The 72,089-nt window shown below is 25.0% G+C and overlaps 3 protein-coding genes across 3 annotated transcripts; all 3 read right to left on the minus strand.

Moving 5' to 3' along the window:
• Positions 1-14,910: 14,910 nt before the first annotated feature.
• Positions 14,911-16,746, minus strand: LOC145831815 (uncharacterized). Its single transcript, XM_082939156.1, has 4 exons — positions 16,537-16,746; positions 16,225-16,316; positions 15,859-16,041; positions 14,911-15,651 (listed from the first exon to the last, which is right to left on the minus strand). The coding sequence occupies exons 1-4, from the start codon at positions 16,710-16,712 to the stop codon at positions 15,437-15,439; spliced, it is 666 nt and encodes a 221-aa protein (XP_082795282.1). The 5' UTR covers positions 16,713-16,746; the 3' UTR covers positions 14,911-15,436.
• A 5,581-nt stretch (positions 16,747-22,327) lies between these two features.
• Positions 22,328-23,828, minus strand: LOC145831912 (uncharacterized). Its single transcript, XM_082939267.1, has 4 exons — positions 23,449-23,828; positions 23,257-23,348; positions 22,889-23,071; positions 22,328-22,678 (listed from the first exon to the last, which is right to left on the minus strand). Exons 1-4 carry the CDS (start codon positions 23,583-23,585, stop codon positions 22,452-22,454), a joined length of 639 nt encoding a protein of 212 aa, XP_082795393.1. The 5' UTR covers positions 23,586-23,828; the 3' UTR covers positions 22,328-22,451.
• Positions 23,829-30,900: 7,072 nt separating this feature from the next.
• LOC145831782 (uncharacterized) lies at positions 30,901-32,922 on the minus strand. The gene is made up of 4 exons (XM_082939118.1): positions 32,684-32,922; positions 32,439-32,530; positions 32,039-32,221; positions 30,901-31,907 (listed from the first exon to the last, which is right to left on the minus strand). Exons 1-4 carry the CDS (start codon positions 32,854-32,856, stop codon positions 31,645-31,647), a joined length of 711 nt encoding a protein of 236 aa, XP_082795244.1. The 5' UTR covers positions 32,857-32,922; the 3' UTR covers positions 30,901-31,644.
• Positions 32,923-72,089: the final 39,167 nt, after the last annotated feature.

Raw genomic sequence — 72,089 nt, forward strand, 5'->3', positions numbered from 1 at the left:
CTTTATGACATTGCGTATATAGTTAAAGAAAACAAAAATAACAAACTTATATGATTTTTATTCACAGAAGTATACCAAAAAAATATTGATCAATGTTTAAACTATTTAAAGTTTATAAACTTAAAATAAACAAAAAATAAAAATCTTATAACGATTAAGTTTTGTCAAAATTTCAAAGCAATACAACAATTAAACTTGTAAAATTTATTGTTAATAGTTTTTTAACTTTATTATTAGTTTTTTATATTAATGTAAAGCCAATTTAAAATAGTTTTGTAATAAATGTGTAATCGTTGTAAACTTAGCATTTAAAAACTAAAAAAAAAAAGCTAAATAGTTTAGTAACAATAAATAAAAGGTAGATAAATATACCCAAAAAGTAAATGTAATATAAGTTAAAATTATATTTAATTCTTAAAGCAGATGTTTTGATCATTGCATAGCAAAAGTCAGTTCCGTTAAAATAAATAGCTCATTAATTTAGAATTAGTATATAAAATATATGGCAAATAATAGATATAAAGAAACCTAAAAACAACAGAAAATAAAAAATTAAATACTCAGTATAAGTAAAATATTATATAAAGTATACTGTATGTAGCAATATTTAAGTAAATAGTTTATGAAAATTAGCAGTAAACTAAAACTATAAACAATAACAAACTTTAAAAATTATCAAGTTCAATGTCTTTTTTAACTTTTAGCATTTTATTTTCTTATTTTTTCACTTAAAATTTAAATTTTTTCATATACGGTAACTTATCACCTAAAACCGTTTTTTCTAATGTTCAATGATATTTAAAACCTCCAAGCTTTAAAATCAATGTTTTTCATCTATTTAAAGATTGCTGACTGCTGTATGCAACATCATGAGTAATTGGAAAGTTGTTGAATCTTCTTTGTTGGTTGCTTCCTACAACATGTCCGATATTACATCCCTGCTGTGGTGGAATTAATTGTCTTCTTTGATCATTGTTTAGGGGATTCACCCTTCTTTGAGACGTCGGAGTTGATATCCCTGTGGACCGACTGTCACAAACTGCAACGTCTAAAGTTAAAAAAAAAAACTGTTACAGTGAAAGCTAGTTTAAAAAGAAGTTTTCAATTATTTTATTAGTTATTTTTCACTTTTCAAAAATATTTGCGTTTTACTATCTTCAAAAACAAGCTATAAGTTCTGGAACAAACATTAAACTATATCCATTGTGGTAAAAGATTACATAAGATTTTTTTTGTACATCAGCTTCTGAGAACCAAACTTACTAAAATAAGAATTGACTGTTTAGATAAAGCTTCAAAATTTTCATGTTTAAATGAAAATAAGTTTTTTTATAATTTTAAAGAATAAACTATTTTTATTACGTTATCAATAACAACAACTTTACTAACCTCCCGCGGATTTTTCTTCAGTTTTTTTATACCTGTATAAAGAACATGCTTGCATAGTTATTACGGCAATTATCAATGCCGAAACCCCATAAATCATCATTCTATTTTTAAAAATCTCACTGTTTTGTTCTCTATTGATCATGTATTCATTATGCTTGTAGACTAATAATGGGTATCCTATAAAATGTTAAACTTTTTAATTTTTGCTTTTAGTAAAAAGAAATACTAAATATATTTTATTTAAGTTCAGCAGAATAGCTAGCTCTTTTCGAAGAAAAATATTTTAAAAAAATAGGTAAAAAAAGTAACATTTTTATACTTTTAATGTTTTATATTTTTCTGATTTTTTTTTTGTTACCTGGACACTCTCTTTGACACAGTTGGGTTATTTCGATGCCACATATTTCTTCACATGGTCTGCAAGTTCCTTCTTGCCAGTACTGTTCTAATCTATTTACAACGAGTAGAACAATATTATATGTAATATATTGACTTACCAACATCTCAAAAGAAAAAGTACATACTGCTTAAAATGCTAAGTATAATTACTTGAGGTAAGATTTAAAGTGAACTACTAATTAAAGTTTTTTTTTTCATCTTTACAACTTTGACCTATATATTTATTAACAAACAATTAGTTAAATGAGCAATCTAACCTGCAAACAAGTTTTTCATCGTTGTAGTTTCTTATTTGTAAATTTATATAACATCTCAGTTCCTGTTGACTTATTTCGATGCTGACCTTTGATGCTTCTCTCTGAACTCGAACAGGGTCGTATAGAACTACTTGTGACGTCATAGATAGTATTAGTGGTGTCAGGTAGTAGTTCATGGTTGTTAATGAAGTAAAATTTTGTTCGTATATTTATTAGGATCTGGAAACTAAAAATAAAATGTATAGATTTAATTTTTTAGAAAATCGATTAGATTTAAGTACAAATAGTTTAAAATGTGTACTTAGACGCAAGACTTTTATCTAATTAAAATTGCAAATTAAGGTTACATGAAACTTTTAGTATTCGAAAGGCACAGGCAATAGAAGCTAACAAACAAAATATTATATTTTAACTTTATTTACTTTTTTTGAAAAGGATTGTGTAAATATTAAAAGACTTGATTAAAGAAATAACAAATAAATTAGAATTCATTAAACGTGACAAATAAACAAACATGACACATAAATTAACTAAAAAGTGAAAACAATTTGATCAAGCTTTTTTTAGTTGTTATAGAATTAAATTTGAGCTAAAGTTTATGTACTAGAAATTGAGATTTAGAAAACTTAGTTAGTTTACAATTATTTTGGTTTTAGTTATTAGTTGGTAATGGAATTTTGTTTAAATATAAATATTTTTGTGTATTCATAAGAAAAACTTTTAAGAGAAGTTTTAACTATAGTCATTATTTTCAATAAAATATTTATCAATCCTAAAAAAGTTAAAAATAAAACTAAGCAAACAACTGAATTATTTTATAAACTAGAAAAACTAAAAGTACTTTTGCTTTTATTTTCTCGGTTATTTTACTCAAACTTTTATAAACTCATTGATTTATGTAAATTGAGGCGTTTCATAGGTTGGGCTTAAAGATACAAGAGAATTTTTGCCAACATACGAAGTGTTTTTTAAATTTTAAAAATGAATCAACTAATAATTAAATTTATGTTTTTATAAAAATACAAGCACTTTTCTTTTTATTATAAAATTTAAGAATTAAGTTTTTGAAATTAGTTCTAGGCATTGACAACAAAGTTATATTACGTTTTTGGGTTATAATTTGTTATAGTTATATTATATTTGTTTTTATTTACGAGCTTGGGTTTAAAAAACATTATAGAAATATTTTACAAACCCTTTGTTAGCAAGTATTCATTAAAATAATACATTTCCCGTGGTTTACGTAAACTGTTATATCACGCAGAATATTTTGTAACTATAAACTGAAATAAGGAAAATAATACAAGTTCTATATAAAAAATATGTTGTAAATGTACTTTATAAAGCTTTGAATCTGTCTTTAACAATTATAAGTAGCTATTTTAAAATTAAAAAATTTCTATTTTTATTTTACTGTCATTATTACCACTCAGATTTTCATTTTTTTTTAAATTTTAAATAAAATAACAGATACATAACAGTTTATATAATTTTAATTAAAAATCAACAGAAAAATTTCGCAATATTCTGAAAACTGTTACTAAGTTAAGAAAATAGTAAGCTTTTAAACACTTTGTACTGAAAACTAAAATAAATATTGATGTTAGCTTGTTTAGTTGCAATACTTAATTAGTTTTGTATAGAAATATTCTGAAAACCAAAACTTTAACTTTCATAGATTTTCATTTAGTAATTTTGTCTTAATGGCTTATTAAGCAATACTACAAGGTATATAAAATACAAACACTGGGCCATGAATTTTCATGCTAATTTTATTTTGAACTAGTGGAATAACTTATTAAAATAAATGAATAAATGAATAAATTATTTTACTTTTTAAAGAATTAAGAAATTTCTTGTTTTGCTAACTGTTTCAAAAATTAATTAATATAATGAAAGATAATTAAGAAACAAAACATACATTAGTATTGTAAAGCGGTTAAAAAAGGTTATTAGAGCTTATTAGTTTAAAAAACATCCAAATATTAAGATTTAGTACTTTCTTATTTACTAATCACGCTAGAAATTTAAAAACTAATTATAATACTTATGTTTGAACATTTGGTTTGTCTAGATAAAAGTACACGTAATCTATAAAGTATTAATTTGAGGTAACTTGAGAAAAGTTCTACAAATAACTTAAATGTTTCACAATTTACTTAGTGTTAAAGACAAGTAATTTTTACTTACAAAGTTTTATTTGGAACTAAAATAAAAGTTAATACGGGACTGCAAAAAAAAATATGTTAACTAACAAATAAAATATTACGTAAAGTGCAAATATTATAAAACAAATTTCGAACAGTGAATATGAATTTAAGATACGTCAAAACCTTTTGTTACAAATATTACAATATTTAGTTTTATTTATTACAGAACACGTACGTTTGTGAATTATTTTATTTATTTAACTCAAGTAAGTCTATAAGTTATAGTGAAACATGTTTCTGTAATTTAAGTTAAACTATGTAGCTGGCTTCAAACATTTGCAAGTAGCTTTAAAATTAAACACATAGGTATAAAAAATGTACAACTAATCCTAAAATTATTATAAACCATTATTTTAAACAGATATTGCGACAAATTATTTAATAAACGGTTTAATACTCTTAAACGAATAACTACTTTTTGTTTACAGATTTATTATGAAAATTTAGTTAAAATTTCCAACTGTCCTATTGGAAAACATAAAGTTCCTTTGTAGACCACGTCCTTAGACCAAACTTTTTGAGCGGCTTAGTTTATTGGTCAATAAACAATATAATATATTTATTTACAAAGTTAGTATTTGTATAGTTTTTAAGTTTCTTTAAAACGCTAGCACAGATATAAAACTATCAGTGCATTTGGTTTGTCTAGATAAAAGTACACGTAATCTATAAAATAAAGTGTTGAGGTAACTTAAGAAAAATTCTACAAATAACTTAAATGTTTACACAATTTACTTAGTGTTAAAGACACGTAACTTTTACTTACAAAGTTTTATTTGAAACTAAAATAAAAGTTAATACGGGACTGCGGGAAAAAAAATATATTAACTAACAAATAAAATATTACGTAAAATCCAAATATTATAAAACAAACTTCGAACAGTGATTATGAATTAAAATACGTCAAAACCTTTTGTTATAAATATTACAATATTTAGTTTTCCTTAGTTACAGAATAAGTAAGTTTGTGAATGGTGTGAATTATTTTATTTATTTAACTCAAGTAAGTCTATAAGTTATAGTGAAACATGTTTCTGTAATTTAAGTTAAACTTTGTAGCTGGCTACAAATAATTGCAAGTAACTTTAAAATTAAACACATAAGTATAAAAAATGTACTACTAATCCTAAAATTATTATAGACCATTATTTTAAACAAATATTGGGAAAAATTGTTTTAAAAACAGTTTAATACTATTAAACGAATAAATACTTTTTGTTTACAGATCTATTATGAAAGGTTAACTAAAATTTCCAACTGTCCTATTAGAAAACATAAAGTTCCTTTGTACATCAAGTCCTTAGACCAAAATTTTTGAGCGCTTTAATTTATTGGTCAATAAACAATATAACGTATTTATTTACAAAGTTAGTATTTGTATAGTATTTAAATTTCTTTAAAACAACGCTAGCATAGATATAAAACTATCTGTTTTAATTACTATATGTCTTTTGTTTAAAGATATTCAATACAAAAGTTACTTCTAACATCTTTTACTTATTAATAGTGTCGAGTAGTCTGTTTAATTTGTTGCGGATATTATATGTACTTTAAAAAGAACGCTTTAGTTAGCTTATTAAATCTTTCTTTTTTTTCTTTTTGTTTATTTTCTGTTGTGGACAAACTTCTGTTATTATAATGTTTTAATTTCAGCAACACAAAGTAATTAAGCTTGTTGTTAAATTTACATATTACTATATGCCAAAATAAAAATTAATCAAAAGTTTTTTGAACATTTCATAAACATCAACAAAATTTCAATACTAAAAACATTTGACAATAAGTATAATAAAGCTTAAACGACGGATAATCGTATGTTTCGACTAAGGCTTATCAAAATATTTTCAAATACGGTATGATCTTTTGTTGGCAGGTATTATGTATGGTGGTTGGTTTACACGTGCTTTCAATATGCTCAAGTTGTTATACCCTGTGGAAAATTTTCCGTCTCGTGAAATAGGGGTAACAGCCTAAACTGTAAATGGAAAGTTTTAAGTAAATATACCTGGAGAAGTACGTATACTTTTGAATTGGAAACTTTAAAAAAAAATTCGTTTACATCTTTTTAAATTTTTGTGCTGTTTTCGATTATGCGGTCTTTCAAGACTTATTAGCACTTATTTTAAAAGTATAATAATGTTTACACTATTCACAGTTTCAGTAAATTTAAAAAGGGGTCACAGTACAAGCTTGTTGTGAAACGTTTTAGAAAGTTTATCTGTAAAAAAATTTGTAATACGTGTTAAATAGTTTTAAAAGGTGACTGCTATTGTAGTGAAAATATTGAATTTGTTTTTTTAACTACTTAAAGAAATTGTGTTATAATTAAAAACACACTACTAAATTTAACATTAATTTATTTACAAGAAAGTACAGGTAATCCCTTAATAAGTATTACTTAAGCAAAATTCCACAAATAACCTAAATAATTCCAATGTTTAGTTGATATGTAAACCACGTACTTTTGTGCTTTTACATGAAAATAAAAAAAAAACTTTAAACTAGACTGTAGGAAAACAAAAGTTTTTTTGATTAACTAACATTACCTAATAAGGTTAATTTCTAAGTACGTCACGTTTTAAACGGAGATTACAAAACTGTACCAAAACACGTTAAACTCTTTTGTTACAAAATATTTCTTAAAACATTTTATTTTCACATGTTTCAAATACGTATGTTTGTTAATGGTGTTGAATACTTTGTATAATTTCTTCAGGATATTTTACGTACTCAAAATATGGTCAACAAGTATCTACATCAGATGTTTGATTCAAGATTAAATATTACATATAGTTTTGCGTCTATTCTTTTGTTCGCAAGTTTTCTATACTTGAAGTAAATTTCACTTGCTTTTAACATACGTAAAGTATTGCATTATGTGGAAAACTATTACCAATAGTAATATATAAACAATTAGAAAGCACCAAGTAAGTACAATAAGCTATCTACGTCAAATATTTGAGCTAGGGTTTAGAAAAATTTACAATAATTATTTGTTAAAACCTTTTGTTGGCAACTATTCAATAAAATAAATTACTTCACGTGATTTACGTTTACTGTTATATCACGTGGAAAATTTTTTAACTTAAAGTTTTTTATAAATTTATACTTATTTATTTCATTAAAATCCTACAAGTTCTAAATGGAAAGTCTGTCGTTAATATACTACTTAAAACTTTAGATTTGTCTGGACTAATTTTAAACAGTTGTCTATATGATAAATTTGTCTTTTTTATGAATTTTTCAAAGTTGATAAAACATAGCAACTACTTTACACTAGAAAAAATTAAACTTAAAAGTTTAGAAATTTATTTTATGCAATATTCTGATAAATTTTTACAATATTAATGTCATAAAAAATGTTAATAAAAACTAACTTAAGTTTTTTATATAAAGCATTTTTTATAAACATATTTTTTAACCTGTATTTTTGTAAAATTGTTTAAGTATGTTACTGAAGTAATTAAATAAATAAAAAATATACATTATATTTCACAGCTTTAATAAGGTTAAAGTATTTTTGATACTCGTACAACTTTCGCACTCTAAAACAAAAACACCATTTCTCGCCACTGGTAACTTTAAACAAATATCTTAAATACTTTAAAACTTATTTAGTGTTTAGGCCACGTAATTCTTATTTACGTAGATATTACTTAAAATTAAAACAAAGATTTATACGGGACTGCGAGAAACAAAATAAAAGTTTTGCATTCTTTATTTTTATATTAAATGAAACATTGTGCAAATATTATAAAACGTACGCAAAATTTTAAAGTGTGATTATGAATTCAAAATACATCAAAACCTGTTGTTATGAATAATTACAATAATTAGTTTTAGTTTGTTTTAGAACATGTATGTTTGTTAATAGTATGAAGTATTTTTTAAAAATTATCTTAAGTAAGTCTTCATGTTTAAGTAGAAAATGTAATATAAGTTTACTAAAACTTTATTGACTGTTTTAAACAATTACGAACAACTAAAAAAATTGTTTGGGTAACAGCTCCTAGCTAAATGTTTACAAAGCTATTTGAAAGGTCAAGTTAAGCATCATACTATCATCATACAGCGTTTTAAACATTTAAAATATTAAAGATAACAAATATTTACGTCACAAAACTTTAACGTAAGTTATTGAAATGTTACAAAATATGGTGTGATCTTAAATTTGTTTTTAACATGTATTTTATCTTTTGTGAAACTTAAAGTGTTGAAAGCCTCATAATAGTTTCTAACGAAACGGACGAACAACTCAAATATTTTTAAATGTGTGTTTCGTATGTAACGTTTACATAACTTTATACGTGGGTTACATTAATTTATCTACTTAATATCTATAATCTAGTGTTTAAATGTGGCATGGTCTATTGTTGACGAAACTAAATAAATAAATTTCACATGTTTTCAACATACTAATTTGTTATATCCTGTGGTTTCTTTTCTGTAACTTTAAATAAATAAATTTGTACGAGCTCTAAATGAAATATTTTTAGTAAATGTACCTTGATCACTTGTAATTATGTAATCAGTAAATGCAAAACTTCTATTTATCTTGTAATGATTCCCTGTAATCTTCTAAACTATCTGGAAAGAAACTAAGTTAGTTAGGGATTTTCATTTTATTTTTACAATCTACAAATGTTTATATTTAAGCACATTAATTTTATTACTAACCAACACAACAATTACAAAAGATTTTTATGAAAAAGCAATATAACTTTCTAAAGTATAATGCATTAATAATTATTAGTAATATGTATACAAACACGTTTTAAACAAATAAAAAATCATATAAGTACAATATAAGTGTCTACATCAAATATTTGAGCTGAGGTTTAAAAGCATTACAATAATTATTTGTTAAAATCCCTTTCTTGGCAAGTATTCAATAAAATAATTTACTTCACGTGACTTAACATAAACTGTTATATCACGTGGAAAATTTTGTTACTTTAAATAGATTAATTGGAATGCAAGCTTTATTTGGAAATCGTAAAAACACCTGTTTAAACTTTTAATTGGTCTTAAAAAAATTTAAGCTGCTGCCTAAATTGTTGTAAACTTAAAATTTTTTAGCATAAAATATGTCGTAAATAATTTTTTAAAGCTTTAAACCTGTCTCTAATAGTTTTAAGCAGCTATGATTATTGTTGTAAATTTATTATTTTTTTAAATTGTAATAAATGCAATTCACACTTTATGCTTTTTTTTCAAATTTAAACGAAAACTAGTAAATAATTTACATTTAAGATTAATCTAAAAGATTATAGAAAATTTTAGCAATATTCTGATAAAATTTACAGCGTTATTGAACTGATTAGAATAGAAAACTTAAAATTTATTAAGTATATTTAATATTTTGTGTAGTTGAAATAGATCTAATCTTTAATAAAAAAAATAAAGCTTTAGCATACCTTAATACAAAATTATGTAATTTCAATTACAGAGCTATTATTTAAAATTAAAACAGCACTTCAAACTAAATTAAAGAAACAAAAGGTTAATCGAACTACATTATAAATTGCTATGTGAATCACGTTTTAAATTGTGCTTAAGAAGTTCTAGCAAATACGTCAAAATGTCAACAATAATTAATTTTGTTTCTTATAGCATACGAACAGTTGTTCGTGTGTGAAATATTTTATTTAGTTTATTTAAGTAAGTCTATAAACTCAACTGGTAATTTTTATATATCTAAACTAAAATATTCTGGTTTAATTTAAGCAATGTTTGATACTTACTACAAATTTCGCACGAAACCTTTTAAAACAAACAACTTTTGCTAAATTTATTTTTCATATTTACTTTAAATAAATGATGGGTTAAGAACAACCTAAACAAACAACCTAAACAACCTCTTATTTTCTAAACAATTTAGAATAATTCAGTGTGGAAAAAAAGTAATTTATTTTGAAATTAAAGTTTCAAAACTTCAGTAGAACTTGAAATAAATTTCTAATTAACTTAAACATACACAAAGTTTGCTTAATAAATATGACCCGATTATTGAAATAACATAACTACTGTTAAAACTTAAAATAAAGCTTTTAAATTAGATTGCAAACAAGCAAATATACTTAAAGTTAATAACATTACCTATGAGTAAGTATGTTTGTACGTAAATTTTTACGAAACCTTTTGTTGAAAAATGTTAAATACAATAGTAAATTTCACGTGTTTTAACTTACGTATGTTTGTTAATGCTGTTGAATACTTTGTTTAATATGTTAAAAATATTTCTATGTACTTTAAAAGAAACGCTTTAGTTAGCTTATTAAAATTAGGCTAAAAATGTTTTTCAGCACAATCTTTTTTGTTGTGAACAAAATTCTATTTTAATAATAATATAAATTAAATAACATTAAGTTTTTTACTCTACTGTTTAAAAATAAATAAGTTTAAAAAAATTATAAAAATCATCAAATGTAATTTTAACACAAATAATGACAAAAGTTCAATGTTAAAAGCGACTGAGAAAATTACCAAACAAGGATTAAACGTAAGTATATTGTATGTTTGGACTAAGGCTTATCAAAATATTAAAAAAAACGGCATGATCTTTTGTTGGAAATTATTATGTATTACAAATGGTTTACACGTTTTTACAACATGCTCAAGTTATCATACCCTGTAGAATTTTTTTTGTAACATAATAACAAAGTTACAGTCAAAGCTGTAAATGGAAATTTTTAAGTAAATATACCTGTAGAAGTACGTGTACCTTCGTGTCAGAAACTTTTAAACAAGTTACGTTTTTCTTGTATTTCTCACGCTATGTTCGATTATGAATACTTTCAAGAATTAATATCACTTAACTTAAAAGTAAAATGATGTTTATGATATACTGCAAAAGTGCTCATGAAATTTTATCATTTGATAAAAATTATGCAGTCTATTAAGTGTTATGCAATATTAAAAAAAAAATAGTTACTGTTGAACCATATTTGTTTATTCAAAATATGAAGATTTAGATAAAAAAAATATATAGTATTACTTAAGTCTAGAGACAAAACTTGAGTACACAAAGTAAAGTATTAAAGTTTTAGAGAAAACACTGCTGATGTTAATGTACTTTTTTAAGCATTTACTATTTGTTTTTAAATAGTTTTTAAACAACTATTTTTTCATTTTTATGTGTTATGCCAAGTTTTAATTTAATAAATATATATTTACACTACTGGCTTGAAAATTTAAACTTTCAAACTTTACATTCACAAACACTAAAAAAAAACATTTTGTTTTTGCTTAATCACAAAATACGAAACATTTTTGATATTTAAATCTTAATTCATTAAATTTTTGGCATTTTATTCATTAGTATGGTTACTGTTTGAAAGTGTAAAGATTTTTCTTAATATCAGTTAATTCATTTTATTTGTTATTCTACTAGTTTCTTGATTGAAAGATACGTTTTTTGTTCACAGCTTTAATCAAAACTTAAAATTGCAGGTTTAATGTACTTAACCCGATAATAGTTAAATAGGTTATATTTTTGTACCTCTAAATTTAAGGTTTTTACCTTTGTATCTAAAGTTATTTTAAAATGTTACTAAAAAAGTTTAGATAGAAATAGCTCTATAACAATTAATTTTTATTGTCACGTTTAAGAAATTTTTAAACAAACTTCCGTAAATATCGACTTGTTGAAAACTAATACTATTTATATAAGATATTGAAAAACCGAATGTCACAAGTTTTTTCATGCTCTGCTTATTCTTATAAATGCAAGCGAAAATTAAAAGTACTTGAGTTGAATATGCAAAAAACTAGTTTTACTTATTTAATAATTAGTGTAAAGAAAATTACAAAATTAAAAAAGTACTAAAAATATTTAAGTTGATTTTTTTGAAGACTTAAAATACATTCAACTTTATTATATAAAAAAATAAAACTGCTACTGTTTTATATTTATCTTATCTAAAAATTTAAGCCCTAAATTTTTGTAATTAAATTATACATAAGTTAATATAACAACAAATTAGACCTTTTATGATAAGAAGCTGTCAATAATAAAGTTTTAAGACTTTTTTTGTATAGGTAAAAGTAAATATATCTCCAAAGCAGTAATAAAAGTTATAGCATAGTTTGGAACAAAACATTTCATAGCTTAAATATTTTCGATGCTTATTTTGTACTTATGTTACGTTGTTTATACTTAAATTATTAAAGTTAGTAAACTAAAACTAGGTTTTTTGGGATAAAATTCTTTAGGTTTAAAATAGGTTTAAACATCTGAATTAAATTAAAAGTTTATATTCTAAAATTTTAATAGGTTAACTTTACTTTTAATTTGCTATAATTATCTGAAAATAATCTGATTATGTGTTGAGTAGATATCTTTAAAAATGTATCATACAACATACTTTATGACGCAACTTAACTTTTAATTTATTGTTCAGTTAACAAAAAAACGGAAGGAAGTCTTTTGTTCGAATATAATGAGAAATAAGCTAAACAAATGTTTATCACACATCTGATGAATAAGTAGAAAAGTATTTGTTTTTTCTTTATTCATAATAAAAAGTTGAACAACAGTAATATTTGACAAAAACTTTTATAGTTTATAGTAATAACAATGCAAGCATCACATAAAACAAAATAAAATAAATAAATAATGGTTGGTAGTTTATAAATAGTTTTTTTAAAAACTTTGTCAAAATTATTAAACTTTTTAAAAAAATTTTAAGTGAAAAACATTTCCTACATTTAAAACTCCATTTAATTATTTACAGTCTATGATAACTTTAACAGTAAGAAGTTCATTAGTTTATGTATTTTTTGTTACTGTTAAGATTTTGTCAACATTAACTTCATAAATACTTTTATACTTCGCTAAAACTTTTTTATTTAAACTACAAAACCTATTAACAACAACATAACAAAAACGTTATAAGTTATATGATAGTTTTACAGATAAAATAACAACGCTATAAATTTGTTATTTTACGATTTGAGAAAACAAAAATACACCTCTATATTTTCCACATTAAAGCATGCTTCAATTATTAGGAGAATTTTTTTTTGCCTAGGCAGGAATTTCAATAAAGTATTTCATGTGATTTTTCATAGAATTATATAGCAACGGGTGAGAACAAATTTTTTTTAGAAAGTTTAAGTATAATATTTTCTTTAAAGGTAAATGTCCATAATTGAAAAATTGTTTTTCTTAAAACAAAATCTTAATGAAAATACTATTTAAACTTATATAATGTTTTTCATACTGATTTAGTTTAAATTAAAAGAAATACATGTTTAATATTACTAAATATTACTAAATAATAAATTTTTCTTTCTATAGTCTATACACACTATCTTTATACAAAAAGCTACACATGTTTAAAACAAACTAATGTCAGTTAAAATGTTTAAATTTAAACATTAGTTTATCAAATTGTTTAAAATAATAAACTTAAAGCTTTATGTGTTATGAGAATTTTAAATCGCATTTTGTTTAACTAGTTTATTTTTAATAAATTAGTTTAAGAAGCATTTTCTAGACTTATGATAAATTTTAAGGCACAAACAGAATTAATACATTAGTTTTTATTTAACAGATAGTATTGAGTTAGCTTCTTACAATTAGAAAAATAACTAGAACCAAAGCTACAACCGATACTTTGTTCAGTTTAATTGACATAATTTGGATTTTTTTAAATGCTTTATTTTTTTGCAATTAGTTAATTACTTTTATTACTTAGATTAGTGATGTTTTCTAAGTCATACTTTTTATTTAATATAGGTGTTTATGTTGTTAGTAGTAGAGTAAATAATACTCTACATAAGCTTGTGATTTACAGTATAAGCACAAGTTTTTTATTTAACAATAGTTTTGTTAGCTATGAACTAATGTAAGCTGTAATTGTTGTCCTATAAAATTAGAAGAAGAAAAATACGAAACAATTTCAGTTATTTCGAAATAAATAGGCAACATTGAACCTTAATCCTCATTACAAAGTAAAAAACAAAAGAGACAGCTCATATCCGCTAAAGTGAAAAACAATTTTGTAATATTTACTTTGTATTTATTTACATTGTCGCTTAAAGTTTAATTTCTCTTAGGTATCGAAATCGATTAAAACATCCTTTAAATTATTTGAAAAATATTTTTTAAAAGGAAAAATAACAAATACAAAATCAAAACCAAATAACTTACCAACTTCATTTTGCTAATACAAGAAACAAGCTGAAATTTAATTAAGGTTTTTTTTTAAACAGATAACAATTTTGTTTTCTTAGCTTTGTTGTTCAGCTTTTTAGATTAGCCTAAAATTAATAGACTTTTTTAAGCTGTAGTTGGTTTGAACATGCTTTATATAATAAAATACTGTAGTATTCTACACAAAAATTTGTTCTTTACTTTATGACATAGCGTATATAGTTAAAGAAAACAAAAATAACAATCTTATATGATTTTTATTCACAGAAGTATACCAAAACAATATTGATCAATGTTAAAACTATTTAAAGTTTATAAATAAATAAAAAAGAAAAAAGAAAATCTTATAACGATTAAGTTTTGTCAAAATTTCAAAACAATACGACAAGTAAACTTGTGAAATTTATCGTAAATAGTTTTTTTACTCTAATATTATTTTTTATATTAATTTAAAGCTAATTTTTAATAATTTTGTAATAATTGTGTAAACGTTGGAAACTTAGCTTTTAAAAACTAAAAAAAAAACTAAATGTTTTAGTAAAAATAAGAAAAAGGTAGATAAAAATACCCAAAAAGTAAATGTAATATAATTTAAAATTTTATTTAATTCACAGAGCAGATGTTATGGTCATTGCATAGCAAAAGTCATTTTTTTAAATAAATAGCTCATTAGTTTAGAATTAGTATATAAAATATATGGCAAATATTAATAAAAAAACTAGAAACACCAGAAAATAAAAAGGAAATATTCAGTATAAAATAAATTAATAAGAAGTATGATGTATGTAGCAATATGTAAGTAAATAGTTTATGAGAATTAGCAGTAAACTTAAACTATAAACACTTACAAACTTTAAAAATTATCAAGTTCAATATTTTTATTGTGTAGCATTTTACTTTCTTATTTTTCACTTAAAAATAAAATTTAAAATTTGTTCATATACGGTAATTTATCATCTAGTAACCGTTCTTTCTATTGTTCAACGTTATTTAAAACCTCCAAGCATTAAAATTTAAACTTTTCATCTGTTTAAAGATTGCTGACTGCTGTATGCAACATCATGAGTGATTGGAAAGTTGTTAAATTGTCTCTGTTGGTTGTTACCTACAACATGTCCAGCATTACATCCCTGCTGTGGTGGAATGAATGGTCTTCTTTGATCATTGTTTAGGGGGTTCTCCCTTCTTTGAGACCTTGTGGTTGAAACCGTCATCGTACTTTCGTTGACTCCGTCATCTAATTGACATTTACTAAAGATTAAAAGTTGTAATTTCGTGAAGATTTTGACTAACTAAATAGTAAAATATTTTATTAACTATTTTATTTTGTTTTCATAAAATATTGTTACTAGATTATATCAGTAACAAATTTTTAAAGTAACATTTATTTGAGGTAAAAATTTTTGTATTTTGTCTTGCTACAAGATAAAAACAAGCAACAAACCAGATTTACTATCAGGCTTTTCGTTAGTATTGCACCTTCTGCATAAAGACCATGCTTGCATAACTAAAATTGCAACTAGCAATACAAAAACTCCGTAAATCATCAATCTATTAATGAAAATCTCGTTGTTTTGTTCACTATTGATCATGTGTTCATTACGGTTGTGGACAAATAATGGGTATCCTATAAAAAGTTTTACATTTTTAAACAACTTGAAATAAATTTAACAATTAAGTTCAGTTTAGAAGCTCAGTATAACAGATAACTTATACTTAACTAATACTCTTTTCTACAAAAATTGTAATAAAATTAAGTAAAAGAAAAAATAATTTTACTGTTTATACTTTTATAAATGCTTTTTAGTACCTAGACACTCTCTTTGACACAGTTTGGTTATTTTGATTCCACATATTTCTTCACATGGTCTACAGGTTCCTTCTTGAAAGTACTGGTCTGTCCTATTTACAATAGTAGAACATTATTATACGTAATAAAAAAGTTACTCAATAGTTCAAAAGTACATATGTATAATGTACTGCATGCCCAAATGCTATGTATAATATTATTTGAGGTAATATCTAAAGTGAATTATTTTTTTGAAATTAATACTTTAATTTTTAGAAATTTGATCAATATAAAACTTATACAGAAATACTTAGTTTACATGAGCAATCTAACCTGCAGTTCATTTGTTCATCGTTGTAGTTTCTTATCTGTAAGTTGATGTAATTTCTAAGCTCATGTTGGCTTATTTCAATGCTAACCTTAGGTGCTTCTTTCTTTACTCTAACTGGGCTGGGTATAACTACTTTTGACGTCATAGATAGTATTAGTAGCGTGAGGTAGCAGTTCATGGTTGTTAGTTTAGTAAAGTTTGTTTATTTATAAAAATCTGAAAATTTTTAATAAAAATGTATATATGTTTTAAAAAATGTAAGTGTAAATAGTTTAAGAAAAGATTCAAAACTTTTTTCTTTTAAAATTGCAAACTTAGGTAAAATAAAACTTTTAGTATTTTACTGATAAAGCGTTTTTCAAAGGCTATTGTACACCTTTCAATAAACTTTTACTTTAGCAAATAAATCTCTAATTAAAAAAAAAACAAACTCTTAATAGACAATAGAAGCTAAAAAATAACAAAATTCTCTTTTCTTTTTCTATAATTGTATTTTAACTTTATATACATATTTTTAAACAGACTGGGTAAAAATAAAAAACTAAGGTTAAAAAAGTAACAAATAAAACCAAAAACTATCTAAAACCTTTAGTTCAGCTAGTTGTATCTCTTTTTGATTATTAACAAAGTATTTCAAACTTTTACAGGTTGAAAGAGAGAACAGAAAAAAGTAAAAAGCAAACAAACAAACAATAGAATGACGTACTGAAAGGGTAAGTACCTAAAATCATATTTTATTCGTAAGAAACTTTCTCTCTCAAATATCTAAACTCAATTTATTTGAAATTAAAAGATTTTTAGTATTAATTTTTACAATAAACAACTATAAATGAATGTAAAAGGTTTTGTTGTAGATAATGTTGAAAAAGTTTTCTTTTTTTCTGTTAATTTTAAATTGAAAAGATAACGGTAAGGTTTTTAGAATTCAGAACTTTACTTAAATCCACTAAAAAGTATTTAAAAGCTTTTTTAATACTAAATCACTATCTATACTAAATAAGCAAATGACAACAGTAACATACTAATTGTACCTTAAAAATTATTTCTAACCGCCTTGTATGATTTATAAAAAAAAATATTTCTGTTTGTATGTATAAAAGCACACCTAAAACTCTTTTTAGTTTGAAAATCTTGTTGTTTTACTTTTACTCAGAATTGTGTATAAGTATTACAAGTTAATTTATATTTTAAGTTTCTAAAATTATTTAATTTTATGTTAAAACTACAAGAAAATACGAAATACTTTTATTTAGCTTATTAAAATAAGAAAAAAAAAAGTTTACTTTAGTTGTGCCAACTTGGGTTATTAATCATATAACTTTGTAAATCAACTTTAATAAAATATCTTACGGTAAATCCGGTACTAATTTTTCGTTGTCGAATGTTTTCTCAAAAGGAAATGACCCACCTGTGTATCCGGTAAGTCTTTTGTTAGATACACAATAGAAACATTTCTCACTTCCTGTTAACACCTGATGGATAGAATAACATTTCTATTGAAAATCTTTTTGTTACATGAGTTAGAGGAGATTTGTATACGTTACTTTAGTGGAAAATTTTCTGTAATATTATGTTTACTTAAGCTGAGTTAGCTATGGTAAAAAAAAACAAACATCTAAAAGTTTTTTTCAAATCCTCTAGCATCAAACAAAAATGTATTCATTTAATATGTACTTCTATAATTTACATAATATTTTTTTCATAAGAAATAAAACAAATATACGGTATTTAAACTATTACAACAAAAAAAAAAAAGTTTTACGTGAAAATGACCACGAAATCCAATTGTGGTTTATGTTGTCAATTATCTAACATTTCTCACTGAAAATGTGTATAATGGTATGTTATGTGGAGAAGTTTTTGTAAATTAGCGTGTTGGGTAAGGAGTACAATGTTTAAGTGGAAAGTTTCCAGTAATCTTTTCACGAATTGTGTTTAAAACTTATACTTTTGTAGTAAACTTAGTTTTTTATTTAAGTGATGTGTGTCTTTCGTTTACATATTATTAAAAATTTTTAAAGTTTATAATACATTGTTACTTAATGTAATTCCTTTGTGTATTTTTTCATTTTTATACTTGAATTTAATTTGTATAAATGTTAGACAAATATAAACTAGTTATAAAGGTTTGAGAATGGATAAGTTTCTAAAAATGTATGTTTTAGATTTGATAAGTTAAAATGATAAAAGTTAGTCAGCTACTAATTTTAATACTACTAACTTAATTAATGAAAATAAGATATTTATTAAAACTTTTTAACTTACATAAAATAGCAAAGAAAAAAAGTTTTTTTCAAACCTGTTTTAATTAACTAAATTTATATGTAAAAATAACTAGTTTGTACAATTAAAAACCACAATCTATTCAAAAACAAGCTTTTATGATAAACCTGATGAAATTAACTAAAGATAATTGTAAAAAATAACACATTTATCAAACATAAATCACTATTTATTAAAATTTAGCTCACCAGAAATCCTGCGCAGCTTTTTATGGTTTAAGAAAGGATGTGTTCCGCGTGCAAAAAATAATTAAATCCGCCGTTAGTTTTTGTTATATAACACAAAAGAAAGGTTTCTCACTAGTTTAAAACATGGGTATAATGGTATGTTCTATGGAAAAGTTTTCGTAAATTTATCATATTGGCCAAATTATACAATGTTTAAGTTGAAAATTTTTTGTAATCTTTTTGCAAATTTTCATTAGAAGTTTAAATTTTGTTTAGCAATTTCGGCTGTTTATTTAAACTTTTTGCTCTTTTACTTTTATATATTTCTATAATGTTTTTTTGTTCATGTATTGTTATTCAATTAAGTCTTTTGTTTTAAAAATAAAAAACAGATAATAAAATTTAATCTGATTTATGTAAACTTCAAATGTTTTAAAATTAATTCAAAAAACTTTTACATCACATAAATTGTTGTAAAGGTGTTTTTTAAATACAATAATTGAAACGGTAAAGTTTGAAATGATAAGGTATAAGCAGTTTAAAAAAAAACTTTTTCACTATAACTATACAAATTTAGAATAAGTTAATTTTTTTTTTTTTTTGAAGTAGAAACTTTAACTAAAACAATATTTTTTTAAACTTTAAAACAAGAAATTTCTGTAGACATAAACAGTTAAATTACATTTAAAGAACATAAATTGTTTACAATATTGTTTATGTTACTAATGGTTAAAAACCTTTTGCTAAAAAGAAGTTAAACAAAATGTTGTTTTTACACAAAACTTAATCCCTAAAAACTTGAACTACATAAACACAAAGGCTAAAGTTTATATTTCATAACTTTGTAAGCGAGGTAAGCGATATTTGTTTTAAAATTATTTTGAAAAAAAAATATCTCAAACAAGTAATTACGACTGATATTATAAGTTGCTGTGATAGCTATTTCTTTTGAATAATCAGCGTTATTTTATTTTCTATAGAATTTTTAATTATGTAACTTTTTCTAAACCACTTGATAGAGTAACTAAAACTAACAATAATAATTTTTAAACTTATATCCTGTAAAATCATACAATTAACAAAAATTCTACCAACAAATGTCGAAACTATTGCTTTCATTAACAACAAAACAAAAAGAAATAACTTTAAAGTCTTTTGTAAAACGTTTATTGAGAAAATAAATTTAATAAGATTTTGTTAATTTTACGATAAACAAGTGTCATAAATTTGTATATTTTTAAAGTCCGAAAATTTTTAATAAAAGTTCACGCAATGAAAAAATATATAATTAAACGTCTAGTTATGTTTTGACTAATTATTGTTTTAATAAACACGTTACACTTTGAAAAGTATTTTTGCTGTCGTTGATTAATTCAAAATACTAAAAGGTTATAATATTAATTTTACCGTAGAGATTTCCAGGCGTTTTAAAACTTATTTTTGAACAGTGCCTACAAAGCTAGAATAAACCAAGCATTTATCTAAAAATAAAGATTATTAACATTCTTATAACGTTATATTTATACTATATATCAGTCATTAGTACTTTAAACTAGTATTTAAAATTAATTTAAAGTTTTTAAAACTATTTTTAACCTGAAAATTAGCTATTTTTGTGTAAAAATAACTTTAAAACTGACACACAGACGTAAAGTTAACAAATAAGATTTGAGCAAAAGTTTTCTTAGAAATCACCCTTTAACACAAACAAGCAAAAATGCTTCAACCCAGTATAAATTACTTGTTATTTTCTAAACATAATAAAATATGTTCGTGCTTAAGATCGAAATTAGAACAAGTTGGTTATGATTGAATAGTTTTGTAAGCTTATTTGCGTCAGTAAACTAATAGAAGTGAACAAAGTAAAAGAAGCAAACAAAACAACAAATTAAAAACTAGAGCTTGCAGTTGCTTTAATCTGTAAAATAAATTTTGAATTAATACGTGATAAAGATCGGTAAAACTTGTTAGATAAAGTTTTGACCTAAGATTATATTAATAACAGATAAAAAAACGCTAAAAAGCAAACAAACAACAGAATGACGTACTGAAAGGAAAAATACCTCGAGGCAGGTTTTTATTCAAAATCTACTTTCTCTTAAAAGTTTAAATTCCAATTGCTTAAAATTGAAAGCTTTTTAGGATACATATTACAGTAAACAACTATTAATGGCTGAAATTTTTTTTTTAATAGCATTGTACTATTTTTTAGTCTTTTCTGTGAATTTAAAATTAAAAGTAAATTGAGTAAAAGTAAGTTTGATAGCATTCAGAAAATTACTTAAAAACATTAAGAAGTATTTCAAAAGTATTGTAATACTAAAGCTATACCTTTGCTTAAATAATAAAAAAAATACAACAGTAAAACAAAACTATAATTAAGAAAAAATATTTAGCGCGTTGTTTGTTAAAAAATAAACAGTTTCATTTTACCTTTAGCTATAAAGCATATAACTAAAACTACTTTTATGTTAGAAAAACTTGTTGTTTTGTTTTTACCTAGAACAAATTTTATAACTATTACAAGGCAACTTATTTTTAATTCTCAAAACTTTTTACTTTTTGCTAATATAGTGGTTTAAAAGTACAATAAAATACAAAATAAAACACCAACTTTTATTGTGTTTATCAAAATACGTTAAAGGGAACAGGTTACTTCAATTGTGCCAATGCGTAAATATTAATCGTAAAATTTGATTACGTACATATTTATACCTACATGAATCACCTTTTTACAAAAAATGACGGGAAATCCGGTACAATTTTTCCTTGCGAAATGTTTTCTCAAAAGAAAATGACCCACCTGTATATCCGGTATTGTCTATTGTTGGCAATTATACAACACAATAGAAACATTTCTCACTTGCCGTTAACACCTGATCGATATAATAACATTTCTTGTGATTTTTTTTCTTACATTAGTTATAGGAAAATTTGTACAGTGTTTAAGTGGAAAAGTTCAGGTTAAGATTACTCTTGCAATTTATTTTATTTTTTTAAGCTTCTCAATTTCATTATTTTACGTTTTAAAACACTTTTGTTGTAAACACTTATATAATAAACTTATTTTTTTGTAATTATAACAAATACAAATAAAAACAACTTAAAATATGATTTTTAATATAACAACTTATATCTATGTTTATTGACCTTTTTAAATTAATTAATATATTTTTTTGACATTTTTCATTTAATACAGCTAAAATTTTTTTTAATGAATTTACAGTATAAACATTTGTTGGTTGCTGTGATAACTCAGTAAATAAATAATAAACAAGAAATAAATCAAAGCACAAAGTATAGCATTTATGTTTATTAATAGAAACAAAAAATTAAGGCGATAGTTTAAACATTTTATAATACACTTTTATATACTTTGCAGTATTTTTAATCTTAAGTAAAAGTAAATAAAATAAGCTAAAAACTCTAAATGTACCAAAGTATTTTTTCTATTTCAGGAGTATGAATCAAGTAAATGTTCTGTCTACAGGTTCCTGAACTGTTCTCCCGACATTTTCCAAATTACCCACACTTCCTTGTTCCTGAGTACTAGTGTGTTCTCCGTTCCTGCCTTGTTGACCATCGCTCTCCAAAGGCACCAACGGGATGTTTTCTGTGTTGTTTCCACCTCTAGTAGATCTCACTGACATCGGAGTTGATAGGAATGTGGTTTGACTTTCACCCACACCAGTGTCTAAAAATATTGCTAACTTTCGTTTGTGACTTTAGTACATTACAAATGATAAAAAGTTTTTAAGAACCAAGTTTTATTGCAGTTAAAAGTTTGTAAGTCAAATATTCGTTACAACCTCGTTATATTCTCAGAAATAAATTGATTTTTTATTTACGCAGATGTAATTTTGTTTAATTTTTATATTTAAAACTTGCCAACTACACAACCAACTTGAATCATCCTCAGCTTTTTTGCATTTTGTTTTCTTCTTACGCTTGATCAAAACTTGGAAGACGATCAAAACAGCTAGCAAGACGAAAACTGCCAACATCAGCATTCTATTGATAAAGATCTGGTGGTTTTGGTTGTCATTTATGGCAAGGTTTTCACGCTTGTGGGCTATAAGAGGGTAGCCTGAATAAAATTTTAAAGTGAAAATATTTCATTTAGTTACTATTTTTAATAGAACAAAATTTGTGAACAATTTGGTAGAAAGGTAAGATCTAAATTTTTTTTTTTAAATGTGTTAAAAAGTTAGATCCAAAAACAAAAAATAAATTTACATTAATTAAACAGCCCAATGTAACAATAAAGTTTACCTTTACATTCTGTTTGGCACAATTGAGTGATTTCAACACCACAAATTTCTTCACAGGGTCTGCATATACCTTCTTGTATGTACTCATCCAATCTGTTTGTAATAAAAACTACTTATTTATAATTATATTCAGTTTTATTTTATTATTTTAGTCAACTAGTTTTATTTCAAATAAAATAAAATACCACCTAACCTGCAGTTGAGTAGCTTCTTTTTGTAGTTTTTTATTTGCAATATTATGTAGTTTCTCAACTCATCTTGACTTAAATCGATGCTGACTTTAGGTGCCTCCTTCTTTTCACGAGCCGGGGAAGACAGTTGTGACGTCATAGTCAACGTTGTTAGTAGCGGGAAAAATTTTTAATGCACAATGATGAAGGCTCATAAAACAGCTTGTAACTAGAAAGCGCTTTTAGTTCAAAATTGTTATAAATATACAGAAAGTTGAAAATGTTTAATACTTTACTATAAAGTTACGATTATTTTGGATCTGCAAGTAAGTTTTTAAATATTCTTTTTATAAGCTTTATTCCATTCGACTGATAAAAAAGTTGAAGTTTTTTTGTTTTACAGTTGTTCTATTGAAATTACATCTTCTTACTGTTTCAAATTTGTTATATTCAAACAACGCTTTTACAAAAGCAAAATATTAAAACAATTTTCAATTAAACATATCATTTCATTGATAACATTTTTTTTAAAGTAATGTAAACAAAATACTTTCAACTAAAGTTCAAAAAATGTTTTATAATAAGGTATGTAAACTTAAATTTGTGCTATCGTTTAAATTCAAAGCTTACAAAATTTTGTTTTTACTGTTTTTGGGTTTTTGAAACTTTAATTTATCTCATTACTCAAAAAGTTTTTAAACATTTAAAATCAACTACTCAAAACTATGTGACTAATGTGATAGTATATTAAAGTGTTTATAAATCTTAAGTATAAAAAATCAAAATGAAATTTTTAAAAATTTTGCAAAGTAAAAATAAATAATAATAAAATCAATCTAACAAAAGCTAAGACTAGCTTGTTTTGTTATTCTAAACTTTTTAGATAGATACAAGCTTTGCAATATACTAAAACATAAAAAGTAAGTCATTTGTCAGTAAGGCAAAACTATCTAAGAAAAAAAAAAACAGTTCAAAATAACAGTATTGCTCACTTGAAGTAAAATGCGCAACTGAAAAACTTTTCAAAACATCAGCTTGATAAAGCGAATGACAAGTTGGTAAATATTGTCAGGAATTACCGGTGGGTAATTACCTTGTAAAAGTATTCATGCCAAAAATTTTGTATGAAAGAGAAACAACTTAGTATAAATTGCAATTTGTAAACTCGGAATGAAATATATCTGTTATACTGGTTTTTCATTTCAGAAAATAAAAAAAAATAATTAAGCCACAGTACAGCGTTCTTATTTTTTTATAATAAAATATGAATTACAGTTGTCGAGAATTCCACTTTAATTTGACTTATCAAGCTTTTAAAAAGTTACTGTTAATATTAAAAGATTTAAACTAAAAATACATTGATTTTTGAATTATAAGTATTTTATGAAAATAAACTTTAAATTACTTTTTTCTGTTTTTGTTGAACAATATTAAAATTGTAAATTAAGAATCTCACAAATTTTTTTTAATTTTTTTATATATTTTTTGCTATGCAATATGCATGTGATATACTTAATTTTTGCATTATTATTATTAAATTATAAACAAAAACATAAATTATAGTTTATTATTAAAAGTAAAAAAGCTTGTAAAAGTTTTTGATTGAATATAGCTATGTTTTTTATTAAAAAAAAAACGTAAAAATAATCTTTCTAAGTTTATTTTACAAAAATTACAAATAAATTCTCTTAATTTTAGCTAAACTTGTGTAACACCTCATTTAACATCAACCAATGAAACTTAAGAATTTTCAACGCACCGGCGAAATAAAAGTAAAAGTACTTTTGGTTTTTGTGTTTTGTGTAGCATGTTAGTTATTTAATTAGTTTTACTTTTGGTTTTAAAATATATCAAGTATTTGATCAATAAAAAATAAGAAACCATAACTTTATTACAATCTTGATAAAATGTTTATTTTATACAGACGCATAGAATCATAGCAGATAATTAATAAATAACTAAACTACTAAAATTAAAAAAAAATTTGAAATTCTGTCATTTCATTTCTAAAAGTAAACTAAAAACTTTGATTTAATTCGGATTTAATCCTAAAGAAACTTAGTTTTTTTTTCATTTAATCTCAGAGTTTTGTGTGTTTTCGTGACAAGAAAACAAACATGTTTTGAACAACTTATTTATAATTTGAAACATACAAAACCATTCCATTCTAAGAAATTTGTTTTGATAAAAGCAACAAATTCTTAATAATATTCAAATCAAAAAAAGTTTGTACTGTTTTGTAAAATACTAAAACTATAAAGATTTTTTTTATCTTAATCGCGTTTTTAAACAACCTTAAAAAAGACAAAACATGTTTATTTGAAAGATTTGTGACATGTAATAAATACGATTAAACAATTTTCTGCTAAGTTAAAATAAAAAATGTCTATAAAGTTTAAAAAAGTTAACAATATTTTTGTCATTTTATACTGCACAATTTCAGAACTACTAAAAACTTTTTTTGAGTTTTCTCTTATTTATCTTTAAAGCTTAATGCACGGAATTCGGAAAACTCCTTACAAGTTTGTTTACTCTTAATATTGACTTAGAAGCTTTTCCATCACTAATATAGTTGAAAACGTATTTTTAAATGTTAAAATAAATGTTTCAAACATAGCATGTCATTTATCTAAAAATTTATAAGTCAATACAAGTTTTACATGAAAATTAAAACAGCAAGTTGCTTAAATTTTGTACTAAATTTTTGACATTAACTTAAACGGATTTAGAAATTGTACCTATTAGTTGCAGTTAGGGTTAAAAATGTTACGAATACTGCGAAACAAATTATTATAATTACCAAAGTGCAATTAAAAATAAATTAAAGCACTATTCTTTGTGTGTTTAATTTAGGTTAACAGTGATTAATTAATTTATACTTTTGCAAAATAATAAAAGTTGTTTAATATCAAAAAATACACCTATTTATGTTTATCATATTTTTAAGAGCAGTTTTATATCATAAAATTCCTAAAAATACACCTACAAAAATTCATGATAGTTTTAAGAGCAGTTTAATATCATAAGTTTCTAAACATACATCTAGAAATGTTTATCATACTCTTTACGAGAAGTTTTAACAATAGTAGTTTAAATTTATAAAAACTGTTCTTTGAAAATTTATACGTAAGTATTTTTTCAGTAAGTCTGAATTTCTACTTTAATTCAAAAATAAAATACTAGTAACAAAGTTTGAAATATTTTTGAAGTTTCAAGCGCTTTTAGTTTTAGCATATAAATAAAAAAAAAAACACTATTAACTAACTTCAGTTTTCTATTTTGTGATATTTTCATAATATTAATAATTATTATTATTTAAATTAAAACGTTTAATTTGAAATGTTATCATAAATTCTATGTTTATAAAACAACTTTTTGACTCTTGGTTCTTACATTTAAGAAAACAGTTCAAAAATACCATGATTTTAAATTAAGAAAACTAGTTAATAAAACTACTTAAAGAGAAATGTGTTTATTACAAAAAAAACTTTAAAAAAAATTATTTTAGATGAAGTATAAAACATATTGTTAAACTCTTTATTTATGTTTATTAATGAATCACAAGTACATTTAAAAATTATATTATATAAGCGTTTTATTCAACTTGGTCACATATTATAGTAGTATAAAAGCTACTTAACAAACAAATTCTTACGAGTATACTCTTTTGTATTATTTATACCTGAGCGCCTATACTTTTATACGAAGTTATTTCCAGGTTTAAAAAATGGCAATAAAAATTGAGGCTTTTTCTACTTCTCTTAACTTAGTAAAGACTTTAATATTGTGAATCACTTTCATGAGGAATTTTAATTGTAAAACACTAAAACTTAAACTAAAATTATAAGTAGTTTTATAATGTTGACGAAGTCATTAACCTCTAAAAAGGCTGGTACATATTTATAATAACCCTTAAAAAGGAGCTTACTAGTAATCAGGTACAGTTTTTGTTTTTAAATAGTTCTATATAAAATGATTTTTTCACGTGTCATAGAGTTAAATGAATATGAAAAAACTATTGTAACTTAAGTTATAAAAATTTGAGTAATATTGAAAAGTTTTTCGCTGTTTTTGTAAATTTTTTTTGCTTATTTATAGGCACAGACTCTTTATTCGTTGTTTTTTTTTTTACAAGTAGAGTGCTATAAGATATAAAAAAAAATTTATTTAAGTTTAAACTAAACCGTTTTTAAGATTGCTGTTGTTTTTGAAACAACCATTAACCTTAGTCACTAAACAATTTAATTTATGCTGACTAGCTTTAAAAAGTAATTGATAAATGCTTTAACAAGTTTATTATATTTTAGAATTTAGATATTGTGCACAATAAGCGATTTCAGTCTTTACTTATATCATTTTTATAAGAACTATAGCTTGCAACTTTTAAAAACTTAAGTTTTAGTTTTATCTTTACTTAAAAAAATTTTACAAAGTTTAAACTCAACAAATAAGTTTGTTGTTAGCACTTCATATTATAAAATAATCTTAAACGATAAAAAAGCGCCCAAAACGTTTTGTCTAAGGACCTGTTGTACGAAATAACTTTTCGGTTACCGAGTCGTACACCACATGCTTATAAAGTTTATTACAAGTTATTACACAAAAATTTTTGTTATCTAAACTTTTAACTGTTATGTATTAAGACAATCAATTAAACTAAATGAAAGGAAAGAACACTAGACAAAAATTAACTGAACTTTGTGTTTAAATATGTACTTAAAAACATTAATAATAACATAATAACTTTAATAATATATGACTTTAAATTAACTTGCAAATTAAGATAAACAATACTAATAGCAAGCATGTGAATACTTGTATGATAGCTTCTAACTTTTTTAAAGAACTATACAATATATAATGTAATATTACGCTGAAACGTTTTTACGTTAAACTTTTACATTGTTTTCTTCTAAAAGTATATTTTTAATTTAATAACTATACTTAAACAGTAAAAATAACTTTACATTTGAATAAATAAATAAACTATTATATAATTCTTAATAGTTTTAAAAAAGTGAACTCTACGATAACTGATTTTAACTTTCATAAATGAAAACATAACGACAAGTACTGTAGCATTTATGCACTTAATGAAAAAAAGTAATAACAACGAATAATAATAAATATAAGAATTTTCATTCTATTTTAAAGTATATAAAAAGTTAAAAACTGTTTAGTTAAAAGTAGTTGCGCAGTTAATTGTATTTTGATATTATCCTAAAATTTTATATTTCAAATTAAAAGTATGAGTTTAAAAATTGTTTGAATTCATACTTTCTACTTATAAAAGTTTGCAGTGTATTAAGACATTTTTAAAACTAAGGTAAGCTAAGAAAGTGTAATAAATATAAAAATTGCTATATACTTAAGTATATATATGTACATATTTCATTTTAAACTTGTTTTGAAGCTGATGAGTGCATAGGCACGAAACTCGAGTCCTTTGAGTTTTACATCTTGAAATAATCTTTTTTATTATGTAGCCCTTGAGGTGGGCTTAGTGTGAAAAATTTAATTTATCAAGTTGAATAACTTAAATCTATACATATATATATACATATTTATTTATTTAATTATATAAAAACTATAATTCAAACAGCTGTTTCACACATTGAAATGTAAAATTTCATGTGATCTTCAGTGAGTTGTAGTTTATTATAATAGTAAACGGAAATTTCGATTTTAGAATTTTTTATGGTAATTATGACGTAGTAATGGTACAGTTTATTGTACGATTAGTTGAATTTGAAACACGCTGTAAATGTTATTCTATGCTTTTTAGGAAAGTTTAAAAAGGTTATTTTGGAAAAAATGTTTTAACATTTTAACAGCTGTTTGAATTATAGTTTTTATATAATTAAATAAATAAATATTAAGCTCCAATTTGATTTGTCGAGCACTATCGATCAGAACTTTGTATAAAACCTTTAATATATATATACATATATATATGTATATATATACAAAATACTAAGCTAAAAAAAGAATTATATATATAAGGCAATTTTTGGCGCTAAAATTGTTTGTTTACAACTGATAAACTTCGCTAATTATTAATATGCCTTTATAAACACCTATAAACTTGTTTAGTATTGTAATTGTAATTAGTAATGAAAACTTTATTCATATTTACTTTGAAAGCGAGCCAGTAATGTTTGTTCAGTTGATGATTACAAATCATAAAAGTTTCAACATTACGTAATTCAGACTAAAGTACAATTTGTTATGTTATTAATTTACAACTTAATTATCCTGTTTTAATTTGTTAGACACACTAAGCTGTCAATTATAGTTTATTTTACTTTTATTTTATTGTATAATCAAAAGAAAACTGAAGTATATTTGTTTATGAAAATGTAGTTTAAACATAAACTGTTCATTAAAAAAACCGGAAAAAAAATTTAAACAAAAATTTTGAATTTTTCTGTTTACCGTTTAATTACTAGTAAGTTAAAGTTTAAACACTTTCAAAAAGTAGTATTAATTTTTATCAAAACTATAAAACTAACTTATATAAACTTATTGACTATGCAGACAAATAAAACAAAATCAACACCAAACAATAAAGCACTTCTGTAGAATAAACTAAGTTAGGGTCTGGCAACGACCAACCCGCGGTTCAAGTCTGGCCTGCAAATGCTAACAATATTCAATTAGAATTTTGCCCGTGAAAATTAAAACTGGGACCCGCGAGCATGTAAGACTTGCAAGACTAACTTTTCAAAATTTAGCTAGAATTTTAACTTTATTGGATATAGTAAAAAAGGTTTAAGTAATTTGTACAAATTTTATTTTTTGAAATGAATTGGACAACTAAGTAAGTTTCGTGAATGAAATAAATTTAAACTGCTATCCACTTATTTTGCACAATTGGCCCACCCCGAAAGATTTTTAGTTTGTGAAGAGAATCACAACATTTTTGTTTTATACTTTTTAGTAAAAATATAGGCCAAACAAATTTATATATATATATATCACAGTTTAAAAAATTGAAGGTTTTGATTATAATTTTTAAATAATTTTATTTCAAGTTAATAAAAAAATATCATATCAATTTCTTTTGTTTAGATTGTTGTAATATATTTCTAGTTTTATTACTTGTTTGTTACAGGGAATCAAAAAGTAGTTTTGTTACTGAGTAAATAATATTCAACAACTATACCTCTTTACTAAAAGTATGGAAAAAGTAATCACTTAACTTAAACTAAATCTACAGTTTTCATCATATGTTTACTGTCAGCTTAAGAAATACTTAATTGGTAATAAAACTAACAAATAAAACATTTACCACTGAATTATAATATTTTTATAATACTAGTTTAAAAACACTACTTGTTTTTTGCATTCGTACTTTTCAGTCAAAGACGAATTATACTTTGTTTAACGTCAAACTAAGTTAAATTATAATTTAAAATATTATTTTTTAAGATCGTTTTAATTGTTGTAGCTACAAAATAAAGCATTTGTAAGTGTAACTGTTTTATTTATGAATTTCATTTAAATACGAAAAGTTTTAAAGTAAAGAAAATAAAAGTTTTTAAACAGATTAAAACAAGTTTATGAACTTTGTTTTATTGATTAACTAATACTATGTGTAATGGTTAGTAAAAAACTAAAATTGTCAAAATTTTATACTATAATAAGTTAATAAGAATTGAAGATATAATGAAAAGAAAACAAAAGAAAAAATTTAGTTAAAAATCGCCTTAAGGAACATGAAAATAAAAGCAATACTTGTTTTTAGAAACAATCGTCAAACAACAAACTTAAATAAAACCATACGTTCCTTTTAATTTAATTAACTAGCTGGCCTAAACTTTATGAGCTTGCAGTTTTTTTAAAAATATTGTAAAAGAAAATCTAAAATTGTAGAACTTTATAGCAGTTTTTAGTTTGAAACTAATTGAATTATTTATTTATTTAATCCGCACACGAAAAACGAATGTTTATATTTTTGATCGTATTAATTTAAGTTGGCTTCATGTACAATAATTTGGCAAATCAAACACATTGAAAGTTAGGAACAGAGGAGAAAAGACAGCAAAAAATACTATAAATTAAGAAAAGCAGTAACAAAACAATTTTTGACAAACATGATGTTAAAAAATATTTTTTGAACTTCTTAGAACAATGCTTGTAATACAAGGCAGAACAAGTTTAACGGATAACATTAAGCGGATACACTGTAAGTACCAATAATATTTTTTTATTAAGTCCTAACAATTATCGTTATGATCAGATGCGGGTACCTGATTAAACCTGTTTCTGTCAGCCCTTCTGTCCGCAAAGTTGCTTTCACTGTCCTGACGATTGAAACTGGCTGGTTCTTGAGTGGTAGCTGCCCCCTGTCCTGCATTTACAATTTGGTTGTTTTCGCGTCCCTGGTTTTGAAATAACGGAGTTCTCTCGGGCCTGGTGATATCCCTGTTTGACTCCCTCGAATCGGTCAAGCCTGTCGTCCAGCTTCCCATTTCAAAGACTGAAAAATTAAGTTATTTTTAATTTGAAAATATAGTTCAAAAACAGTTACTTTATGTTATCAATAAATTAGGCGAGTCACAAACTAAAAGAATGATTTTTTTCAAGTTTTAGATATTTTTTCTTACTTACCTTGTTTTTCTTTGCTGTTTCCATTACTTTTCAGCATTCTGCAAAGCATCCAACTTTGCAGCACAGCCACCAGTACAAACAGTATGAACACACCAACTATTAGCATTGTGTTCAGGAATATTTGTTCGTCTTGTTTGTCGCTGATGTCGTCGTTTGTACGCTGGTAGTTTTGACGAATGTACCCTGAAAATGGTAATAAATTCAAATAAACTTGCCTGGTTACAAATAACTCGATAAAAGAAATAGCGAGAAAAGTATTTTTAACACAGCAATCAAAATTGAATGCAAATAATTTTTTACATTTTAAATGATATCAGTAAGTAAAAACAGACAAATATAAGAAAAACAAGTTAGAGAACTGAAAATTAGTACAAAGTAAATTAAAGTAAATTAAATTAACCTGGACATCTTTGTTGACAGTACTGGTTTATTTCAACTCCACAGATGTTACTGCAGGGCTTACAAACTTCATTATCCCAGTACTGGTCTAATCTACAAAACATTTAAACATTTTCAGAGTTATAAGTTATCATTTTATAATTATTTTAAGAGTTATAAGCTTTAGCTATCTCTCCTCGACATATGTTTCTTATCAAGCAAAAACAGATTAGTACAAATATATTTAAAAAAAAACAGAAAACTAACCTGCAAGTTTCTTTATAAGCTTCGTGTTGCCGAATGGTCAATTCGATGTAACTTTTCAGTTCCGCTTGGCTAAGTTCTATGCTGGCTTTCGGCGCCTCCTTGTTTTCATTAGCAGCAGAAGATACGGCTAATTGTGACGTCACAGCTAGTAAGGTGAAAAGTAATTGCTTCATGGCTTGTTCGCATGTATGATAGGTAGATAATGTTTTAGATAAATACTTTTGTGTAATGGTTACTCTGCAACTATTTATGTATAAAGTTTTATACGTATCTAGTATAATACAAAAAACTTCATTGTAGGAAATAACTCTAAGTCTTGCTTTAGTACAACTGATTAAAGTATTGCAAACATTAAGATTACTTTATTAGTTCAAACTTTTTGCATACAATAAAAAAAAGCTGTTTTAAGAATAATGTTAGATATATATCTTGACATAAACAAAAACCGTGTTTCTAAAACACAAAGAAAACTTCTAAAAAGTTTGTTTGCTTCATATTTAGATTTACGAATTGCATAGCTTTTTGTATACATTTTAAATGAAAAGTATCAACACAGTTTCTATAAAACAATAAATTAACCTGTATTTATAAAATTTATAACATAAGCCTCTACTGATTTTATTCACCTACATTTATCTAAACTCAGAATTTTTAAAAAAGTTTAAAGTAATTTTATTGAATATAGTTTGAATATTATAAATTTTTCCGACTGTCTTTAAAACAATAACAGACTGAATTAATTCTGACAATTTTATATTTAACAAACAACTGTATGTGCAACAATCTATACTTTAAAATGTTTTTCTGTTTTTACTTTTACTTTTAGTTTGCATAAGCGTAACTTTAAAATTTTTTTAAACTACAGAAACATTCGTAATTTATATATTAAAAAACAAAAAAGCTAACTATTTATACTTAAAATACCTCAAGCATTTTATTTAATCACCTTTCACTGACACTCGCCTGATAAAATGAAAATTTCATACAAAGTTTGTATGAAGAGCAAGCAGGAAAAAAAGTGAAAATAAAATACCGAAGGGTAATACCCTTCGAAATTATTTGTTCGGAAAAATATTACGCCACGATAAAGCTTGTTGTCGAAATACTAAAGTTTTAATTGAAATCTTTTCAAAACCAGTTTTAATAAAACGTTATATAAAGTATTAATACGTAGTTGGTTAAAATTTAAAACAGCATTAAACATATATCTATATGTTTTTTTTCATAACCTTTGCTCTTATAGATTTTTCTAAAACCTTGTAAAAATTTTAATTCAATTTTTAATTTTTGCAACTAAAATGACTTGCATTAGTGTAAGAAGTATAGAAAAGCTTAGCATTACTGAGTATAAACTTAGTAAAGCAAGGTACTGTTATAGTAAGATTAATCAATTTAAAGCTTTAAAAGTTTGTTTACATAACTTTGAATTATTCTGTTCCAATAAAATTGGCTACTTAACTAGACTTTAGGTATTTTGTTCCTGTATATCCGAAACATAAATAATTTCAAATTCTAAATGTTTTTTTTCCATAGTTTATAAAACTAAATTAACCCAATCTTACTTAAAAAATAATCAAACAAAGCATTACTGTCAAAATAAACTAATAAAAACTTAAAAGAAAAACCCAAAAAAAAAAATTAAAAAACTGTTAAAAAAAATTTTAAAAATTCACTTCATTAGTGTTTAAAAAATGCCTCAAGTTTTATTCACCAATGAAAAAATATACCGGCAAAAACAAAAGTAGAATTTACTTTTAGTTTTGGTATTTACGTAATATTTTAATTATTTTCGCAACTTTAAATTTTTATAATTCAAAAATAATTCATTCTGAATTCAAATTAGTTCTTAATATATCGAATTTGCTACATTGGGTTTTAGTATTTTATTCTGTTTTAAAAGCTTTACCCAACGACCTTTTTTAGTTCTGCTAAATAAATTGGCCAATAAAAAAAACTTGGTAGCACTTTTAATTTTTTTCCAATAACTAGCCAAAGTTTAAATGAGTTTAGAAAATTTTATAAATCTTATATCTGTAAACACAATTATGTCAAAACTTATAAAAGTTACTAAGTTAAGCATTTAGTGATAGTTTGATATTTATGGTAGAAAGGTTATTTGTTTGTCTTTTATTTTAGTACAAAAACAAACACATACTAATAAATTGATTACTTTACTTTTACTTGCGTTTTACTTTGTTCTTGAATATTTACTTTTTTTATATTCTACTACACGGACATTTTTGTAGACATGATTGATTATTTGAAAAAAAATTTTTGTAACATAAATATTTAGAAACAAACCGTTGAAAACATAAAGCCAAATAGTTTTTGTCAAAATTTTTTATAAGGAATTATTCTTGTTTTAAATTCCAAAAAATTTTTAAACACAAAAATTTATTGGTTGCAAACCTTTTAATTGTTATACTGAACAGTTGTGTACTTTAACATACACGAAAGTTTGTCTTATATATTATTTTTCATCACAAAAGTATAACCATTGTATAATAACAAAAAAAAACTATATTCAATTTAATAGTTTTGGCTTGTTTTAGAGTTTTAAGGTTTTTGGCTTGTTTTTAAATTTCTTGCTGTAGAAGTATAACTTAATCATAAAAAAACTAAACACACAACTGACAACAAGAAATAAGAAGTTATTGTTTTAAAGTCAAACAAAATAAATTCATTTACATTAGTATTTGAATATTGTAACGAAATACGTAATGATCAATCATTTTATGTTTGTTCAAAGTTTTATTTATATTCAACTTGAAACTGTCAATTTTTTACAGACAAATTAAAAGTTGAAAGTCTCTCAGATTACCTAGTTTTTGTAATATTGTTTTTACACTATTTATCTGTCGAACTTCAAACAACATTTTATTTGAACAATTAAAAAGTAAATACAAACAATTTGCTGATCAAAGACTAAAATAAATAAGAGGGATTTCATGTTCAAATAATGATAAAAATAGTAAAACGTGCATGGGTCACGTCTGACATAAAAACAATTTAGATAAAAAAAAGCGTAAACCTTTTAAAATAGTCATAATTAAGTTATTAAAAGAAGTTTTAATAGATATTTTTTTGCTATGGTGCCCGTTAGAAAATAAAGGATCTTTAAAATTTACAACCGGTATATTTGTAAATATTGTAAGAATATTAAAATCTTGGAAAAAAACACCAACCCTTGAAAACACAACAAAGTAAGAATAAAAAAAAGCATTTTCTGGCTAAAACATCGGTTGAAGTAAAAATATCCAAAAAACACTTGAAAATTTACACTCCAATCAACCCTTTTATTGCTTATTGAACGAAAAAAAAAGCACTAAAATATTTGATCCAGGGATATGGTGTACGAAAAATTTTTCAGTTATCGAGTCAAATGGACCCACTCAAAAAGTCAAATCCCAATCCAATAAGTTTTTTTTTTATCTGAAGGTAAAGGAGCGTTTTTTAGAATAAATAAAAAAACCTTAGTTAGCTTTAAAGATAAGGAAAACAAAAGAATCTCAAGTTTAAACATTTTTAAAAATTACAAAATATTCTAATCGAGCTAAGTTAATGCTCGTAATATATACTTTTTAAAGATTAAGTGTGAGACTTGAATATAATTTCTATAATATAACTTTTAATTTATTATATGTTATTGAAAAAATTGTACAGTAAAAAATTTTAAATAAATTTATTTCAAACAATTTTTCTTGAAATCACATAACAACATTATTAATAAAAGTAAAAAGTTTGATTAATTGCCTCTTCATTTATTTAAGTAACCACATTAAATTTTTACTTCTAAATATTATCATTTAGGTTAACATTTAAACAATACTCGTCAATTGAACTTATTTACTACTTTTAAACTTTTTAAATTTAAGTTTAAGTTTTTTTCAACACTTGCTTAGTTTTGTTAGATAACTTAAATGTCGCAACATGTACTTTTTTTATTTGCTTAATTTCGCTAATAGCTAATTATGTACTGAAGATAACATGAAAGTTCTAAAATTTTTGAAAAAACTAATTTACACTTTATCGTCGATATTGATCAAGTAATCAATGATTTTCAAACATTTTATTAAATTTAATTTCTGTAAAAATGATTTTAACTGCAAAAAAACGAAAATAAACGCAGTGATTAACCAAATTGAATAAACTTTAATTATAGAAAAAGTATAATTTAATAATATAATTAATAATATTTGCTACTTTATTGTTGCTGAAAAGCCTGTTTGCTTAAAGCGACTTAAAAAAACTTTTTTCAGATTGTTAGAAAAGTGGAACTTAACCAGACCAAAAAGTTTGCTTTGTATTACTTATCTAGTAAACTTTATAATTTTTTTCACTTTTTAAAAAGCAAAAAAGTTGCTGGTTAAGTTCATAAACATTATTGTAAATTAATATAGCGAATCTTTGTGTTATATACATGATTAAACATAATTAAGTGCAAAGTATTTTTTAAGCTTTATAAAACAAATTTAAGGCGTATAAGTTATACGCGAAAACTTTTAGTTTTAATTTTCTTAAATATCAACAAGCATTTGTAACTAAAACTAAAGTTTTACTATTGGATATGAAAGGCTTTTATATTTTTATAATTTGAGATTATTATTGTTATCTATTGATAGAGCTTTAATTACTAGAGTACAACCGTCGCATCAACAAAAGATGATTATATTTGTTAGGCATAAAAAATAAAAAACGGATTTACAAAATGTAAAAATTAAAAGTAAAACTTTAAAACCACAAAGCCTTATATGGAAAACTAGAAAATTTATCGTTTTTAAAAACGGATAGTATGATAACAATTATATGTACTTAAGGTTAAAGCAATAATTTATTACAGTTTTTTTCAGTTTTAGCTATATGTTGAAACTAAAGATATATTAGAAAAGCAACTAGTTTTACTTACACACTACTACTAAAATTTTTGTATACCTGATCTCATACAAATTTTACCAAAAAAATAAAATTTACAACCAAATTAAAATACAGTTGCTATAGAAATGAGTTACAATACAAATTGTACTTACTTAGATTTTTTCTATATCTTTTTTAAATAAGTTTTTAAAAATATTTAACAGAATACATTTCATTTTCTTTAGATTTATTCTTGTACTTTCGTAGTAAGGCTCATCAGAAATGGTTTCTTACTGAATTGGAATGAATACAAATTGAAATAAAATCATACTGAAGTTTAAAGTTTTAAAATATAAAATGACGTAATAATCAAATGTTAAAAACTAAATAAGTGCTAATGCTAAACAAACTTGGTATACTAATAAAACTCGTTAGAATTAAAACAATCTAAATAAACATTTACCTGGTCTTGGCGGGCTATTAAACAAAACAGAAAAGTTTATTTATATCTCTTTTTTTCGTTCGGTTGACTGAGGTTGTTTTTAAATACACAGTAAATGATACTAGTTATTTAAATAGTAATTTGTTATAAAACAACTTAAATGACTACTGAATAGTTTTATGGATGGATATTTTATGCAAAATTAAAGTTTTTATTACTTTTATAGCAAAACTTTGATAAACAAAGATATTTAAAAGCTATGCAAAAGCAAAACATAACAGTGAAACATGCATTGATAACTAAATACTATGGAATTAAAACTTAACAATATAAGTTAGAGTAAAATTTAACAGGTTTAAAAACGTTAGCTTTCATTTATTTAAGCACTTCTAAACCAACCCCTATAAAAAAATTTAAGTTAAGTAATTTTTTAGCAGTGTTTAGTTCAAAAATAATTCTTTAAAAAAATAAATTTTAAAAATGAAATAAGATCTATAAAATCAAGCCTTGAAAAAATATTTGAGGTAATAAATAAGCGTTCTCTTTTCTTAAAATTGTTTTTGAAATTTCAATACATTTCCGCTTATTATAAACAGAATTCGTACTGTTTTTCAAATACCAATAGTTGTTTAATGGCAATAGTTAGATATATTGTTAAAACATATTTAACACGTGAATCAATTCAATACTATATTTAAAAATATAACTTATTACAAAATTTAAATTTAGTCAGTTTCACCGCAAAACGAATTTTCAAGCTGTGATTCTGAAAATGATTTATTAAAATTACAAACTATGCAAATCTTAAAAAAATATTGGTAAAAGTGTAGTTAAACTTTAGAAAAAATATATAAATTTGAATGCTAAATAATAGCTAACCAGGTTATTGTACAATATAGTATTGTTGCAGTTTAAAAATTTTAATAAAAAAGGCCTTGTAGAAAATTCAAAGTTGTATACCAAACAAAACATTTGACTTTGATTGAAATTAGAAATACAGTAAACGGCTACTAGTTGTTTTTTTTTATGTACTTTAGTTAGTGATAACTTAACTGATTTCTAATTCCCCTAACCTAAATTTAAATTTTATAATAAAACTTATTCACTAAGCACACTAAGTTACATCTAAAAGTTAAATACCAACGTTTTTGGTTATAAACTTTAGATTAATTTTTCATCGAAGTAACGAATAAGCATTGTATATCTTTTTTGTAAAGACTATTGTATAGTTTGTAATTTCAAGTAATATTTGCTATTATCGAAATATTATTAATCGAAACAAAATTTCATATTGATATTCAAATTAATTCTTTATATACCCAATTTTCTACATTGGGTTTTAGTATTTTATTCTATTTTAAAAGCTTTACCTAACAACCTCTTTTAATTTTCCTTACTAAACTGGCAAATGAAGAAAAAACCTCGTAAGACTTTTCGATTTTTTTACATAACTAGCCAAAATTTAGATTATTTTAAGAATTTTTATAACTAATATATCTTAAAACACAATTATGTCAAAATTTACTAGGGTTACTAAGTTAAGCAGGTAGTGATAAATTGGTATTTATGGTAAAAAGGTTATTATTTTGTGTTTTATTTTAGTATAAAAACAAACTCATACTAGTAAATTTATTACTCTACTTTTACTTGCGTTTTACTTCATTCTTGATAATTTATTTTTTTATTCTATTGCACGGACATTTTTTGTAGACAAACTTATTTATTTTAAAAAAATATCGTAACATAAATATTTAGAAAAAAAATCGTTAAACATATAAAACCAAACAGTTTTCGTCAGAATTTTTTATAAGGAATTATTTTTGTTATAAATTCCAAAAATTATTTGAATATAAAAATTTATCGGTATCAAGCTTTTAAACTGTTTCATTGAAAAAACATGTACTTTTAACATAAGCGAAGGTTTATAAATTCTTATATATTATTTTTATCACAAAAGTACAATCATTCTATAATAATAAAAAAAACTTTATTTAGTTTAATAGTTTTAGCTTGTTTTAAAAGTTTTAAGTTTTTTAGCTTGTTTTTTTAATTTCTTGCTGTATAATTATAACTTTATCATAAAAAAAGTTAAACACACAACTGATAACAAGAAATAATAACTTTTTGCTTTAAAGTCAAACAAAATTAATTTATTTACTTTAGCGCTTGAATATTGTAACGAAATACGTAATGATCAATCATTTTATGTTTGTTCAAAGTTTTATTTACATTCAACTTGAAACTGTCAATTTTTTACAGATAAATTAAAAGTTGAAAGTCTCTTAGATTACCTAGTTTTTGTAATATTTGTTTTTACACCTTTGATCCGTCGAACTTCAAACACCTTTTTATTTGAGCAATTAAAAAGTAAGGACAAATAATTTGATGATCAAAGATTAAAATAAATAAGAGGGATTTCATGTTCAAATTATGATAATTTTAGTAAAACATGCATGGATCATGTCTCACATTAAAACAGCTCAAATAATGATAATTTTAGTAAAACGTGCATAGGTCACGCTTACATAAAAACAGATTAGATAAAAAAAAAACTTAAGCCTTTTGAAATAGTCATACTTAAAAAAAGTTTTAATAGATATTTTTTTGCTACAGTGACCGTTAGAAATTTAAGGATTTTTAAAATTTACAACCGGCATATTTGTATATATTTTTAAAATATTAAAAACTTGGAAAAAAATACTAACCCTTGAAAACACAGCAAAGTAAGAATAAAAAAAGCATTCTGTGGTTAAAACATCGGTTGAAGTAAAAATATCCAAAATATTTTTTTTTCTAAGTGGCCCCACTCAAAAATTCAAGCCCCAACCCTATGGACTATTTTTTAGTTAAAGGCAAAGGAGCGTTCTTTTTAAAAAATAAGTCTTAGTTAGCTTTAAAGAGAAGGAAAATAATTAGATATAAAGCTTGGAAATTTTTTATGAATTAAAAAAAAATTTTAATTGAGCTAAGTTAACGCTCGTAAAATATATTTAAAAAAAATTTAGTTTAAGACTTGAATATAATATCTATAATATAACCTTTAATTTAATATATGTTATTGAAAAAATTATACAATTATAAACTTTAAATAAATTTGTTCTAAACAATGTTTCTTAAACACACATAAAAACATTAACAGAAGTAAAAATTTTGATTTATTGCCTCCTCATTTATTTAAGTAAGCATATTAAATTTTTTACTTCTAAATATTACCATTTAGGTTTATATTTCAACAATACTCATTACTTAAACCTAATTACTATTTTTAAACTTTTTGAGTTTAACTTTAAGGCTTTCTAAACACTTATTTAGTTTTGTTAGATAAGTTTAATATCGCGAAATGTACTTTTTTTATTTGCTTAAATTTGTTAATAGCTAATTATGTACTGAAGATAACACGAAAGTTCTAAAATTTTTGAAATAACTAATTTACACTTTATAATCGATATTGAACAAGTAATCAATGATTTTCAAATATTTTATTAAATTAAGTTGCTGTAAAAAATGTTTTTAACTGTAAAAAAAAACAAAAATAAACGCAGAGATTAACCATAATAACCAAAAAAAGATGACTTTATATTCGCTTTGCTTTACTGTAATTATTTCTCAAAAACCTGTTTGATTTAAGTGACTTACAAAAACTTGTCCTCTTTTTACCAAGTTGGAACTTAAACAGACCAAAAAGTTTACTTTGTATTACTTATCTAGTAAACTTTATAATTTCTTTTAACTTTTTTAAAAGCAAAAAAGTTGCTGGTAAAGTTTAGTAAAATTATTATTTTGAATTTATAAAGCGAATATTTGTGTTTAATACATGATTATGCATAATTAAGTGTAAAGTATTTTCTAAGCTTTATAAAACAAGTGTATGGCTTATAAGTTATACACGAAAATTTTTAGTTTTAAATTTCCTAAATATCAACAAACGTTTTTAATTAAAAATAAAACTTTACTGTTGTACATGATAAAAAAATGTTGAAAGGCTTTAATATTTTTATGTTTAAAGATTAGTAGAAAGTTGTTATTGCTTTCTATTGTTATAGCTATTAATTACTAGAACGCATGAGTTAATGACACAAAAGTTAATTTAGTTTGTTTACGTTAAGCATTAGAAAATAAAAACAGTTTTACTTAATATAGAAACTAAAATTACAACTTTAAAACCAGAAAACCTTATATGCAAACTATAAAATTTATCGTGTCTTAAAACGGATAACATGATAATAATTATAGCTCTAATTAATTTTGCTTAATTATGCTAATTGGTATGAATTGTATATTTTCTGATGAAACCTCTAACTTTTTACTTACTCAAAGTTTAATTTTTAAGTTAGTTGCTAACAAAAGTAATTGATAAGTGGTAGTTGAAATCGATCTTACTTGTTTGTTTAGTAAAAATGTTTTTGAATGAATCATGTCTGAAATATCTGTTTAATATATGTATATAAAGTTAAAGCAGTTATTTATCTCAACTTTTTAATTATAATCATATTTTGAAACTAAAGGTATATTAAATTTCCCACTAGTTTTACTTACATACTTCCATCAAGATTATTTGTATATTTATCTTTTTCTAAACTTATATTCTATTTTCCAGAAATAAACTTAATGCATAATCTAAATAAAAAAAAAATGGTGTAAAATGAGTTTTAACAAAAAAACATAATTTTTTGTACTTTTCTTGAGTTTTTTTTTTCTTGAAAACTTTTTATAAGTTGTTAGACAAACAACCATACAAGGAATCTAGTGACATTGAAGTTTTTTAACAAGATAGTGATTATAATAACTGAGCAAAATTAGAATTTGTCTTAAAAAGATTTACTGGTATTTTAAAAACTAGTTTAAAATATACTGTTTAAAACTTGATCGATTGTTTAGCAGTATATCCTATACTTAAACAAAATCTTAAAAAATAAAGCATAAAGTTTATATTTGATCAACATTTTAGCAGTGTAACATTAAACAGTATTGCCTATAAAAATTTACATTTTTTAATTATACAAAAAAATTAACTAAAATTGTTATATAAATATTTTCAATCGAGGTAATAAATAAAAATTTTATAATATAGTTTTTGGTACATATTTTCTTAGATATAAAACATCGTTTGAAATTTCAACGCACTTACACTAGTTAGAGGAGATAAACATTCATCTGTATTGTTTGTCGAATACCATATAATTCATGTAAATGGCAATAATAATTGGAAACAGTTTCGTAATATTTCGATTATTTTTATAAATTACTTTTAACTTATATTTCAACCATGCTTTAATAGCAAAACGTATGTAACCTCTTGTTTACTAAACCAAAAGTACAAAACAAAATTGTAAGAAACTAAAAAAGTCAAGAAAACAATCAAAATTTGGGGGTAGGGGGTTGGGGTGGACTTTATTTTTTAAACAAGAAAATATTTTTTGAGGCTGCAAATTAAGTTAATCAAAAATATTAACAACGGTTTTTTTTAATTTTTGACAAACTATTTAGATAAAACTTGTGCTAACATTTTTTGTTTTTATTTAATTAAACATATATATATATAATCATTTCTATACAGTGTTCGAGACTACCCGAATTTGTTGGAAAAAGAAAAATAGTAATTAAATACCAGAGAAAAGTTTAGTTTAGTTTTAATCCAGGATATATTACACCAAAAAATTTACAACGTTTTGTTTGTAAAGATGATGGAACCAGGAATCCCTGTAGCTTGAATTTAATATGTATAAAAAGTATTTTTTAGTAAACCTTTATGCCAAAAACTCTGTAGTTTTTTTGTTAAAATTTAAAATAATGCGTTAAAAGTTAACTTAGCTTTTTGTAAGTTAACGTAAAGTTAATACCACTTTGACCATGTTACCACAAGACTGAGACTTTACTGAAAGCTTGTAGCCTGATGGTCTAACAAGTATGAACAAACCTTTATATTCACTTGAAATTGTCTTAAGGCATACAAAAGTCCATGCTTAGGCTCTGTTAGACCTTTGCTGATCTTTTCTTTAACAGAGTTATGGATTTTGTTTTTTTATATTTTTACTTCAAACAAACTTTTATTGCTGAAAATATGTTTTGCTAGTTAACGTGACTCGTCAACTCAGCCTATTTTCAGCAGAAGACGAAATAAAAACGTTTGTACTTAAATAGAGTGTTATAGTTTTGAAGCTATTATGTAATCTGGATTCGGATCCGCTCTGATCTTAATTTGTCAATCCGGTAAAATATAACTTTAATACCATAAAAAGAAGATTTTTAAACGTAGATAACATTTTGCTACAACTGATGTATTGTTTTCGATTTTCTCAAAATACTAAGTTGCGGAAACGTTTCTTCTTTCAAGATTGCCAAAAAAGTGATTACAGTTGTTAAAGCAAGTTCTAATTATCAAATTGAAGTCAGTGTTATGTATGTTTGCAATGTTGAATATTAATACACTTTGGACAATTCAACTGTTAGTTATACAGAACATGACTTTGATAGAAAATTATGAAAATGTGTGAAAGGTGTTTATAAATTTACAAGTATGTCCAGACAGCTTTTAAGATATTTAAAATAATTAGTAAGTTTACAGAAATGGTTAGTCTAGTAACAAAGTTTTACACAATTTCAAATAGCAGTTTTTCGAATTTATAACAGCAAAAGCTTTTTCTCCAAATCAAAGATTGACTCATGTAGTTAGACATTTAAGCATTTGAAATCATTTTGTTTAAAATATTTTAAATTAGCTTGGTACTTTGAAGTTATCTTCATATTTAGCAGTAAGCTACGAGATGATGGTTCAACAGACTCTATTGAAAAGCTCAACACGATGACTGGCGACATAAAAGTTTTACAGATAAAAATAATCAAAGCTAGAACAGGACTTGCTGTTATAAAACTTATTCAGTTATTTGTCTTATATAAAAAAAAGATTTCTCAATTTGCTGAAATGTAAAGAGCTTATTTAAATAAAGATGTGCAATTTCAATATTTTTTTTACTGCCAGTTTTCGGTAGCAAAAAATTGCGACCTTTGAAGTATAACAATATAGTAAACTGCACATAACAAAGTTGGTTATCTTATGTTATAAAACTTAACAAACTCTTTTTCATCTGGTGATACACTGGTAAACATTGCTGTGAAACAAGATTTTGAACCTTGAGTCAGAAACTGTTGAAAAAGAATCGAGTTTGCAGTACGCTGATGCATTTATTACTGCTAATATTTTGTAATAGAGTCTTTAATCTATTGATATTTCTTTTTAAGGTATACCTTTTTTGTTTTGATATAACGTAAAAAACTTCTTAAAGTACTCAGTTAAAAAACTTTAAAAACTGACTTCTAATTGATCAAAAGTATAACATCTGTAGTTAGTTTTCTTTAATTGATTCTTCTTCTGTTTTCAATATCATTTGAGTTAACGTTGTTTTTGTAGTTTGAAATTAACAATAAAGGCCTTATGTTATAATTTAAAATAAATAATGATGAAAAATGTAGAATACTTATTACAACTAGTTATCATAAGTTAAAATTGAAGTATATATATTATTTTACTTCTAAAAACCGTTTTGCAACTTACTTCACTTAAATAAATTTTGAATGCTTTTAGTTTTATCTTACTTTGTTTTTAATAGTTGTTAAATTTCTAACAATTTCAGTTCAGCTAACATGGTTTGCAGAGAATAAAAATGAAAACGTTTCTGTTACACCAGTATTTTAAAGACTGATATCAGTTTAATAAATTATACAATACAGATAGTTCAACTATCGAAAACGTTTTTAAATTATTATTGATGCGATAATTTTGTTTCAAGTTGTTATTAATATAATAAGTTGTATGCCAAATGTGAAATAACGCTTAACATTATTTGTATAGAAATAACTTCAATGGTCAAAGATATCTAAATGCAATGCAAAAGTAAAAAACAACAGTAAACATGCACTTATTATTATATACTATGTAATTAAACCTTAACATTTCTGGGTAAAGTAAAACGCTACATTTTGCTGGTGGTTTGTATTGTCAATATAATTTTTGTAGCGAAGTAGCACGTACCCTAAATAACACTTTAGAACTGATAGCTTTATACTTACAACTCATTAAAAGAAAAAAACAAGTTCTAAGTTCACTATTATTAAAGATATTTTCAAGACAGTATTTTGTGATTTTTGTAAAAATTAGCAATTAACTGATAAAAAAAACTTGAAACAAATAAACTGTAAACCAACTTGGACATTTTGCTTGACAACGTTGTGCTTCTATTATTCCACAAATCTCATTACAAGGTTTACACTCACCGTCATCTACGTACTCTTCTAATCTGTGTAGAAAATTGAAAGATTTAAAAATAAAAGTTGTTAGTGTACTTGTAGCGTACTTAATGCTTTAAAAGATATTTCTTAATGCTTCTTTTCTAATGAATGAAAGTATTAAGAGTTAAAAAATAAAAAGACTCTGACTAAATTTTTGTAACTCCGTTGAACAACCTAATATAAAACAAACTCAAACACAAATTAATTTACTGCAAAAACTTTACAAAGTGTTGTAAATTTTTATCACCTGCAACTTTTTATTTCGTTTTCGCGATGTTCAAACTGCAGCCGGACGTAGTTTTGCAACTGCTGAGTATCGACATGTTTTTTCTGACGAGCCGGATAAGACAAAACCAATGGTGACGTCATAAGAACAGCTGGTAAGGTTAAAACATACCTCATTACTAGCTCTCACATGAGTTGGGTATAATTGGTTTATAAATATTGGTTTTGTTTTGAAACACTACTCTAACTGTTTATTTTTCGTAATGTTTTAGTCTAAAATAAAGTAATTGAGTTAGATGTAGCTTTTATGAAAAAAATAACATTAGTATAAGATGCTTCATATATAGTTTTAAAAGTTGTATATTTGCAATCTTTTAAAACACAGTGTTATTTTGTTTAATTGATAAGAAAGTTTGCTTAGTAAAGAAAAGCAGTTTTCAAATTACTTTTAAGTATTTTCTTAAACTAGGTATTACTCAAACAAGTTATTAAAACTTTAAGCTGTTAAAATACTTGAGAAAAAAAGTAAACATAAAAGTTGAAACGTAAAAAATCTTGAATTTGTAACTATCTACCTTTGAATAAGCGTCTGAACGCTATTAAGTTTATCTTAGTTTGTTTTAATGCTTATTTAAGTGGTAATGAATCAAATTCTTTAACAATTGGTACACAGTGTAAAAACATCGAAAGCTTCTGTTATTTCTATTTTCATAAACTTTAAATAATATACTAGATTTAACATTAAAGTTAATTTGACTTTCGGAAGCTTAACAAAATTATCTTTGAAAAAATTATTACAACTCAAGTAAGATTGTAGGCTACTTCATCTACCACTTATATTTATTTAAACTAAATAAAGAATGTCTTTGGTAATTGATAAGTATGTATTGAGAGCTAGAAAAAATAAAAAAGCTAATGAGAGCTAGGGGATTGTATTGGGGGAATTAAGTTTGAAATATAGGTTAAAAAAATTAAGCTGTGGAGAAACTAGTAAAAATATTATGTTACAATACTTTTTTTCGAAGTAAATAACTTCATAAACTAAATTCTTTCAATATCATTTACCATTGATTTTAAAGTACTTCAAATACCTGAAATACAAAAAAAAACAACAACGCTTTTTTTCAGTTTTTATATAATATTTTAATTATTTATGTCAACTTATAAGTTTCATTTTTTAAAAATAAAATTTATTTTGTTAGTAGATTAACTGTATACTAAAGCTAAAAAGTATATATTCTAAATTTTTGTTTCTTTTTTTGACATTAATTTAAAAACAGTAGTAATTAAAAAAATCTTAGGTATATTTGAATGTTTTTATTTACAAGTCAAATCAAAATTATTCAGGTGTAAAAAGTTTTACAAGCAAAAGTATTTACTAAAATGTATGTTTATAAGAAATACAACTACTTTTTTTACTCTAGTAAATAAGTTACAACTTATTTTTTTAGTTTGTTTCTATGATCGTTATATAACAGTGATAGTTTTGGTCGTTTGAATAAGCATGAAACTAACTAAAATTGATGTTTATTCTTATATGCTTAACTTTTTTGTTTTGCAACTTAAACTATGATCATTTTTCGCCAACTAAGATTATGAGCGATTAAAATTAAAGTTCCACTAAAGACCTATGTTAGTTTATTTTTTTAAGTATGGCCCGCGATCAATTTTTCTTTAAAAAGTCGGCCCGTGACTTATAAAAGGATTTCGACCTCTGGTTCTTAAGAAACTTTAAATATTTCATTTATTATTCTCTTAAAGAATTTGAGTTTGTCAGATTTTTATTCTTATATAAAACTTGCTTAAAATTAGTACTTTCTTATTTTAGATTTTTTTAAATGTTTCGTTTAAACATACTTTGAATTGCTTAAAAGTAATTCAAAGTAAAAATTATAAGTTTTCTGTACACAGTTCCTAGCGTATTTTATTTAGCTTATTACTTTTTTGGTAAAAACTATGTAACTAATTATCTCACTCTTTTTTCAAAGTAAGTTTGATACTTTTAATTTCTTTACAAAACTTCAGTTAAAGCTTGTGGGTTATTATTCTTTTATTTTAAAGCTTCCTTATAACTTCAAAGACTAATTAATTAACTTATAATGTTACAACAACTAAACATTTTATTTCCGAATGTGAAGGTTTGTTAATAAATATCTATTTTGTTCATTTAATAGAAACATCAGTGTACAAATTAATTAAATTACTTAATATTGTACATTTTATACCTATTTAAAATATTTGTAGAATCTTTTTGTTTTATCTAATGATTTAAAAACAAAATATTTTATTAAAAACTTTAAAAGATAAAATTGTTAACAAGATTTTATTATTTAATCAAACAAAAGATTTTATCAGCTTATCGGTTAAAAGTTTTGCAGTAATGATCAATCACTTTTATGATTTTACAAATGTTTTTTTCAATTAAACTTGAAACTGTCAAATTTTTACTTGTAAACTGAAAGTTGAGTTTTACTTTAATCAAAAGTCAAAATTTTGTAAAATTAGTTTTATCACATTTGGTTAACATCTAAAAAACACTTCCTACAAACATTTAAGCTAAACTAGTGCAAATATAAATCTGGAAAAAAATTAAAACAATCACTACTAAGTTGTTGTATAATGTGTTAGTTCACAGTTACAACTTTGATTAAACTTTATAAATTAAAATAAAATAAATACTTATAACCTGTTAACAGTTTTAGTTTCTAAAACGGTATAGATAAAAAAAATAAAATTACATGTTATATGCATTAAACTAACAAAAAAATATAAAAAAAAGAAACACAAATCCAAAAACATTTATATATTAAAAAGTTCAAATTTATAAAAGTTACACGTGAAGAGAAATGAAACATCTTTGTAAAGCAAACAAAAGTAAATATTAAAAAAAATATGCGTTAGTTCAATTGTACAACAAATCGCACAAGTGAAAGTTAGAGAAAAAAAAATCACACAAAACAGCAAAACATTGCAATAATGGTGTTTGTAAAATAAGTTGGTGAGCAATAATATTAGTACTTAAAAAAGTTTTTACAGAAAACGATTTATTGATAAAATAATAATAATGATATAAAATTAACGCTCAATGAAAGGCTGACATTGATTGATTTAAATTGACTCGTTTAACTCATAGTTTCGACTGTTGTGAAACTTGAAAACACTGATTTAACTTCAAATATTTTCTGTTATGTTTTCAATCGATAACACTGTGTATTGTACTTCTCCATCTACTGATACTAACAAAACATTATTATATATATTACTGATTCTTTTAAAGCTTAATTGTTACAATAAGTTTTACAGCTAATACTTGAAGTTTTCTAGTAGATTTTTGAAAATAAGTATTAGTTTGTAAAACACTTAAAACAATAATTCTTTTACATGAGTATTGTTTTTGTAATTACTTTTAATTAGTGATTTATACTTAAACAGCATTTATTAAGCTTTTATACAAGCTACCTTACAAGTTTTCTTAAGTATTGAAAAAACATTAATTAACAAGCAAGTAACAAACCTGTTCTTATTTTAATGTCTTCAGCATCCATTTTACTAATCAGTTTCGCAACTTTAAAGAAAGCAACAACGACCATAATAAAAACGACATTAACAAACAAGGCAAAAATAACAATATTTTCTGTTGTTTCTATCTATTCTCCTTTCACCAAAGTGATCATGCAAAAAAAAATTCTAAAAAAAAAGTTAACTAAGAGTAGTAGCTAGTATTATTTTGAAATTTAAATGATTAAACTTTGTTACAGCCACAAAAACTTGGCCAAGTTTCCTGACAATAGTTTATAAATTACATAAACTTAGTTAAGCTATAAATTCTGTTTATATTTGTATATTTTAAAAAGTAGGCTTTACGTGTTTCAGAGTAAATGTCTTCCTAAGATGATTACACTAAGTCTTCCTCAGAATTCTGCTTATTTGGCACAAAATTCATCCAAAAATGTTAATTAACATATAAATAAAAGAAAACTTTTAAATTGAAAACTAGCTTTTTAGTAAACACTGGTAAAGTTGTTGAAAAGTGATTAGAGAAGAATAAAACTTTATTAAATCTTTATTAGAATTATAATAAGACTTAAGAAAAATTTTGGTACAATTTACAAACAAAATGTTCATTAACCAGCGCAAATTGTTTGACAGCTGTGCCTTCCAATACCATCGCAGAAATTTTTACAAGGTTCGCAGTTGCTCCCAGTCGGAAATTCCCCTAACCTTGGGTTAAAAACTTGTGTTAAATATGAAGTTCATGGCAATTCTTTCAACAAGAGTTTTAATAGACAGTAATATAAGAGTTTGTTTTAAAATAGTAATTTTAAATTAAATTAGTTTAGAAATAGGTCAACTTGATATAGTTAACAAAAAGTTTATTTTTTTATGAGTAAGTTTTGTAGCACAAACTTTATACTTCAATGAACTTGATTCGCCCTGTAGGGCTCATCAAATATAACTAAACTTTGAAAACTAAAACAAACATATTTTAGAAATTAAGGCTTAAACTAAATGTATAAGCTATTTTTAAAAATAAAATAAACCTAATGAAAGATTTATAAAAAAAATTGAAGCTAAAAAGCATTGTACATATTTGAGTTTGTTTAAACAAGTATTAAAAAAATTGACTTTTAATTTTTCATAAAAATAAGAAAACCATCGGCGAAAGTCTGCAAAGCAGAAGCCTGGACTCTCGTATGCCGTGAACAAGCTCAAGTTTTACAAAAAGGTTGATCATACCAATTCGATCATCAGACCACAGGCTCTCGGTAGACTGAGACTGGTTTTGTCCTTACTAGGACTCATCGGTCAGTCACAACCGAAAAACTTGCAGTCTTTAATCTACAAACGGTTTATCATGCTTTAACATGATGTATAAAAATAGATTTAAATATTATAACTAGTATAGAAAATTTATTATGTTTAGATTTTACAGTACATTGGTAAAACATTTTATGATTAGTCAGTAAGATAGCAGTCAAATAGTTTAAAACTTTTTTTCAACTTTTTTTAATTGATAACATTAACATATAGTATTTTCATGAAACAAGATCAAATTGTCATTAATAGCTTTATGTTTGTAATATGTAGTCTGTTTTAATTTTTAGTAATATCAAAACCACATAACATTCTCGTATGAAATTAGCATGAACAATTTTATCAAACAAATATGCGACATACCAGCATTTGACAACTTCAAACTGTGGGATAGAAGTCAGGTTTTCATTTCTTTCGTCCATAACTATTTCATATAACTCATTGTTACTTACTTCAGAATAAAACTTTGATCCACTTGAATAATGATGTTGAAGTTGGAATGGGTTGCCAACTTCCCCAGTCGTATTGATAACAAACCAAACAAAAGCATTTATTGATAAAACAATTGTGTTTAGCACCATATTTATAAGCTTGTCTGGTTTGCTGTAAAGTTTAAATGATAAGTTTGTTTTCAAATGCAACTTAGTATTTAATTGTTGAAATTTTAAGTACTTCTATAAAAAATACAAAAGCTGAACTTAACAATAATAAATTTGTTCTATTTTAGTTGTTAGAAATAAGCTCTGGAAAGAATTTCGAGAAAATATATATACATATAGATTTAAGTGACAATTAATTTGATATGGTGAACTATGAAACTTGTTTTCAAATATGTTTTAGCATTCACAACATTTTAGCATTTAAAAGTTTAACGCTTTTTAGGCAAGTACTTTAAGTAAAAAAAAATGTTTATTAATGTAGTTTTACACTTCTTATCATAAAAAAGTATATTATACTTTTATTGCTAGCTATAAAAACGTGAATGAATAAATTTTATTCTATTAGAATTTGTACTTAAATTTTTTTATAAACAAATTAAATGATAATTAAAATAAGCTTTCATGGTTACACTACTTCAAACAAATAGCTCAATTTTTTTAGCTGATAAAAGAAAAAGTTACTACCTAAAAATAAACAATTTATAAACAATTAATAACTTTAAAATAAAACACTTCTTTTAAATTTTCAAATAATAAATTGAAAATATTTAATATAATTTAAAACTCAACTTTAATTATTAAAAGATCTACGATGCAAAGAAAAAAAATGCATTTTGAAACAAAAAACTTAAGCATTAAACTAAAATCTGAGTAAAAATATCACACCAACCTTTAACAATAAACACTAAATTCAAATACGTTTAACAAAAGTTTTATACTTACTAAAGTGAGGTGTAAAAATAACGACTTCACGGTTGAATTAGTAAAACACCTTATGTAAATGTTTGATCATGATATTTCCTAACACTTTTGAATATAAGATTACTTACATATTAGATGCTTATGTTTGATGGTTTCTTTGAAGTCTAAAGAAACACGCTTATATCTAAAATTTTATTGAATTTTTTTGCATAAAGAATTACAACTATTGAATTGGAATTGTTTATTGTTCTCACATATTTAAACTTAAGTTTTGTTTTATAAAAAGTAAAAACAGTCAATCTAAAACTAAACGTATATTTTTTTATTTTGTTTATGTTTTATACACACATTGCAAAAAGTATTTTTTTGTTTGAAATAAAATTTTTTGAAAGATTTAAAAAAAGTATACAAGTATAAATTATATAGTTTTCATAACATTTATATATATATATCAATTAAACGAAAAAAAAAACAAATATTTCGTTTAATTTTAAAAACGAGTTGTAGTTACATTGTTGTTCAAGTTTATAAACTTGTTGTTTTTGAAATTTGCAGCTATAACAGCTTTACATGTTTAATTTTTTTACTGTATGAAAATCATTAAAAAAATTATTTCAGGACTTTTTAAAATCATTAATTTCACGCAGTAAAACTTATTTTTTCCATTTACGTACTGTTTTTTTTATAAATTAAAGTTGTTTTTAAAATCAGTTAAAGTATGAACTCAGCATAACTAACGATAACGCATATACTAAGTTAGGAAAGCTACAATTATTTGGACCTTTACTCAAACATTTTTTATTTAAAAAAACGTTTTTGATCTTTCATAATTAAATGATTTTCTTTTGACAAACCATCATAACTTAATACAGATGAATCATTAATCATCTAATAAATTGAAACGTAGGTGTTTTAAAAATCAAATAATATTTTCCACAAATTTAAACATGAAAAAACACAACATAAACTATTACTTTAGGTTTTTGGCACAATCAGTTATAAAATGATTAACAAACTTTTTATTGAGATTGATCTGTCTGAAAACAAAAAACTAAGTGGTATAACAGTTGTTTGTAACTTACTAATAGTAATAAAGTGTGTTTTTTCTAGATAAAATTTTTAAGCTTTGCTATTTAAACAGTTTTCTGCCTAAGAAAAAGATTTTTTTAAATATCTCGATATATATTTATTTTAACCTATTAGTACATTCTAAAAAAAATCTAAAAAACTTCTTTGTTTGCTGGTGTTTAACAATTACCGCATAGTAAAATAGATAACAAAAACATAACAAAGTTAACAAGATATTTAAATTTAATTATACTGTAGAAATACTAATGTTAATTTATTGATTGTTTTATTTTTCACCGGTTTTTTGTTTAATCAACTTAAAAAGCTTTTAATAGTCTTAAGCATAAATTTACACTTTCAGAACAACTACTGAAACATTTATATATGTGTTAATCTTTTATATTACAAGCGTATGTAGTTCAGCTTTATTTCAAAACAATTACAAAAAACAACTTTTTAAACTTTAAAAATTAATCTAAAGGGTCAATAAGTTGTTAGTTTTAATTTTACTGGAAGGTTATGAATAAAATTATATGTAAACATGATTACTATCGTGATGCATAAATAATAAGTCTTTTCTTTACACTGAACAATAAGATTAAGTGGTTAATGACCTTTTTTTATGAAAGTTTTAAAAAGTAATTTCAATATATTGTTGCTTACTAAAAAAAGTTTATGGCAAGGTAATTTTCTTCCTAAAGTAGCTTGCTATTAATCGTATATTTCGGTAAAACTTGGTAATTATTGATATGTGTATATTAATTTAGTATAAACTTTTGTATAGTACAGTTCAATTAAAACTTACCTACTTTATATAGGTATGTAAAAATACTTGAAAATAATTATTAGTCACCAAACTTAAAAGAAACTTGTTAAAGTTTTATAATAAAAAATATTTTAAGACTATATACCTAAACTTGTTTACTTATACAAACCTTATTAGCTGTTTAAAATGTTTTAATGCATTTTTTAATGTTCTCGGTTTAATGATTAATGCTTGAGCATAATAAACAAAACAAGCAAAGTAATGCTTTAAAATGCAAAATATTTATAGAAATTTAATTTTTTGAAATATACATTGTTTAGAAGGTTGTATACTCTAAGAAAACTAAAATAATTTCAATTCATAGAATTAGTTTAAATGTTTCATAAAACTATATAAAACTAATTTTGTTGTAATTGTTAACAACATAGATGCTAAAATTATTTTTATTTAAACAAAAACACAAAAAATGCAAAAAACTAAACTTAACTTGCGTGAAATTAAATAACTAAACATAATAATTTCTAATTAAAATATTTTTAAGCTATTAACTTTAATAATAAAAAAAATTCAATTTATAAACTTGATCGTATAAAAGCAGTATACAGCACATGCACAACCATGTTTCAGTTTCAAAACTTTCCCTTCTAAATTGTTTGCCAGACAGTGTACCCTTGTGGTTAGTTTCAATAGCTGAAAAAATGTTTAAAATAATTTTTCTAATCTAACCGTTTTTATTCAAAACAAACTTTTTATTTTTGTGTAATTTTTTTATAACAAATTCTTCACAGACAAGTTGTTTGTAAAAAATGTTAAACATATAAATCAATTTTTCTCTACTTATTGAAATGTTTAAGAACCTTTTAACTATTTTTTTAACAAAGTTATCTATAAACTTTAAGTTCATATGATTTTAAAAACAAACCAGATTTTTCATCAAAAGTAACAACTTCTGTATCTTTTCTAATCAACCACAAAAAGGTTAACGTGGTTATTAACATTAAAACCGCGATGACGTAAACAATTGCAAGTACCACCAAGTCGTGTCGGTCAACATCATCATTCATTTGTTTTCAAACGTGTAGAAGATATTTACAACCAAAATAAAAATTGATCAATAGTTATTTATATGCTGAAATTAGTCAAGTTTAAATACCAAAGAGAAAATAATCAATAGTTTATTTTAATGGTGAAATTTATCAAATATAAAACTAAATCAAAAATAATAAATAATAAAATGTTATTCAATCTGTACAAATTTTAAAACAGTACTGCGTAATTTCAGCTCCAGATATTTCCTTACAGGGGTTGCACTGGCTATCTTTCCAAGACTATTTTTCCTTAACAGAGATTATAATTAAGAAAAACGTATAATAAACTAATGAGCTTTAGAAATTAGTTTAAAGTTTTGACAATACAAAGCAGTAAAAAATTAAAATAAAAAAGTACTAGATCATCATTAATGTTTGCAGAAACTAAAAAATTTTACTTATACAGTACACATAATTAATAAAAAATTTAAATTGAATTTATGCATTGAAAGTAAATTTTTAAAAACAAATATCTTCATTAGACATTATACAAAAAAATCAATAACTTTTAATAAACTTAATACAAGTTTTGAAAGTATTATACTTTTTTTTCAAACTAGTAAACTAAAGTTTAATTTATCTAACCTAAATGTTGTAGTTCTAGAATTGTTTTCTTGTGTTTTAGAGTCTATGAAACTGTCTAATTTTTTCACAGACAACTTATTTGGTAAATATGAGACTGCTTGTGACATCATAACGGCAGTTACAAAAATAAAAGTCTTAAAAGAAGCCATTTCGGTACTTTATCAACGAAATCGTGTTTTGTAAAATAAATATCTAACGCCTGTACTTAAAAAAAATAATTTCTAAGTAACATTTTGTCATTTTTAGTTTAAAAAATTAGCTTAGCTTGAAACTTGTAACATTGCTAAAACATCAAAAATCTTCGGTAAGAAACATATTAACCTCAGTTTACAAGTATATTACTAATATATCAAGTACACTTTTATATTTAACATGATAACAGGAATTTATGAGTTGTAAAAAAACATTGTTTAACAAATACTACAAAAGTGGGCATTTATAACCAATACAAACTAAACTAAAACCACAAAAGCGCTTTTGCAATGAATAAAAAGAACAAATTAGTTTAGTAAAGATACGAAACTAGCAATCATAATCAACTTAAAGAAAAAATATTAATTATTTTTATCAAAAATTAAGGTAAATGGTTAAAGTATAGTTAGTTCTGAAAAAATAGATGGTGATTAACATAAAGTATAAAACATAATCAATAAAACAACATCTTTTTAAGTTCCAAAAAATTTAAGATAAAGTTTCGACTAAAATAAAAATAATTTCTGAGGTTTTTAAAAAATTCATTAAAACAAAAACAACTAATTTATAAATTCAGCAGATAAAAAATCTATGTTGTGAAAACTGGTTCTGTTGTTTGAAGCTAGAGATGTTTTGTGGTCGCTGTAACTATAAATAATAATAAATAACATTTGATTACAAAATTAATTTATATTATAGTTAATACTTGTAATTTTAAATAATATAAAACAGTGATGAAAGTTTTTTGCAGAACATTTTTAGATTACACAAATCTTAAATAAAGAAACTTAGTACGTTTAGCTAGTATTCATTTTGTAGTATTTATGAACTTAATAAGATAAAATTATATTTAAAATTTAAGTAAAAACAAATAAGTTACGAACTTTCTTCTCTTTGCATTTGTAGGTTATTTAAGAAGTTAGTCACAGCATCTATAAAGATTAAAAATTAAGGTCGAAATCTGGGAATTATGGCTGATATTTAATGAAACTGTTTAATGTGTGTAAACTAGTACTTTGGAAAAATGTTAAAGTTTATTGATTACAAATGTACGTTAAAGGTACGTATAGTTTTATTTGGCTCTGGAATTAGTGTAAAAATTTAAAATTAAACCATTTTAACAAAATAAAGTAGAGATCATTAGATATTATAATGACTTTGAATTAAGTAAAGTATCCAAACAGAGTGAACAATATAAAAAAGCTAACTTGTTTTCAAAACTGTCAATAAAAGAACACTTTATTTTATCAATTTCGTTCAATAAACAGAATTATTAATTATTTAATTTTTTTAGTACAACATATTAATGCAAACAAAACTAATGGTGATCACAAAAATTAATTGATATTTTATCTACACCAAACTAACCAGAGTTTAAGTAAAGCAAACCCAGATCACAACTTGATTTTTTGAAGCAGGGGTCGGCAAACTGAAGCCAAATGTTCAAATTGTACCTGCTTGTAATTTTCAGTAAAAAATAACAGACAAAGCAAGTTTATAAGTAAAAGTATTTTCTTGTTATTAGACTGTGCAGGTTGCTTCATACTTGTTACATTTGCTTTTTTATGTGTACCTTTTAAAGTAATAACTTTCATACTCTTGAGCCGGCGAAAGACTTTTTCTATCCGATTTGTAGCTCAAAAGAACTTTTTATAGTAAATAAATCCCACTATTGATAAAAAAAATGCTGAACCTACTAAGCTATATTACTTATGAACATTATTTTTTATAAATTTAGTTTGGTATGAAAAAATTTAACTTAAATAAATTACTTGCTACATTAGTTTGACACACACTGATTTTCAAATTAAATTGATTAAATTTCTTATCAAAAAAAAATTAACTCGTTTTTAAAAAGATTAGAATAAACATTGCAAAAGTAGACACTTTTACACGGGTGTCATTCTTCCAAGAGCTTACTTATAAAGTTTAAGTAAAACTCTTAACAGCATTGAGCATACCCTATAGAGTATGGAAACGGGTCTAAATTGCATGAAGATAAAATTGCACGAGGTTACTAAATTTCACGGGGGGACAAAATTGCACGAACGCTCAAAATTGCACGAAGATGATTCTGCACCAAGGGTCAATTTTGCACAAGTTAAATTTTTGCACGAGATTTTAAAATATAAACAAAAATAAAAATCAAAAATAAACAGAAATGAAAAACTAAAAAACAAAAAGAGGAAAAAATTTACTGACTGAAGGTAATTGTTAGGGGGTTAAAGAAAAAATTAATATAAAAATTAATTAGTAAAAATATTAAACAAAAAACAAAAAAAAAAAAAGTTAAAAAGAAATAAAAAGTAAAAAAAAACTTCCGACCGAGGGTAAGGGTTAGCAGTAACAGTAAGACTAAAACAAAAAATTAAAAAATAAAAACAAAATTTTAAAAAATTAAAAAATTAAAAATTAAAAAAAAAACAAAAGTACAAATAACTTACAGACCGAGGGCTAGGGCAACAGTGATATAGAAAAAAAAAACTAAAAAAAAATAATAAAAATTATAAAAAACTAAAAATATAATAAAAAAAATTGACCCGTACAAAATTGTCTCCGTGCAAAATCGTCTGCTCGTGCAAAATTGTCTTCTTGCAAAAATGGCTCTTCGTGCAATTTTATCTTTGTGCAATTTTATCCCCTCGTGCAAAAGTATCTTCGTGCAAAAGCATCTTTGTGCAATTATGTATACTCGTGCAATTTTGTCCCCTCGTGCAATTTAGTACGCTCGCGCAACTTAGACAGCTACCCATAGAGTATACTTAAACAATGTTCATTAACTTTCAAAACATATGCTCAGCAAATAATCTAAACCAAGTTCGTTTATTGTTGACCTTGTAGTTCTGAAGCTAAGTTCTTAATCAATTAGTTGTGAAACCATAAAGCTTCGGTTCTTTACACTTTGGGTAGCTGTTAAATTTGTACGAGCGTACAAAATTGCAAGAGAGGACAAAGTTGCACGAGTATACTTTTGCACAAAGACACTTATGCATGAGGGGATAAAATTGCACGAAAATAAAATTGCACGGAAAAGTTTTTGCGCAAATTATTATTATTTTTTTTTTAATTTATTTTTTTATATACTTTCGCTGTTACCTTACTCTCAGTTGGTAAAATGTTTTATTTTTAAGTTTTTCATTAATTTTTTTTTTACTATTACTGTTAACCAGAGGTGTGTCTAGACTTTTTTCAACGGGGGTTCACAATTTTTTTTTTTGTTCTTAACTTGCCGTTTAAGTACGCATTTCTTAGGTATGCACTGCCAGTTAAGTACGCAACATTTATCCGAAAAACACTGTGTTTAAAATGTTTTTTTTTCTGCTTAGAAATAAAAGAAAAAACATATAAGTAGTAATAAAAATTTTTTTTTTTTTTTTTATTATACTGTACTAAATTTAGGTAAATTAAAACTAAAAGAACAAGAAAACAGTTATTAACTTACCAATTGTATATTCAAACTTAAATCTGATATTTAAAACAAAAATGTTACAGACATAACTTACTTACTTTTTAAAAAATTAACTTTTTTATCAGGAAACAATATTATAAAATAATTAAAACTATAATAAATTTTTATTAAGATAATTCCAGTTTTGAATTAAATGTTAGTATAAATAAAGTTCTTACAAATGTTTCTTTAAAATTTCAAACTCTTTGCATTTATATATCTATCTATAACAAAATTATTTTATTTACAAGTAATTTAATCTATAAAAATTGAAAATTCACTATAAAAATGTTTAGACTTATACAACTAAATTAAAATATCTTTATAAATATTTATTCTAGTTTAATTATTTTTAATATTTTTTCCTGATAAAAAAGTTATTTTTTTATAAATTAAGTTATTTATTCTGTATGATTTTTGTTTTAAATAACAGATTTGAATTATGATATACAATTTGTAAGTTCATAACATTTAAATAAAACTTAAGAGAATTTCAATTTTGATTTAAACGTTAGTATATATGGAGTGCTTACAAATTTATCTTTTAAATTTTTTACTCTTTACACTTATTTATCTATTTACAATAAACTTTTTATTCAAGAAATTTAATCTATAAAAATTAAAATTTCAATAAAAAAAATGTTTAGATTTATACGATTAAATTAAGATATCTTTAAATTTCATTTAAATGTGTGCCTGATGGTGCAGGGATTCTAATGATGGTTTTGAAATCTCTTTGACTTGAAAGTTTCAAAAAACTAAGAATCAACTTTGTGGCCAACAGATATACAAATATAAAACAACTTAAATAAAAATAATAAAATAACATTAAATGAAAAAAAATAAATTGTCAGGTGGTGTAGTTGTCTAAAGATGATTTTGAAAACTCTCTGAGTTGAACTTTTCATGGTTTAAACCCAGTTGGTTGACACATAAATGCTTAAGTACAAACACAACATTATTATATAACAACATAACACAAAAGCTTCACACAACATTATTATATACACTAAACTAAGTAAAATAAAACTTTAGTGATTTTATTGGACATTTTTTAAGTAAAATTGTACTTACTAGTTAAAAATCAATACTTAATCAAAAGTTATTTACGCTAAGTAACAATTTATACTGGGAACTAAGAGCATCTTAGTAAAAAGTTTCCTGGAAAAAATGCTACTTTAAAACTTTTACCTATTATGACGTAACAATTAAAATTTTATTTAAAATCTATTTCAGCTGGGCAAAAATGAGCATTGTTTGTTACCGAAACTTCTTAATCTTTCAGTGTTATAAATTCAACATTCAGCATTCAAAGTTTATCAAATAACCAAAACAAAGTCAGTAAACAGCCTTTTTAGTGATATTCTAATAATCTTTTTTTTTATTTTTTCTTTTCTTTTATTTTCAGGGGATTCGCAGGAAACAGGAAACCAGTCAAAACACGCCCATGCATTTAACCTTAACCCATATCCTCGGTCAGTAGGTTAATTTTTTAATAATTAAATTTTTTTTTTTGTTTTTATTAGTTATGATTTTATTTTTATTTTTACTGCCATTGTTACCCCTAACCTCAGTCGGTAATTTTTTTAAGGTCTTTTTTAATATCTTTTAGTTTTTTTTTCTGTTTATTTCATTTGTAACTTTTTACTCCCGTGCAAAATATAATTTGTGCAAATTTGGCCTCGTGCAAATTTGGCTCCGTGCAATTTTGTGAACTCGTGCATTTTAGGACCGTTCCCCTACGGCCTACACTTTGGTTATTCACTTTAGCTAAAAATTTTTAGTTACAAATTAACTTGTATGCCTACTACTTATAAATTCTTTAAACTAAGTCCTTTGAGTTTCTAAACCTAATATTGTAAATTATTCCTTTTTGAAATTGATGCCTATGCAAAAGTGACAACTGTGCAAAAGTGACACCTGTAAAAAAGTTTCTTTGAAAAATTCTAAAATTTACACCTGTAAAAAAGTGAAACCTGTGAAAATAAATTAATATTATTTTGTATACTAAGATCATTGTTTTGCTGTTTTGATAGTTTATTTTAACCTTCCCCAAAATAAAACAGTTAAAATTAAGGCTTAAGATGTAGGAAGTCATTAGATAGATCTATTTTTACTACTTTAGTCTTTTGCCTTGTTAATTTCTTTTAGTTTACAAAAAAAAAAATTGTAATAATATTTGTGGAATAAGAGTTGTTTTTCGCCAACTTAAAAAAAATTATTAAAACTCAGGATTTTTTACTTTTTGTTTCCAAGCTCAGGTAGGATTAGAGTTTTGTTTTTTTATGTATGTTTTTTAGTAAATTCTTCAAAATATTAAAAGTACAATTTTTCTTCTTCATTTTTAGTATAAACTTAGCTTTTACGTAAAGAACTGTTTTAAATACAGTATAAAAATTTAAAATAATAATGTCATGCTAATTAATTTTTTTTTCAATTAATATATTTAAAAATTTTATGAAAATTTTATAATATATTTTAAAGGGTTTCCTACAGTTTTTTTCATAAGGTCCCCTTTAAAGGAAAAAAAATCATATGGCCCCTCAAATAAGATTTCTCAAAAAGACTACCTTAAGTTTTTCAAGACTTTTTTTATTTTGCTTTTCATTTTCAACTTCAGAGCATTTAGTGTAATTTTTGAATTATAGCCTCTTTAATACTCATGCCTCTACCTTGGCCCTTTTAGAGCATATAGTCCCCTAAACTTTTAAAATAGCCCACTTTTGGAAAGTCTCTAAATGATATAACGTATGTAATACAATTTTTTTTATTGTAAAAGTAAAATTTATTCAAAATTCCAGGTTTTCACAGAGTTTTAAGAAATTTATTAAATTCAGGATTTTTTAGAATTCCAGGTTAAAAGGTTACCCTGTTTAAAAAACTATAAATTAACTATTTTTATAAATTTATCAGATAAGTTCTTTTTATTTTTAGTATAATTTTTATAAGTTCTCAAGGTTAAATAATAGTTTTTTTTTGTCTCTAAATACTTATTTTTCAAATTTAACATAAACTAAGGCTAGCTTTTGGTCATTCTAAGTAAACTTTTGCTTAAAAAGGTAGCATTTAGAGTTAAAGCATACAAGTACAAAAAAAGGAAGTTTTAGTATTTAAAAAAAAAACATATCTTAGTAAAAACTTATAGCAAAGAAATATTTTTTAATTTTGGTTACAATTCTTAGTAGTTAAGAATATGGGCTAAATGTGTGAATCTAAATCAGGGTTTCCAAGCTTTTTTCAAATTGCTCCCTTTAAAAAAATTTAAAAGGCTGTGGCCACCTCCAACATAATTACTCAAAAAAATGCCATTAAATACAACTAAGACTTTTTTTGCTATTCATCAACAACTACAGAATATCTAGTGTTAGTTTCAAATCTACCATTAAAATCGCATATGACTTTTTTTATTTGCTCTTCATTATCAACTCCAAAAAATCTAACAAAAGTTTCAGTGTATGACCTCATGGCCCTTATAGCCCCTTTGCTTTTCATGGCCCACTTTCGGAAACCCTGGTTTAAATCTCAAAACACTTCAACAAAATTAAAAACTAAGTGGTAATACATTTTGTAATATAGCTTAAAATCACTGCTAGTAGTGTTTATTTATTCTACTTTTTATTTCTTAATAGATGACTAGCTTTTAAGATAGTAATGATAGAACTAAAGTACAAATGTAAGTTTAGCAAAGCAATTTTCAAAATGTTTTAAAATCTGTTGAAACCCTTAAGAGATATGAAGTTTGACAAAATGATGAATTTATAAGTTTGCTATATTGTTAATAAGTAACACTACTATACATCAGTGTTTCATAAAGTGGACCAAAAGTAGGTGTATTTAGTGGAGTTTTTTGAGTAATCTTGTTATTCTGGGGCCATAGATTTTTAACTTCTTTGAAGGGCGATTTTGAAAAAGTTAAGAAAATTTTAAGTTGTAATCTTGAACATAAAAAAGTTAAAATAATTTTAATGATAAAAAAACACAATACATCAAAACATTTGAAAAATTATTACGTATAATAAAAAAAATACTTGTTTTATTTAATATTTTATACAGATTTATTTAATTTCATAATGCCGAAGTTCATAATTAGGTTAAGGAAAAGATATGTCAACAGAACTCTCACTGTTATTTTTAAGTTTTACATCAACAACACCTTTACGACTGCCTTCAAAATAAATACTAAATGTTCTCCACAAAACCAACAAAATGTTTTGAAGAAAACCAACTACTTCGAAGTTTTAGCCAAGGAAATTCCCATCTTCAAACGCTTCAAATTCGATTTTCAAAAGACGCCGGACAATTTCCGCAACATCGAAGTTTTGTTTTCGGACACTAGGAGCATGAAAAACGACCACATCAGTTGCAGAATGAAGAGGAAAAGACATTTCAAAGGAATGAGTTGTGGTGAAGTGAGACGCTTGTTGGATGAAATTCAAACTGATGAAAATTTGAAAAAGTTTTACCTGGACAACACATGTCCGGTGTGCCTTGACAGCCTTGAAGAAATACTGAAAAGCAACAAGCATTTGGTGAAGCTGGAATGTGGACACCCTCTTTGCTGCCAGTGCGCGGACAGAATATCCGTGAACAGTAAGCCGGAATGTCCTTGTTGTAAGAGAATGATGAACCCGAGAAACATCGAGCAGATTGATCTCAACAAGGTCGACCAGCAACAAATATATTGGTAACTAGAAACAGCAAAGTTAGATATTTTTAAAAGGCACTAATGGCTTGATAAAAGTTTAACTGTATACGCGCTCTTTAATAAAAACTGAATGGTTTTGTAACAATTACTTTTTCAAAATAGTTTTTTGTGAATCGCTTTATTACAATTATTTTTTTAAATTATTATTTATGAATCGCTTTATCACAATTACTTTTTGAAAATAGTTTTAAATTAACTGCTTTCCGAAAAATAAACTATATGCTTAAAATAATTTTTAGTTTTCTTTGTTAAGGCTGCTTTTAGACTTTATTGAAAAGATCAAATATATAGTTTAATCACCAATTGCTTATTCTAAGTATTGTCATAAGAGTTATCTAAGTTAGTTAGTTCAACATGTTAGTATTGAATGCATTTTGCATTTATTTACTGTAAAAAAATATAAAATTTAATTTAAAAAAACCTAAAAGTATATTAAGATGTAACGTTAAAAGGCGTTAAATCCTGGAGATCCTGATAAGCTAAGCTTATCGGAATAAATACCACAGATTTTCTTGTGCTAAAACTTTATTTCAACTAACGGCGTTTCACTGCTCTCAAATAAATTTAAGAACAGATCTACGGAGTCTCAATTCTTAGAGCTTTTTGAGACTCCGTAGATCTGTTCTTAAATTTATTTGAGAGCAGTGAAACGCCGTTAGTTGAAATAAAGTTTTAGCACAATAACATCTGTTGTAAAAGTATATTAAACAAATTGTTTATAGAATAATTAAACTCTATTCATTAGATTTAAATTATGTTAAAGTAAAGTTGATATTGTTTTTTATCACCAGTGGAACTTAAAATTAATATTAATCAAAAATGTTATTTTCCTAAATTTTGTATAAAAAAGTATTTAGTGTTTGTTAAGTACAAGTGATAGATACATATTTTAAAGACACGCTTATAAACATTATTCGCTGAAAAACAATTTTTAAAAGTACTGAATACAGACAAACATCAAATTAGTGTAAATTTTGGCTTATTCAATACTATTTAATAAATCAAACTGAAAGTTAAAAAATGTGTTTAAGTTACAGAATTTAGGATTACTTCTTACAATAAATAAAAATAAAAGCGTTGGTTCAATTAGTATAATGTTTAGGTATATAATATTTTTGCATTAGATAACTGTTACTTATTTAGGTCATTATGTTTAGTAAGGTTGGAGTTATTTATACGCCATAGTCCAATAAACCAGTTATCATAAGAACTCTTCAGTACGAAAGGTTCAACTGGCGCAACAATTTTGTCGTGGTGATGTCCTAATAGTGACAAAATTACGTTGCAAAATGTCACACGAACTGTTGTTGATGGTTGTATGTTGCAATTTAGCGCTTAACGGCATCAGTTATAAATGTTTAACTTACCTTTTGTTTGAGGTGTCATACACTTTGTTCAACAACTTGACCTATTTTAGAACATTACACAAAAGTAAAGACCTTTTACTTATCGTAAAAAAATTGTATCAGTTGTAGAAACTTCCCTAATAACTTCAAACAATATGTTAAAAATACTCTACTTAAATTTAGTTTTTTTCCGAATTTAACTTTCGTCTAATTATAAAAAATAATTTGAAAAATACATTTAAATTTCATTTGGCCAACTTGTTTTCTTGTACGTATCTAGATATAAACAAATATAAAAGCCCGCTAACAGCCGGGATAAGCTATGCGTAATTGTTCATGGAGAATAAAATTCAATAATAAAAAATAAAAAGCACAGTAATTCAATAAACAAACCAAACAGATATAAAAAGAAGTACAAATAAACTTTAAAAAAATTCATTCTAGTTCTCATTTCTTCATCTTTTTCGCTTTTTTAAAGTGTTCTTTTTCATTTTTTTCCGTCTTTTGTATACAGTAGATCTTCATTTGGCGCGGTCATTAGCAAGAAACTCTAGTTGATCATTTCTTATACTCAAGCTTTTTAGATTGCGCTAGCATGCATCCTTAAAAAGTAATTTTGGACGATTTCAGTTGCGTTTACCAACGACCAACTCGCCATGTAGCAGAGACTTTGGGATTCGCTCAGCACCCATGCTCAGAACATTACAGAACCACTATAGCCTGCGCTGACTGAGGGTAAAGTACATGGTGGTAAGAATAGCACGTCAAAAACTTCATCGTTGGTGATCTTTTGTTGCTATGCAATTCTAAGGATGCGACAAATGAGTTGTAGGTGAAAGTTATTGATTTTCTTCTCATGCACGCTAGACAAAGTCCATGTTTCTCTACTGTATAGCAGAGTACTGCATACACAGGAACGATAAATGTTAGCCTTTGTGCGAATGTTTAAATTTTGGCTATCCCGAAATCTTGCAGTCGAACGAGCGAAAGTGGCTAGTCCTTACCAATGAATGTTTCTTTCTGTGTCCAATGATTGCGTTTTTAATAAAACAAAAGAGGTGTTACACACATTAAAACTGCTGGTATTGTGCACTACTAAACAGGGGCGTCGCGTGGGGTGTTGCACTGCCGCAATTGCACCACCTTAAATTTTGTAAGAAAAAATTAATTATCTATAACGTTTTCCTTATTTTTTAGAAGAAAATCTCTTATAAAACTCCAATTTAGAAAACGACCATTTTGCTCACTTCACTGCCGCAAACTCTTAGCTGACTGCCGCAAATGAACTCAAAACAGCAAAATTTCTTCAAGAATTACCGCAAAATCGATATCTTGCGGTAAGTAAGCTAAGTTGAAAATTCCCTGAAACAGTACAGGTTTAAGTACCATTCCACAAGTTATTATAAACAAAAATGAAAAAAAGCTAAGCAGAGCACAGGCGATTCAAGCAGAGGCATATTGAACAAAAGCATCTCAAGGAGAGGCAACTCGAGAAGAAGCACCTTGAGAAGAGGCAACTCGAGAAGAAGCAACTCGAGAAGAGGCAACTTGAGAAGAAACAACTCAAGAAGAGGCAACTCCAGAATTTCTAGTGTAAGTTTCAAATTATGACCTTATGGCCCCCTGTGGCTCATTTACTGCTCATAGCCCCCCTTTTTTTGACCTCTTTGCTGTTCGTGGCCCCCTGAGTATCTGTCATGGCCCCCTAGGGGCCCACTTGGCCCACTTTGAAAAACCGCGATTTAGTGTAAATGTTTGACTAAATACTTTCAGAATAAAGATTTTCAAAAAAAAATTTCGGACTATTTTTAAAGAGCGATATTAGAGACAGTTGTTCAGATTTATTACATATAAAAAATTTATTAATTTCATAGAGTATAAGTTTTTTAAGAAATTTTTGAGTCTGCAGTTTAGCACGTTATGAAAATATTTAAAAAGCTTGGAATGGGATGTCTAAAGAATTGAAAAACCACACACTCTTCAATCAAACAAAATGACTTAAGCAGTCAAGCAAATATAATGAGGAATGTGAAAAGGTATAGACAAATATTTTATGTATGCTAACTAAGCTTTAAATGTCAATAAAAAGTTTCTGTTTAAAGCTATTTACAAACTTAAAAATTTAAAAACACTACTTGTCCTGTCGTTTTTAATGCAAATTTAGGTAATTTAATACGTATAAAATAAATAAAAGTCATACAATGTTAGTTACATCCGCATTTAGTTTACTTTTATTAATGAAAATTTTGTCAAGCACACTACTTATCGTTTATTCTTTTTTATTCTTAATGCGATAAAATTACTATAAAAAATTTAAAGTAAACTTTTTGTTGTAGAAATTTAAAATAAAATGAATTCTTTGTACAGGAACTTGTACAAAATGGTCTTAATCAAGGATGTTTAGTCTTAGGCTTACTTTCGACCCTTTCGAATTTAACTATTAGAATAAATGATTAAACTTCAAAAGATTAGCTACAATTTTAACTGACTTTAAATTAAATATTTAAAGCTTAAAAATACTTTGAAGATTACTATTTTCTAAACTTGATATTTTTATTTTATGAATGTATATTTCGTTGGTTTTGTATTCTATTCAAATAAATACGTTTGTTATTCAACTTACAAACTTAAAACTCTATATATCTCGGTTTAAGATATTTTATTTATTTAGCAATATAAACGGTAGATTATTTTACTAAAATGGCAAGGTGTCGAAAAATTGAACCGTATCGTAAAACATTTTTTAAAGTTTTTGATTTGTAGCTTGTAAATTGTAAAAATATTTTAGTCTGCTTTTAATTATTGCTATGTTACATCAATCTTCAAAATATTCTAAAATATTAAAAGTTTACCTAAAATCTTAGCAAATAAAGAGCTTTTTAAGAGTTATACTATGTTGATAATAGGATTTTGTTGTTAGAAATAATAGTTATAGCTTAATACTTCAAAAGTTTCCAGAAGTTATAAATTTATTAATAATATATGCACTAACATCAACAGGTCATTTTATTTCTTTAAGATTTATATTATCAACAACTTTATCCTGTGTCTTTCAATTTAGTTATTACGTTTAAACGATTAGGTTATTTAATTAGAGAATTTAAATCTTTTACAAGACAAATTCAAACACAAAGCGCAGAGACACGAGTCATTACAAATCTGGTCTGAATTCGTTTTGGTTCCTTCCTTGTCTATTTGGTCTCGGATCTTGTCTTCTTCGTGGACCTTGCCTAGGTGGTAGGTTTCTTGGTGAACCTTGCCTGGGCGGTAGGTTTCTTGGTAAGTTTTGTCCAGGTGCCACGAGGTTTCCAGGAGGGCTGAGCACCACGAACCCGTTTTGCCGGTCCCCGCCCCGCATCTCGGCCCGCACCCAGTCCAAGTGGTGGGCGACGCTCGTGTAGACCACCGGAAGGGTGTAGGTACCCAGAGAGCCAAAGTGCTCCTGGTCGAACACGCCGTTGGGTCCTCCCGTCACGACGCCGTAAACGCGGGCGACTTCCCCGCCTCCCAAGCGGTCCGGCACGTAGCAAATGAGCCCGGCGCCCGAGTCACCGTGGCATGCGGCTCGCGCTTCACCCGGGTCGAAGTCTTCGTTGAATTCGTTGTCCAGACCCAACGCGTCCCGGTCCACCACCAGCAGTTTGTCCCGAAGGTCGTACATCCTGTACAGGGGATCTCCCTGCATGTCGTCCTTGTTGTCGGCCACGGTGAGGCAGGCGGTGTGCAAATCTTCCGTGGGTTCGTCCACGGCAACCTGTCCCCATCCGCTCGTGTAGCAATCTCTGTCGTACAAGTTCGCCTCGCCGTCCAACGGCAGCGCGACGGGTTTCACGTTCGGGCCGTCGTCGATGGCCGCCCGAAACTCCACAAGCGCGATGTCGTGCCCGCTGAAATGCCGATGCCTGTCGTAGGCGGAATGAACGACGACTCTGAGCGCGTCGTGAGCGGCGCCTTCTCTCCACCGGGTGTGACCGACCACGGCTCTGGCGTAGCTGGCCCGGTGCTGCTCCTGGCCGTCTCTGAACCTGTGATCGAAGAAGAAATGAGCGCAGGTCAGGATCCAACGGCTGGCGACGACCGTTCCGGCGCCTCTCTTGCTCCAAACACGTCGGCCTCCTCTGACGTGGCCCATTCTCAAGTTGGCCGCGTATTCCACCCCATTCATGTTCCTAGCTCTGTCTGCGAATTTCATCTGGCACGCGCCGGAATTTATGCAGCAAAAAACGGCTGCCAAGGCCAAAAACAAATTTACTGAAGTAAGCATCGTTAGTTAAGGCTCATATTTTTTTCAAATAAAATTTGTTAATTTTTTTCTCTAACTTCGATGGAATGACGTAACAATTAACCTCTTTTGTGGAATAATGTATATTTATAAAAAAAAATTAATAAAATTCAGAAGTATTCATTTTGCATTACTAGCTACAATTTTGAAACTTGCATAACTTATCAATTTTTGTTGCTTGATTTTGTTTATCGGGTTATTATTTTTAGTTTGTAACAGCAGTTGGCAACAAAACAAATATAAGTGACTTGCCTTCTACATAGAAGCTTAAAATTCACTTTTTTAAAAAGATTAGAAAAAAAAGTAGCGGTGAAAAAAAAAACTTACAACTAGGCATTTAATTTAAAAATTACAAACAAGCTCTTTGATATTGCAAACTTTATCACATTTTTATTTTGAAATAGTATTAAACTTTGATTGAAAAATTATTTTCAATAAATGCAAACCGAGGGAATTTTTTCAATTGTATCTACAATTTACAGTGTTTTAAATAAACAGAAACAGCTTTCAATGATAAAATAACATATGCTAGATTACTATGAATGTTGTTGCTTGAATTCTTGCAGAAACTAATTTGACAATTTTCAAATAAACACAACAAAATAACCAATAACCACTTTTGTGTTAATCAAATATCTTTTACATTCAAAACTAAAAATAAACCAATGTTTCTTACTATTTATCTTTTTTTTAATAAAAACTTTACTGTAGACTATTTCATGCTAATCTACAACATATATAGTTTTTTTATGTATAGCATTAAGCAAGTAAACATAAGTTAAACGATTGAAAACGTTAACATTGAAAATACATTATCAGGATTATACCGATTTAATCATATTATATCCGTATAATCTGCAATTGCTGTAAAAAGTAATGTACCATATAAAACATACTGGCGAAATAAAAAGTTTTTAAATTTAGCTAAAAGTACTTAACCTGTTAACACTTTATGTTTTTTAACTTTAAAGAGTTTTAACTAGTTTATTAATGTTCAAAACTCAACACTTGCTGATATGTCTGTAAATAAAGATGGTAACAAGTTAAAACCGTTGAAATATGTAACAACTTTCTGCAGGCACTCAATTTATTCAGCCAAAGCGCGTTTCACCGTGTTTATTAAACAAAAATGTTTTCAAAGTTTTAAAAAGCAAAAGTACTATTTGTTTAAAGCTATAACCATAGTTGCCAGAATTTTTCTGCTATTTTTGCCCTCATTCAACTTCTATAGGAAAATTGACATATATAAATTTTTAACCGTTAAGTATCGCCCAAGAGCTAAGTTTGGCTTTCTTTGAATTTCAGTAAATGAATTAGTCTACAAATAAAACACTATACTTTAGTGCTATTCTTATTAACTTTCAGTTTACTGAAATTAACTTCTTTAGACTAAAATACTAAAAGAATAATTCTTGCAAACTAAAAGTACAAATTCCGGTATTTAAAAGTTGCTTACAGTTTTTTGCTCATACTTAAAATTATTTTCAAATGCAGAAGTCTATAAGTTAGGTTCGAGTTTTTTGAGTTCGTACAGTCGGTTAAATTTGCAAATATTGAGTTCGCACTGCTGTTTAATTTTGGATTTAGAATTAAAAAAAATTGCTTAGTATATAACTTTTTCAATTTTAAGTTAAGTGAATTTAAGTTTAATATTTGCTTCAAAATATTATTATTAATGAGTTTTTTTTTCTAATTTATTTAAATAAAAGTATAAAAACATTATAAAATTAACGAAAAACAAAACAAAAAATTTTTAAATGTACTAAATGTTCTAATAAAAGAAATCATTTCTTGATTAAGAACTTTAATTATATATTTCTGTAAATTCAGTCTCAAAATAGCAGTAATAAACACTTTTTTTTGAAAAAAAGCAAATTATAAGATTGTTTTTATATTTTTATTAAAAAACGATTCTTTTAAAAATATGTAAATGAAATGGTACT

This window comes from Thalia democratica, chromosome 3, assembly GCF_965202585.1.
Source record: "Thalia democratica chromosome 3, ktThaDemo2.hap1.1, whole genome shotgun sequence".
Classification (NCBI taxonomy): Eukaryota; Metazoa; Chordata; class Thaliacea; order Salpida; family Salpidae; genus Thalia; species Thalia democratica.

Excerpts from the sequence above, each read along its gene's own strand:
- LOC145831815 (XM_082939156.1), bottom strand. The coding sequence starts at position 16,712 with ATGAACTGCTACCTCACGCTACTAATACTATCTATGACGTCAAAAGTA. Across the intron at positions 16,042-16,224 it reads GTGTCAAAGAGAGTGTCTAG|GATACCCATTATTTGTCCAC; the intron begins GTACTAAAAAGC and ends AACTTTTTATAG. Across the intron at positions 15,652-15,858 it reads AAAGCCTGATAGTAAATCTG|ATGACGGAGTCAACGAAAGT; the intron begins GTTTGTTGCTTG and ends AATGTCAATTAG.
- LOC145831912 (XM_082939267.1), bottom strand. The coding sequence starts at position 23,585 with ATGACGTCACAACTGTCTTCCCCGGCTCGTGAAAAGAAGGAGGCACCT. Across the intron at positions 23,072-23,256 it reads GTGCCAAACAGAATGTAAAG|GCTACCCTCTTATAGCCCAC; the intron begins GTAAACTTTATT and ends AATTTTATTCAG. Across the intron at positions 22,679-22,888 it reads AAAAGCTGAGGATGATTCAA|ACACTGGTGTGGGTGAAAGT; the intron begins GTTGGTTGTGTA and ends CAATATTTTTAG.
- LOC145831782 (XM_082939118.1), bottom strand. The coding sequence starts at position 32,856 with ATGAAGCAATTACTTTTCACCTTACTAGCTGTGACGTCACAATTAGCC. Across the intron at positions 32,531-32,683 it reads GCTTATAAAGAAACTTGCAG|ATTAGACCAGTACTGGGATA; the intron begins GTTAGTTTTCTG and ends AATGTTTTGTAG. Across the intron at positions 32,222-32,438 it reads CTGTCAACAAAGATGTCCAG|GGTACATTCGTCAAAACTAC; the intron begins GTTAATTTAATT and ends TACCATTTTCAG.